The sequence below is a fragment of the Canis lupus genome, chromosome 15, assembly GCF_003254725.2.
Source record: "Canis lupus dingo isolate Sandy chromosome 15, ASM325472v2, whole genome shotgun sequence".
In the NCBI taxonomy this organism is placed as follows: Eukaryota; Metazoa; Chordata; class Mammalia; order Carnivora; family Canidae; genus Canis; species Canis lupus.
The window spans coordinates 18,816,757-18,888,845 of record NC_064257.1 but is presented as its reverse complement, the minus strand read 5'-3'; the positions used below and the strand labels follow the sequence as shown (position 1 = coordinate 18,888,845).

At 39.1% G+C, this 72,089-nt stretch overlaps 1 long non-coding RNA gene across 1 annotated transcript; it reads left to right on the top strand.

Annotated features, from left to right (window-relative positions):
* Positions 1-17,880: 17,880 nt before the first annotated feature.
* Positions 17,881-66,364, top strand: LOC112654741 (uncharacterized). The gene is made up of 5 exons (XR_004805462.2): positions 17,881-18,038; positions 25,646-25,685; positions 26,279-26,354; positions 26,697-26,821; positions 63,186-66,364. It is a non-coding gene; the product is annotated as an uncharacterized LOC112654741 (long non-coding RNA).
* Positions 66,365-72,089: the final 5,725 nt, after the last annotated feature.

Below are 72,089 nucleotides of genomic sequence, written 5' to 3'. Positions count from 1 at the left end.
AAGATTCTAGAATCACTTAAAAACAAGACAAAATGGGAAAAGCTTTATTTCTAAATAGGTGGCAAGAGAGGACTTTCTTTCAAGTCAAAACTCATTGTCTAGAACCTGGATCTTGAAGAGCTGAGGAAAGGAAGGCTAGAGGCAAAGTCTCCAGGCTTTGCCAGCTGAAGCTGTCCACTGGGTCACTAACCAGGAGACATCTCAGAGCCAACTTGAAAGGGATGGTCACTAAAGGTACAGAACTGAGCAAATGTGCCAGGAGAGAGAAGACAAGAATAGACCAGAGAAGAAAAGGAGAGTGTTACGAACTGAAGAGAAGCATTAGTCAGGATGCCACATGGTAGGGGATAGAAGAGTCTGAAGCTCAGGAAGAGGAGGCCGCGGGGCTGAAACAGATTTACAGAGATAGAAAGGGGCAAGTGCAGGTCCAGGCCAAAGTGGGAGCCTCTGATGAGTCACCCCTTTGGACTTATTCTGGCCAGTGTTTTATGTGCTCTATTTGAGGCAAACCTAAAAGCAGAAGAAATGCACTCAAGTGTTATAAGATATTATATAATTAATAAAAATTATTTTCTTAGGCTGGCTTAGTCAGAAGAGCATGTGACTTTTGATCTTGGGTTGTGAGTTCAAGCCCCATGTTGGGTATAGAAATTACTTAAATAAAACTTTAAAAATGTATTTTCTTATATAGGATATGACAACATCTAGGTTGAAACACTTGATGGGTGTGGTATTTAAAAAAGGAATAAAAAAAAAAAAAAAGGAATATAGGGGCACCTGGGTGGCTTAGTCTGTTAAACATTTGCCTTTGGCTCAGATCATGATCCCAGGGTCCTAGGATGAAGCCCACTGCAGAGCAGGGAGCCTGCTTCTCCCTCCCCTCGTTCCTCCCCCTGCTTGTGTTTTCTCTCTCACTCTCTCTCTCTCTCTCTCTCTCCCTCAAAAAAATAAATAAAATCTTTAAAAAAAAAAGGAATATAAATTTTGTTTATTTAAACATCAGTGTAAGAATGTGTTCAAAAAATGTGTTTTCTGGCCTACTACAGGGTCCCATCAAGTCTGGATCTCTTGGTCTAGGATATGAAATAGAAGAGTTTTTCATCTTTATATGCCAGCTGACACTTGACAAAGAAGTGCAACTAGATATGATGAGATTTTATTAGCAATGCTTTATATTTCTAAAACACTTTAGAGTTCATAAAATTATTTCACACATATTTTATCTTGCCCTTTTAGAGATCTCATTTTTATTGAAGTGATTAATTATTGCACTGATAAAGATTAAAGTCATTAATTTATGCTAAATAATTTGTGAAGTAAATTTCATGGTAGGAAAACAAGAAGAAAGATTCACTCTCGGTCATTAGCTAGGATTGGAAATCATCAAAATAGAACTTTTCATAAGGAATATTAGAAACCATTAAACCTGAACCAACTAATATGATATCCAGTAGCCACACATTTGATGAAAATTAAATAAAATTAAAAATGCAGTTCTTCAATCATGGTATCAATAGTGCTCAATATGGTTAATGGCTGCCATATTGAGTAGCACAAATATAAAACATTTCATTCTTTGCAGAAAGTTCTATTGGACGGTGCTTATCTATACAAATTCTCTCCCGTTTTCAGTGGCTAAAAACATATTTGTTAAACTGAGTTTAATTTTAGGGCTGAGGAATTTGAGACCTAGAGAAGATAAACGATTTTGGCATATCACACACACAGAGCCGGAAAACCGCGACTTTCATGCAAGTGATCATTTTAGCACCTCAGACCACTGAACTTTTACTGGTATGTCTGCTCTTGAATAAGAGAAGCTTGGACACTCCAAACTGGAAAGTAATCAATGAATTGTTTAGTGTTTTATTTGTATTCTGTGCTTCTATTTGAGGTTAAGCAGAGCTAAAGTCCAGAAACTTCACTTCAAACAAAGGAATGATGTCACACTATAAAAACATGATCCGGATGAGCTTGAGTGCCTTCCAGTTCCCCTCTTGTGTCCCTTTATACAAGTCCCCATTCAACCCACTCCACTCCATGCTGGGACTAGACGGTTTGCTTTTAGGTTAACAGATAGATAGGCAGATCTGCTTCGTCTTAAAATATCCCTGAGCGCCAGGTGGGAAAGGGCTTGAATTTTCCAAGGTTACTCAGCAGGACTTTGAAAATTAAAGAGAGTCCAGATGAGATGTGGGGAGAGCATGCAATTACATTTGAGAAGGTGCAGCCTTTCAACTGGGTGAATTCTTGATGAGACAGCAAAGTGAGTCATTAAACAGTAGGCTGTCAGTGAAGCTGAGACCCAGATTTGCCTTGGATCAGCTGCAATGCCAATAATTTAACCATCCAAAGAAACCATGGGAGGACCTTTGGTAAACCTTTGGACTTGTTTTTATTACAGGCTTACAATCCTTATTTTTCTGAAAATGGGTAGAGAAAGGAGTAGATATATATTGAAGAGCTACTGATGAAATTCAAGGGCTCTTTAAAAAAAATGAGCCAGTATGCGGGGTCATTTTGGAAGGTCAATGCTTTAGAGGCCCCCTTTACAGGCCTCAAGGAAAAATGATCACTTCCACATTTGAATTTTGGTGAAAGTTGTTTTTCCTGGACCACTGTTAAATTTCATCCAGCTTTTGGCAAGAACTGCCTTCCTGGACCCTGCTGGAGTGCTGGCTGACAAGTTACATCTTCCACAGCGCAACAACTGTTCTATCGAATTCTGGGAGAGCAGCCTATTTTTGTTACCAGACGCTAGAGGATGCGTGACATGTCATTAACCTTCAAAACTGGCCCTGCACAAGAGTATTGTCAACAGATGGTGACTCCAATTCTTTCTTTCCTCTCCCTGCCTTCCTCCCCCATCCCCAGGATATCTTCTGGCTCAGAATGCTCATTGATTTCAAAGGGAAATCTGTGTGTGTGAAACGGACATTGTGGAATGTGGAACAAAGACCAGAGCAAGGTTTCTTATATTTATAATTGAGGCTTATAGAAAATACATGGGTAGAAGCAAACATCAATAGCGCTCATATAGGTCAACAGTGATACAGTTCATATACGTTCATCACAGGTCAGCAGTGAGGAAATAAACATCGAAGCTGAGAGAGTGTCGTGCATCAGGGAAGGATGTCTGGGGCACTGGATGGAAGAGCTGAAAGCCAGCATGGACTTAGGATTTGGGTCTAGCTATTTAACTTCAAAAGTGCTCATTTTGCCTTTTTCATATTTACCAGTGGAGGTCAATAGTAATTGGAACATTAATTTCAACCATCCCCCCCAAAAAATGTATGTTTGAAGACAGGAAGTTGATTGATGCCTTCAGCAAATATGTAGAAGGAGGTTTACAATATGCCAAGCACCCTGGGGATAAAATAAGAAATTAACCGAAGTGCCTGTCTGCAAGAGGCAGAGTAGTAAACAGATGATTATAGGATAGCTCTGATAACTTCCACAGAAACACAGATGAGGAAGGGAGAGGTCTGCAAACTCTGCCACAGGGATGCCATAGGATGCAGTTCCAGAGGGTATGAAAAACCTACATGGTAAATGTGTCACGTCTTTCCAAAGCATCAATTTCATCAAAATTTGAACTCTGTCCTAAAATGAAACATCCATTAAAAAGTAGAAATAATTTTTAGGATAAATTTCTTTCATTTAGCCCAGCCCATTTTCCATTCTCCTTTCCAGGAAAAAATTGAGATCATTGGCCTAAGACATGATTATGAGCGTTTTGTGTGGGTGTCACTAAGGTCCTAATAGTTCCTTTGCCCTCAGGGTTGGAGATATCAGCACCATACTACCTACATCCACATGGCACCGTATAGTTTATGAAGTACATGCCATGGATTTTGCGCCTCACAGTAAACCAGTGTACCATCCCCACGTAAGTGATTAGGAAATGGAAGCTCTATGAGGTTAACCTGTTTCAGTGAAAGTCACAGGACAGTCAAGTGACATCAGACTGAACCTTGCGTTTTCTGACATCAAATCCATTATTCTTTCTACTATATCATTCTGCCTCTCTTTCCAATAATTAAAAATTAGAAGGCCAAGATCAAGGATTTCTAGCCTTTTTGTGACTCATATTCATTTTTTTGCTATCTCTTTGGGAATGGAGAGTAAAAAGTGAGGAGGAGCAGACACTGGGTGATAGTGACCTGAATTTCCTGCGAGGCTGGGGGAGTCAGCCTGATATCTGGGAAACCTGAGGAAAACTGGCATGGAAATTAATGATTAGGCCAGTTAAGTAGGTGGTGTAATGGTGACAGTTTAGGAATCTATCATGAAAGATTTCAAGATCTGTTGCTAGATTTTGGCTCACTGGTTAGGTGGCCTTGACACGCATTGTACTCATAGTTCTCTCAAGGATACCTCATGACCATGGACTTGATGGTTTGACTTTTTCGTCCATTAAAATTAAAGCACAATACTGTAGGAACTATCTAGCGTTGCTGAAATTTTGGGAGGATATGACATCAGGAAAGTATTTAAGATCTCCGTCTTAAGTCTAGATAATCTGGAAGCACTGTGGACCATGCTGATGCTTATTGAGAAACAAATAGGCTAAACCACATATCACTTAGCAATGCTAAATGCCTGAATTGCATATATATTTTTTATATGTACCTCCATCATCAGATTAATTAAGGCATTTGCTCATAATTGCAGATTTGATTAAAATCGCCTACTGTTTCAAGATTTAAAAATTAAATGGCTGATACTAAGAAACGACAAACTAAAGGAAGCCACAGTATGCCTGCCAATTATTGTTGGCAGGAAATGGGATGACTCATCCTGAACATGTGCTTTCATTGCTCAGGACAATGGGGCATGATGAAAATGTTCAAATTATTGAATATTGTGGACATTTTTGTCATTCAGTTTGTAGGAGACTATTGAAATGCAACCGTAGACTCACAAGAATGCCAAAGTGACCCATGCTTTTGTGTGAGAAAACTGATAATAAACACTCAGAAAAAAGATATAAACTGTTTTGAAAGAGACTGCATGTGGTGGATTCCAGGAAAGTCCAGGTGGAGAAATTCCAGAAGTTAGGAAGGAAACATAGTATTTGCCAAGGGGAGGCAAGAGGTGGGGAATAGGATTCATTTCAGGGAAGAAGGAAAGAAGTGTGTTTTGGTTGCAGGAAAATGGGAACATTTCTGGATTTCTTCCTAATGTGACCCTGGTAGGGCATCATGTCCTGTGTCATCCTATAAAAATATACAAATAGATGGGGTGCCTGAGTGGCTCAGCCAGGTAAGCATCTGTCTTCAGCTCAGGTCATGATCCCAGGACTCTGGGATAGAGCGCTGCATCAGACTCTGCTCAGCCTGCTGCTCCCTCTCCTTCAGCCCCTTCTGCCCTGCTCATGCTGTGTGTGTGTGTGTGTGTGTGTGTGTGTGTGTGTGTGTGTGTCTCAAATAAATAAATAAAATCTTTAAAAATATACAAATAGAGGTGGGGAAAGGCTAGGAAGTTGGTTTAACCTCCATGAACTGGCCCAAGGTCACTGAGAATCCTAAAAGGACTGGGAAGCACATGTGAGATCAGGGAAGCATATGGCATACGGGAAATCTCTGTACCTTGCACTCGATGATTCTGTGAATCCCAAACTGCTCTAAGCAATAAAGTCTATTTTTTGGAAGAAAAAAAAAAAGGACTGAGTTGTTGACAAAATCTCAGTGATCAAGACACTCCTAATTTAGCCAGAGGACATTAAGTGAAGCTCAGTTTATCCCTAACTGGCTCTGTTACTTGGGGTAAGCTCCTTTCTGGGCCTGTGTTTCTGTATCTAACTAATGAGAAAGTTCCCCTAGATTATCCTCAAGGTCTTTTTCCAGCTGGAAAATGCTGTGATTCATGTGAGGAGAAATCTCACTGTACATACAACAGTCTCAGAGGGAAGCACAGTTGTGCCAACAGATAAATACCTTGAGTCATTTTGCTATCTCCCCAGGGAAATAGACACTGTGTTATTATAGGTTTGCAGTGACAGGTGTGTTGTTGGGGGTGGGGCACCAACAGAGGAAATGATCCTTGTCCGTGGGGGACGGGGATGCAGACGGAGAGGATTGGTAATGAAAGTTGTGCTCTGGATCGGTTTTCACTGTAACCTTAGCCACACTGTCCAGAGGGAGATCCTAGATCTGCATTGTCTCATTCCGTTGGCAGCCCTGTAAACGTTTGTTCAGCTGGGGCCCTCTTTGAAAAGAGAGTGCTCCCCTGCTCTAGGATTGTAAAAGGCAAGCGCAAGAGGTGGGCAACAACAGGAGTCCTATGGTTGGTGCTGCTGCACTAGGTGCTGCACCTCCTCCCGCGGGCTGCCCCAGGTGCCCCTTAGGGTACGCTTGCCTTCTCCTGTATGGCCCCAATAACACCACAGGGAGAATTGCAAGAAAATGCTGAGGCATAAAGTGACACCAAGGCAAAAGGAGCCCTTTGTAAACAGGTCTTTGCAGCAATCTTGGACAGTCTCTAAATTCCCCCAATTCAGTCCCTCCAACATTAGACCATCTGTTTGTGAGCCAGCAGAGCTTTTCATTTGGAATCCTGACATTCTGCAGGCAGTTACACGGAAGAAAACCTTTTATCTCAGCTTTCCAAAAGCTCCATTAGGCAGATCCTTTCTCTTCTTTTTTGGAACAGACCCTGGCTTTTCTGGAGGAGGTATGTTCTTGACAAGTGCTCTTCCCAAAGGCACTGCAGTGTCATTCAAACCCCAGTAACTTGACCAGCTTTTGACATTATCAGATTGGAGAGAAGAGCTTCTGCCTGAGGCTCCGAGGGTCTGCTGCACCCCCTCCGGGTCCTCACCTCCCAACGGCCCATTTCAATTTTTATGTTAGAGCCGCATGTAGAGACCTATCGGATAACACAAGAAACAGATGTTGGTTTCTTGACTCAAATCTCCAAGGTTTCAGAGGATACGAATACTGGTATTTACATGGCATTTATCTCACATTTCTTGGGATGGTTTTTATTTCAGATTATTTTTCTTGGTCTTCAGTATTGAAAGCATGCTTTTTCCCCCTTTTTTTACATTAATGGCTCTCCAACTGCAGTGTACATTGGAATCCCTTGAGAATGCTTATTAAAAATGAAGACTCATTGAGAAGTGCCCTTCTCCAATTCTGATTCCAAAGATCTGAGGAGGAGTCAGATATTTTCATTGATGTTTAAATCTTTTTTTGTTTGTTTGTTTAAATCTTTTTATTGAGTTGTCACGTACCCACAGTAAAGTGCGCCACCTTATCTTCATAGTTCAGTCAATTTTTTAAGACTTTTATGTTTTTAGAACAGTTTTAAGCTCATAGCAAAATTGAGAAGGAAGTACAGAGATTTCCCCTATATTTCCTGCCCTTACACATGCATAGCCTCCCCCTTATCAATATCGCTCAGTAGAATAGCACAAAGTTTACTAAGTACGCACCCACATCGACACAGTGTAATCACCCCAAATCCATAGTTTATCTCAGCGTTCACTCTTGGCATTGGACATTCTATGACTTGGACAAATGTGTAGAGACATGTACCCATCATTATAAAATGCAGAGTATTTTCACTGCCTTAAAAATCCTCTGTGCTATGCCTAGCCGTTCCTCTCTCCCCGCTCCGCCTGTCCTCCCACTGGCAACCACCGAACTTTTGATGCTCTGTAGTTTTACTTTCTCCAGAAAATCATATAGTTGAAATCATGCACTTGTGCAGCCTTCTCAGATTGGCTTCTCTCACTTAGTAGTATGCATTTAAGGTTCCTTCCAGTCCCTTCCGGTCCCTTCATGGCCTGATAGCTCCTTTCTTTTTAGCACTGAATAGTGGTCTGTTGTCTGAGTGTAGCACCGCTTACTTATCCAGTCACCTATGGAAGGATGTCTGGTTGCTTCCAGATTTGCTTCTGTAATTATGAATAAAGCTGCCATAAACATCCACATGCAGACTTGTGCATGGATGTAAGTTTTCAACTCCTTTGGGTAAATCCTAGCAGGCGTGATTGCTGAATCCACTGGTAAGGGTAGCTTTAGTTTTATACGAAACCACCAAACTGTCTTCCAAAGGGGGCACCAGCATCCTGTGTGCCCATCAGCAGTGAATGAGAGTTCCTGTTGTTCCAGAATTTCGTGGTGTCAGGTTTCTGGATTTTGGCGGTTCTAAAAGTTGGCTACAGGTATCTCCTCCGTGTTTTAATTTGCATTCCCCTGACGATAAATAATTTGGAGCATCGTTTCATATTCTTTTTGCCATCTATCTTCTTTGATGATATGGGAGCTCCTTACATGAGAAACTCAAAACTGGAAGTCCTCCGGTTCCCTGAATCTTTACGTATCTACACATTGGTGTATACCACCTGGATAAAGCTGTGAGACGTTCCAGTACCCCAGAATGTCTGCTGATGTACCCTCCTGGCCTCTCCACCCCACTCTGCCTCAAGATAATCATCATAATCAAGATTTCAGGAGTCTGCATTTTTAACGAGCTGCTCAAGTGATCTGGATGCATAAGCTTTTCTTTGTCTCTTGAAAATCAGTGAATTTAGTACCATGGTTGGGAAAAACTCACCTGTTGTTCTGAGGCTAAACTAGTAGAAATAGTCACATAACCATAAATGTAACATACCTTTCAAATTAACCTTTCTGAGAGAGATTTAGGAAACCCCCAAGCCCGGAGGATGCGGCCAATCACACAAGGCAGGCCTGGAAGGTGCCCGATGGAGAAGGAGACTGCAGCCCCTATTCAGCTGGATTATCATTCACTTGTCATGATCTAGGGTGTTTGGTGGTATTTTATGAAAGTACTCTTGAGAGGGGGAAGTACTACCATTCAGGAGAAGGCTGTTTTAATTCTATAAAATCTATTTCCTTAGCTAGAAATAATAATAGTTTATGTTGTTGGAGCATATTAACTAATTCTCACAACAACCCTATTAAGGTAGACTTTTATCCTAGAAAACCACTATCAGTTTTTTTGGATAGGAATTTAAATTTAAAAATGCTGAAGATTTATTGAATGTTTCCTGTGTGTCAATTGTTGTGCGTAGTGCTTTAAATGGATTGCCTTTTCTCCCCCCCTTTATTCTCATATTCAGAAGAGGAAAATAAGCATTAGTGAGCTTGCCCAAAGTCTCTAGTGTATGTTAGTAAGCTGGAATCCAACCCTAGTCTCACCCAGATTCTAATCACTTAGCTTCTGTGCTGGACTCTTTCCCTAGAGAAATACGATACCCTGATTTCTTAGCCTGGTGGGTCTCCCATGTCTTGAAACTGTGTAGTGTCCTTAGTTTTAATTTAAGCCTTTTGGAGGATAATTTGGAGGTTTGAGTGTTCATGCCCATCGGGAGGCATAAACTCCAACCAGGAGATGATGGCCAGCATAAATCTATAAATTGGTGTTATGGTTTGCACGTCATAAGCTTGTGAGTTTGATCAGTGGGTAAGATAGAACACAGATTTGGGGGGAAATATATTCTTTCCCTACTTTTGTCATTAAAATATACATAAATGATGATGAATATTAGTACCTAAAGGTCTTGTCCCACTGTTTTATTGGTTTACCATACACTTTAATGAAAAGAAATCACTTCAAAGATGTTTTCCTAGGCAGGCTTAATTTCCTTTAGAAATGAGAGTGACAGGTGCCATAGTATCCAGTCATGGACAATTCCATTTCCTTTTGCTTGTTTATAGTAAGCAAAGCCCAAGCGTTTTCTCCTGCGTAGATGATCAGGACCGATCTTCTGCTGTACAATCCCATTTCAGCACCGAGCACACATGGTCCTTTTAGATACATCTGTTGGTACTTACAGAGAAAGAGCAAATGTCCTTTTCTGACACCTTCTCTTAGCTTTAACTTTGAACTCCCATCTATGGGATCCAGCATTCATCCCTGCAAAGAGCAGCTCAATAGCAATGCTAGGAATAAGCCTTAATCTGAAGATCCTAATTCTTATGGGGCTATTCTGATAAATGCACCCTTGTGGCCTCTGAAGCAATTGAGCAGGGACTTAGGAGCTCTCTTACGTTTAGAATTTATGCAGCCATCTATCAATTATCCCATTAGAATATATGCTCCATAAGTCAGAGATTTTCCATCTCAGTAAGGTACGTGCATCTTTATTTTTTGTAATTAAATTTTGGCTAGTTAACGCACAGTGCAATATTGGTTTCTGGAGTAGAATTCAGTGATTCATCACTTACATACAACACCCAGTGCTCATCACAATCAGCACCCTTTTTAGTACCCATCACGCATCTAGCCTGTCCCCTGCCCACCTCCCACCAGCAACCCTCAGTTTGTTCTCTATTGTTAAGTGTCTCTTATGGTTTGTTTCCCTCTCTCCTTTCTTCCTCCTTCTCATATGTTCATTTGTTTTCTTTCTTAAATTCCAGATACGACTGAGATCATATGCTATTTGTCTTTCTCTGAAGGACTTATTTTACTTAGCATAATATACTCTAGCTCCATCCACATTGTTGCAAATGGCAAGATTTCTTTCTTTTACTTATGACTAATTTTCCATTGTGTATATACATATATATACACACCCCACGTCTTCTTTATCCATTCATCAATCGATGGACATTTGGACTCTCTCCATAGTTTGGCCATTGTTGATAATGTTGCTATAAACATTGGGGTGCATGTACCCTTTCAAATCTATATTTTTGTATCCTTTGGATAAATGCCTAGTAGTGCAATTGCTGGGTCATAAGGTAGTTTTATTTTTAACTTTTTGAGAAAATGCCACGCTTTTCTCGCTGTTTGTCGAGTGGCTGCACCAATTTGCATTCCCACCAACAGGCAAGAGGCTTCTCCTCCTCCGCGCCCCCCCATCCTTGCCAACACCTGTACACCTGTTGTTTCTTGTTTTGTTAATTTTATTCGTTCTGAGCAGGTGTGAGGTGGCATCTCATTGTGGCTTTGATTTGTATTTCCCTGGATGACTGGTGTTGAGCATCTTTTCATGTGTCTGTTAGCATCTGTATATCTTCTTTGGAAAAGTGTCTATTTGTCTTCTGCTCATTTCTTAACTGGGTTATTTGTTTTTTGGGTGTTAAGTTTGATAAGTTCTTTATGGATTTTGGATACCAACCCCTTAATAGATATGTTGTTCGTAATTGTCTTCTCCCATTCTGTGGGCTGCTTTTTTAGCTTTGGAGATTGTTTGCTTCGCTGCAGATGCTTCTTATCTTGATGAAGTCCCAATAGTTCATTTTTATTTCCCTTGCCTCTGGAGACACATCTAGCAAGAAGTTGCAATGACCAAAGTCAAAGAGGTTTCTGCCTGTGTTCTCCTCTAGGATTTTGATGGTTTCCTATCACAGGTTTAGGCTTTTTATCCATTTTGAATTTTATTTTGTGGTGTAAGAAAGCGGTCCAGTTTCATTCTTCTGCATGTTGCTGTCCAGTTTTCCCAACACCATTTATTGAAGAGACTGCCCTTTTTCCATTGGATATTCTTTACTGCTTTATTAAAGATTAGTTGACCATATAGTTGTGGGCTTATTTCTAGGCTCTCTCTTCAGTCCATTGATCTATGTGTCTGTTTTTGTGCCAGGACCACACTGACTTGATGACTACAGCTTTGTAATACAGCTTGAAATCCATAATGCCTCCAGTTTTGCTTTTCTTTCTTTTTTTTTTAAGATTTTATTTATTTATTCATGAGAGACACAGGCAGAGGGAGAAGCAGGCTCCATGCAGGGGGCCCAATGTGGGACTTGATCTCGGGACCCCAGGATCACACCCTGGGCCAAAGGCAGACAGACGTTCAACTGCTGAGCCACCCAGGCGTCCCTGTGTGTTTTTTTTTTTTTTTTTAAGATTTTATTTATTTATTCATGAGAGACACACACAGAGAGAGAGGCAGAGACATAGGCAGAGGGAGACCAGTTTTGTTTTTCTTTTTCAAGGTTGCTTTGGCTATTTGGGATCTTTTGTGGTTCCATACAAATTTTAGGATTGTTTGTTCTTGCTCTGTGAAAAATGCTGGTGGTATTTTGATAGGATCGCATTATATGTGTAGATTGTTTTGGGTAGTATAGACATTTTAACAATGTTTGTTCTTCCAATCCATGAGCATGGAATTGGAATACTTTTCCAATGCTTTGTGTCCTCTTCAATCTATTTCATCTATATCATATAATTTTCAGAGTATTGATCTTTTACCTCACTAGTTGGGTTTATTCCTAGGTATCTTATTGGTTTTGGTGCAATTGCAAATGGGACCAATTCCTTGATTTCTTTTTCTGCTGTTTCATTATTGATATATAGAAATACAACAGATTTCTGAACATTGATCTTATATCCTGCAACTTTGCTGAATTTCTGTATCAGTTCTAGCAATTTTTTGGTGTAATCTTTCAGGTTTTCTACATAGAGTATCATGTCATCTGCAGATAGTGAAAGTTTGACTTCTCCCTTGCTGATTTGGATGCATTTTAATTCTTTTTTGTTGTCTAATTGCTGAGGCTAAGACTTCCAGTACTATTTTAAATAGTAATGATGAGAGTGAACATCCTTGTCTTGTTCTTGACCTTAGGAGGAAGGCTCTCAGTTTTTCCCCGTTGAGGATCATGTTAGCTGTGGGCCTTTCATACATGGCTTGTATGATGTTGAGGTTTGTTCCATTTATTCCTACTTTGCTGAAAATTTTTATCAAGAAAGGAGGCACATGCATCTTTAGATCCACAGAAGGAAAAATATTGGCTTCCCCTAAGATGACTAAAAGCAGTTCCTCTTCCTTGCCATTTCACATAGCTCTAGTTCAAATAAGTACTGAAGTATATCAGCCTGATGCATTTTTTTTCTTTATTTAACCATCTTGCTTCTCAGGAAAATAAGTTAAGTTATTCTTCTGATGTAGATCATTTAAGCAACTGTGTATTTGTTAAACAGCAGGTTTGGTTAACTCCCACTAAGCAAAAGCAGTTTGTTCTAATTCCAGCTTTCATTCATGGAAACACAAATTCATTTGTTTTTATCTAATAATCAAGAGAGTGACCTTTGAAATGAGTTTGATTTTCTAATAGGATAGATAAGGCATGAATAGAAGAACTAATTCCTTAAGAGCCATGTTTCCATTGAATGGGTATTTATGATCAGTTGGACTAAAAGAGGGGAAGAGAATGGCAGAGAGAACTCTTGTGGGGTTCAGGTCCCATCCAGCTTCCCCTGCCTGCTGAGTAGCAATGGTACTGATTGTATTCCTTCTCTAATAGGCACTACTATCAGGTCATAAAAAAATAGATAAAGGGCCCTGCTGTGTCTGGGTCTCCATGAGACAGTTTTGATCATGAATTGTCTCAATACTTACCTTATAACTTCAATCCCGTCATTTTCTCTCTGGTATATTCTTTGTCAAGTCTCATTGCCTGCGAGCTCTAGAAGGATACCACTCTAACATATGCCACCTTGTGTTGTTGAATCCTATACAGGCCTGGAAAATGAGCATATTCTCAGATGCACTGAACGATTCTGCTTTGTGTGAACTGGAAATGCCGAAGGCTAGACAAGGGTGACAGAGTTTGGTAACTCCATGCCCTGACTGGTTGTCATTGAAGCCACTGTTGCTAGAGAAACCATGAGATGCTTCAATCCCAAGTCTCATTTGCAAATCCCAAGGGCTTCTCCTTCACTGCTTGGAATTAATTATCCCAGTAGCTCAGAGACATAATCTTATAGAACCTTGAAGCCATAGACAGTCAAACTCCTTGCAAAGTCAAATCTTTGTGGATCATTCAAGTTAATTAATATTGAGTGGTAAATGCTGTTAAAAATTCAAGGCCTCATGTATGGCAAGATTTAATTTACCATTACTCTGGGGTTAGGTTGGTAGATTAGCATGCACTGGGACATGTTATTCACAATGATGAAGTGAATGAAATTAGCTGGAAGATAGGAATTATTACCATAGAATGTTTTTTTAGCATGCCAATAAACATAGTTGGTCCCAGCTTCACTGAGATTTTTGCTCTTGGTGTGTATAGAAAAAGTATCTGCTATGGAGCCAGCCCTATTCTTTGGCTTTGGGTACCATCATTCATGGAAAAGGGCACTGTACTAGGCCCACAGTCACATACACAGACCATGGTGTGATGGTTAAGAGATCAGATGCCACAGAAGACTGACCTGAGTTCTAACCTGGTTCCCCATTTAAACTAGCTATGTGACCTTGGACAAGTGCCTTAAACTTTTTAAACTTCTGTAAAGTAAGGAGAATAATAGTATTTACCTCATAGGATTAAATGAGATAATGCATTTTCCATTCTGGACATAGTACCTGGAAATCAGGAAGTTTCAATAAATATTGGCTGTTATATTATTGTTATTGTTATGGGAATAGAGTTTGAAAGGGGAATGAGGCTAAAGAAAAGTGGAAGATGGGCAGAATTTGTGGAGAGACATTTGACAAACTTACTAAGATTTATTCATTCTTTAATATTTATTGAGCAATTACTTTGTGCAATGCACTGTTCTCTGCGTTTGAGATATACAAATAGACAAAGCAAGTATTTCTGTCCTTGTAGAGCTTACAGTCTGTTGGAGGAAGATAGTAAGCAATAGACACAATAACTAAATAAATTATATAGTACATTAGAGGCAGTGAAGAAAAGAAAAAAAGTGAAGTCCATAAGAGGAACCAAGAGCATTGAGGGATGTGGAGTGAGGCTAAGTTAAATCTAAGACCCCGCTTGTAACCAAAGTGGGTTAACCCTCCTGTTCAGTCCATGAGGCCTTAAAATGACTGGGTTTGCTTCTACCAAGAGCACCAAACAGAAAGCAAATATTGACTGAAAATTTATTCCATGCCTGGTGCTGTTCTAAACCATCACATATAATACTCTTAAAAAAATCCTTACAATAGGGAGATGTTATTACTTTATCTGTTTTATAGAAGAGGGATCTGAGGAACAGAGAAGTTAAGTAAATTGCCAAAAATGACACAGTCGATCAGTATCAGACCTATGATTCTTGCACCAGTATTCTTCACTGCTAAGCTGTGCTATCCCCACAAAGCAGAGTTGAACTCAAAATGTAAAGATCCTGACATCATTTCAGGCCACTGGCACAACTTGGCCTTTCAAAATATTTGCCTCAAATGCAAATATATCCAGATCCCTATACTTTAGTCTAAATACTTTAAAGATAAAATAAATATATTATCATATAATAATTGCCTTATTGAGTCATTCCTTAATAGAGAAAACGCAAACTGGTTAAAATGGATTAAGTAACTATGAATTCAGTAGATCTTTCAAATTCATTATTATTATTCCTCTCAACAGTCTCTACTTAGGTTTTTTTTTTTTTTTTTATTCAAGGGATAAATATGTACTGTTTGGTATGCATACAGATTACGGGAACACTTTGCAGTAAATCAAGTCCCCCCAGAGATTTATGACCCATAGGTAAGTCCTTTAAAATAAAATTTTAGTTGGATTTTTGTGATTATCTTTCAAATGGTGATGGATGACATAGTCCAATAGGAGGGGAAAGGCAGACTTTGTTTTCGTTTATATCCATTTTCTTAAATGGAATCTTGTGAGTTTCTCTTAACAGATCCTAATTGAGAATTCTCTGATTTGTAGCTGTCAGGCTAGCAGCCTTCCTACAAGCAAACTTATAAGAAATATATAACATATGGAGTTAAGGACTAAGACTCCTAAGCAAGACTGGTCTTTGATGGTATCCTAGCCACTTAAGACAACATAGGCTCTGAGATGAACCTGAGGTTCTTTCTCTAATGAAGGGGAATTACCATCACCAACACCATCACCATCACCAACACTACCATCATCATCATCATCTCTTGGGATTATGGTGAGAAGTCAATAAGATACTACAAGTAAAATACTCATCACAATACCTGGTGTACGTACAACATTCGATGAGTATTATCGATCATTATTAAACAAAGCAGTCATCAATGTTTTTAGTAGTTGTTTGAGATAGACTTGCAGAATAAGGAGAAATGATAGCTGGCTTTGATTACGACTTTTTGCATTAGACAGCAAAACCTTGGGCAACTAGTGATCAGAGCTGTTTTCACTCTCAAGCATTCTGAATAGAAAGAAATTGAATACTTTGTGGTAGGGGGAAAAAAGCAATTCCAAACAACTGGCACAGAAATTGTGCAGAAGAACCAAAGGCCAATGTGCTATGATTGGTCAGTTTTCTGACTAGAAGGAAAAGAACATAAAGGGTATGCTGAGTAATTATGTCTGTCTGCAGAGAAGTCAAGGAAAACAAGAATCAGATGCAATAAAAAGGAAGGAAGGAAGGAAGGAAGGAAGGAAGGAAGGAAGGAAGGAGGGAAGGAAAAGAAATAGTAGTAGTGGTCATGATAGTGGGGCAGAGGCAGCTGGGTGACAGGTGGGAGGCATCTGGCAGGCTGGTGAATAGGGGGAGAATGGAGCCAGCAAAGAAGACAGAGATGGCTAAAGAGTGCTTCTGTTTGGCTGCTGTTTCATCAGTCCTTAGAAGAATAGGCAATGGTGTTTTCTCCTCCCGAGGCTGAATAGTATCTGAAGATGATGGTGTAGAACACAACTCTGTACTTAAAATGTGATTTTCTATTCAGTATTTATCATGTGCCAGCTGTGCTGCTTGTATCACATAAAATAGATTATCCCTATTTTATAGATGTAAAAACTGAAGCTTAAAGAGGTTAAGTCCACTTAATAAATTAGGAGAAAAGACTCTGGAATCTTTGAGATCTTTTATTTTAAGGATTTTATTTATTTATTCATTTGGAGAGAGAGAGAGAGAGAGAGAGAGAGAGAACAAGCAGGTTAAGAGGGAGAAGCAGACTCTCCCTAAGCAGGGAGCCTGATGTGGAGCTTGATCCTGGGGCTCCTGTGGGGCTCAGTCTAGGACTCCAGGATCATGACCTGAGCTGAAGCCAGCCAAATGAGCACCCAGGCACCCCATCTCTTACATATTTTCTCATTCCTTCAAAGTTCTTGAAGCTTCAACTGGCCAACTCCTTGGCATCAGGAGTTATTAACTGGAACAACTCTTGTCATTATGTCATGTACCTGAGGTTCATTATAAATTTTTAAAATAGATGTTATCTTTTATTGTTCTGTTTGCCAGATGAACAACCAACTTTTTTTTAGAAAAGCAAAGAAGATGGGTATCAAATGCTACAAATCTGGCATTTGATAGTTTTCAGTTAATTATGGATGGCATTTGTTTAACATTTAGACAATTTGGAAAGGAATTATTGGGTATTAGCTGCGTTAGCAACAAAGGTTTTTCTAAGTCCTTGGAACCATGAGTCAAGGTAAATAAAGGTCCCTTGATTAGAAAAGGGCACCAAAAAAGCCTTTGAAAAGTAGTTCAACTTGACTTTGACATTATATTCTTGGGAACTTGCCCAGTTTCAAGGTGAGGCTATTGAGACAGGAAGTACAAATGATAATACAAATTATGGGGTTCCAGTTAAATCCTCAAGTAGAAGCTGAAACTCTAAGGGAAGTTAACTATGAACTCAAAGATAAATTAAGCAAAAGTTAGAATTTACTTGTGGCTTAAAAGTCTTTCCTATTATTCCTGTACAGAAAGTAAATGCCACAGGTAATAAACGTATTTGCTTTGATCATTACCCAGCAAGTTGTCTTGTATACACTTTTAAAAACTCTGAGACACTAAAAAAAAAAAAAAAAAAAAAAAAAAAAACTCTGAGACACTGATGACATATTAATTCTGGCCCAAATCCATTGATGTTAAAAATGAAACCAATTGCATATTACCTGGCTAATTTATGACATTTGTCTACCTAAACAATATTTTGAGGAGCTGCTTTGTTGTCACAGAATACAAAGAACCATGGCACAAAAGGGAAAACATGCTGTATAGGCGGAAGAACAAAGAGACAAATTCTGAGATCCAATTTTTATCTCTCCTTTGTTTTCAGTTTTATTTTTCAAGTACTAATCTTAGCATTGGCTTCTGTTTTTGTTGACCAGACAAGCAACACTGGGGAGCTTGGTGGAAAATCAGAGTGGAGAAAGGAGAGCATTTGGAAAAAGGTAGGAGATGCTTATCTCCAGTCAGTCCAACTCCATGTTACCTAAAGAGCAGAGCATATTGCAGCCTATCCTTCCTCATTTCAAAGTGGCTTTCAGAACAATTAGTTTTGCAGAGAAGACATTTCTTATACCCCAGTGGAATAACGCTGTGTCTGAGATACCAGGAGTGGATTCTTTTTCTCCCTCCACGTGGCTAGAGAGAGCAAGACTTTTCTGTAAGCAGATAATTCAGCTCTAGTAGTCAGTTTGATTCAATTTGTGTTGGTGCTAACTTCAATTTCCACATTCCAGGAGGAGGGGTTGCCCTTTTCACACTGAGGCAACAGACCATGATCCTGACTAGTTTCATCATTTCTATGTAATTAAAGTGAGGGCGCAGACAATGCTCCTTGAGTAATGCCTGCATACACAAATAAATTTATCCAACTGACCTCTATTCCAGCAGGGAGCATCTGAGCCAGGAAATATTTAGCAGGTATAGATGTCCCAAGCAAACCAGTAGAAAAGTAGGGTGTGTTTCATTAATAAGTAGGTAACAAATTAATTGCACTCGATGCCTTATGTCTACAGACACATTCCCATCCACTTTGGGATATTTCAAGGTAAGCCTAGATGAAACTATGGGCAGATTGAAGATTTGTGGTTCCTTTTTTCCTTTGTTTACACCTAGCTCATTTTTGTGAATCTGTATGGAACGATGACTCCTTCCAGCATTAATAGATATTGTTTGGTTAGCAAGTCAAGGTAAGAGAAGACAGCCAGAGCATTAAATACACACATGCCACAGCGGCAGGCAGGCCAGACACAGACATTTAGGCTGTACAGTTCCCACCAGCATTTGGAATGTTGACCTAGACAACCAGGACCCCTGGAGGAAGTACAGATCAACTTTTGGCTGTCCATGGGCATGTGCAAATATATGCATAAAGACGCAAAGCCAGGAAGCAATGGCCATGTACACTAGGCTACAGGACCTAAGGGCCAAAACAACCCTGGTTTCCAGCTCAGGTAACTAATACTTATTTTAGAAAGCAGTTTAAAGATGCTGGCCTCACATGCACTGGGTGTGAAAAAGTACTGAGGCCTCTCCTAGGCCCAGCTGCCAAGAAATCTAACCAGGAGGGCCAATCATCTTTCCAAGACCAGCCCTTTTTTAGGGCAAAAGAATGAGCCAGTATAATCACAGTCACCTGGAACTAACTGCAGACAGAGCTGCTTTTGTTCTCCAGATGAAATCTTCCAAAGGGGATGCATTACTTTCCTAACTCCCCTCCCTAGAAGGAAAACAGTCTTGTATAATATTTGCTGTACTCTTTTGTTGTAATTTTCCGGAAAAATGTCACTTGTGATTTTTATGAACATATAAAAATAAAGCCTAGTACCCCACTGTACCCTGCATTCTCTGACAACACTCCTCTTTTGACTTCCTCTCATTAAATAGTATGAGAGCTGAAGAAGGAACAGATACTTCCAATCTAATGGAGGTTCCACTAGACCTTAAACTTTAGCTCTTTCCCCCTCCTTTTTTTTCTTACAAGTACTTCTCTAAAGTAACTTTTCATTTAAAAAAGTTCCAAATCTTATGAAATTTGGTTGGACTCTTACTATTTTTGAAGCAAAGAGCTGATCGCTTTTAGTGCTGCTGTAAATATTATGGTTCAGTGGCCCAGTTCCCCGGTTGCATGTCTCCAGTGGGATCAAGTTCATTTCCCAGGGAGCTCTGTGCCCAGAGGGTAGTAGGAGGGCAGCACAGAGGAGTATGTCTTCTCCATAAGCTTGGACAATGGTGTTATGCATCTTAGAGCTTTGCATCTGGTAAAAACCACAGGTGAAATGCATGTTGTTTATTTCTCTGCCCAATAGAGAAAGCTCTCCTTTGAGGGTAATACGAAACGAGTGGCTCTGATCCACCAACTCTGGGACACGGGCTTGAATTTTGTTTTTCTGACACTTATAACAATATACTGACTTGAGCTCTTTACCTGGGGCCTACCTGTGACCAACGCTGAGTTTCTGAGTTGACCATGTAGGGTGAACTTTGTGGTTTGAACTCTAAAACAGAGAAAAGTGCGGTAGTCTGAAGTTCTTATCCTGACCTCATTAGCACTATGCCCCTATATTCTGAAACATCATTCTGGGGTGATTTCAACATTAATTTGGTCCTAATTCTGGATGGTTCCAACTCAACTTGTCAAGGCTGTAGAAATACAGAATAATGAATGCTCTGAAATCTGTTCAATTTTTAACATCTCAAGCGCATTTTTGTTGTCATAAAAACTTAGACCCCAAATTCCCTTTTGATTTATTCTTTTTGCTTTACCTTCCATTTTGAAAATACATAGAACTGTCCTGCCACAGAGCAGAAAGAACATGGGACTCTAAAATCAGAAAGATCCAGGATCAAATTTGAGTCTTACCATGTAATTCATGTAATTTTAGGAAAATTTTTCCACTGCTTCAGATCCCCATTTACTCATTTATAAAAATGGAATAAATAATGAGGCATGGAAGAGAGACAATCAGTCTTAGAAACAGAGGAAAGAGGGATCCCTGGGTGGCGCAGCAGTTTGGCGCCTGCCTTTGGCCCAGGGCGTGATCCTGGAGACCTGGGATCGAATCCCACATTGGGCTCCCAGTGCATGGAGCCTGCTTCTGCCTCTGCCTGTGTCTCTGCCTCTCTCTCTCTCTCTCTCTGTGACTATCATAAATAAATTAAAAAAAAAAAAAAAAGAAACAGAGGAAAGAAGTTTAAATCCTAGTTCTTTTAGCCTCTTGGAGCCAGAAAGGTACTAGTATCCACTTCACATGGTTGTAATAAGGATGAAGTGCTATCTCTGCCCGTGAGTTCATAAGGGTTAAGCGGAGTGGGCGTGTGAAAGTCTCCAGCCCTGTGCCTAGTGTACAGCCAGGACGACATGAGCATTAATTTCCTTGTTCATTATTTGGGCAGTTAGTTGTGTAGAGGTCAAAAGCTCCTTTGTTTTTCAGGAGCTAAGGACCTCCGCTTATATTGTCAATAAACGTCTGAATTAGAGGACCAGAACAAGCCAGGACACATTTGTTGCCTTGCTCAACGGGAGTAGATTCTCTAGTGGCTTCATCTGTGTGGGCTACTAGAACAAAATGCCATAGACCGGGTGCCTTATGGACAACAGCAATGTATTTCTCACAGTTCTGACGGCTGGGAAGCCTAATATCAAGGTTCTGGCAGATGAGGGTCTTGTGAGAGCTCACTCCTAGTTTAGAGTTGGCTGGTTTTTTGCTATGTCTTCATGTGGTGGAAAGAACAAAGGACTTCTTTCTTAAGGGCACTAATCTTGGTCAGGAGGGCTCCACTCATAACCTAATCACCCAAAGCCCTCATCTCTCAATACCATTATGCTGGGGATGAGGATTTCAATGTATGGATTTGGAGGACACAAACATTCAGTCTATAAAGTAGAATCTTGGAAACATACGGAAATACACATTGTAAGTAGTCTGTGGATATGACCTTCTAATACATGATAGGTTCACTGTGTGTCATCCCTCGTTCACAATATATGGTTTACTGTGCTGTGCAAAACTGCAAGGAACATGGTGTGTGACACAGCTTTTCTATCAGGCTCTGTACAGGCTCCCAACCCTACCACTCTGGCATAATCACTCTGGATGACTCTCTCCTAATCTATCAGCAATCGGCATTATTTAGTCACCTAAGTATGGCAAACATATACCTAGGTTTCCAGACTATACGGCCACCCTGTCATAGTGTCAGCAGGTATAATAAGACAAAGAGCCTCACAGAGTTCACTCTGCTTTCTATATAGAAGAAACAAGAGTGTGGTAGCAGCCTGTTTTCCTGGAGCTTGGAGGGAACAGAGTCCCCCCCTGACTGGTGCTTCAGATACAGCTACTAAGAGGACCCACCAGTAAGCAATGCTTTCCCCAGTGAACCCAATTTCCATATAATTCATGACTTTCTTTTCTTTAAAGATTTTTTTTAAATTTATTGATTCATGAGAGACACAGAAAGAGAGGCAGAGACATAGGCAGAGGGAGAAGCAGGCTCCCTGCGGGGACCCCAATGCAAGATTTGATCCCAGGACCGGATCATGACCTGAGCTGAAGGCAGATGCTCAACTGCTGAGCCACCCAGGCGTCCTTTTTGTTTTTCATTAAGCTAATGAATTACTGAGGTCCTATACAATAAATAGGGGGAGATATTAGGAATTCACTTCAACATTTAGAGGCTCCATGAAGAAAGATGAGGGATGATAAGAAGGACTAGCAAATAAAGCAAAAGAAGTAAGAGAGCGTGGTGGTCCAGATCTAAGTGAAGAATGAGTTTCAAGAGGGAGGGGATGGTCGACTATGCCAGATACCACTCAGGGGTCAGGTAAGAAGAAGATCGACAACTGAGCATGGATTCCGCAACATGACCATTAGCCTTGATGAGGGCAAGTTGTTGCTGTTGGGGTCAAAGGACGGATAGGAGTGGAATTAAGAGAATGGGAGAAGGGAATTACAGAGGACTCTGAATCCTGCTGTTCCTTTATTTGTTGTTGCTCTCAGTAGAAGATACTTCACCAAGATCATTATGTCTGTAGACATTGCATATGTAACATGGAAGCAGCGCGATCTCTTCTATGTTCTTTGCTGCTTTAGAAAGGACTCAGCGCCCAAGCCAACACCCAGAAGCGAAGGGCCTAAACGACTTCCAGGTTCCCTCCCAGCCAAATGCTTATGAAGCCTTGTATTTCCCAGCACTTCCTGCCAGACTGTCCCTAGGACAGCTCTTGGGTCTTGCATGCTTGTGGACATGAGGCGCACAAACTCCTTTAGGTGTATGTTATGAGGATCTAACAGAGGGAAGCCAGGGCCCAGTGACTCAACGTAGTCACAACTTGAAGAGGAGGCTTGTCTCCAGGACAGCTCCCCCAGGTACCACTCCATTCTACCTCACTAACTCCCATCTTATTAGGCCGGTTGGAAGTGGGTACCCTGAGGGCTGTACCTCATAATGGCCTCACTCGCACATGCAAAACATTCTCCAAAGATACCTTTAAAGCGGTGTCTTTATACACCTACCCAGGAGGTGACTCCACTTCTGTGATTTCCCTGCTAAGAAAATTTTTTCTGCAGTTTTGTGAAAACACTCTTGAGCAGGCTGTCATTGGAAGATAATACATTCCCCAGCCATATTGTACCTCCTTATGTATATTTCCCAAATACTTTACTCTTTCTCCCCCCTGTGTTTTTCTTAGGTGAGCTTTTCTACCTGCAATTCATGCCATTCTGTTTTCTGTCTCCATAACCCTGACTGCTATGGAAAAGTGAGTCCTGCAGGGTAGGAAGCCTGATGATAATTGACAGCTAAATCTGTTCTCTGGAAACTGTGCATTCCACAGCAGCCCCAGCATATAAGATTCTTAAATAATCTCTTTGTTTATTCCCCAAACAGAAGGCAGTCAAGTCAACTAGTTCATTCCGCAGCATTGCGGGAGGAGTCCCATGCATTTCCCAACTTTTTTTCTTTTCTTTTTCTTTTCTTTTCTTTTTCTTTTTTTTTTCTTTTTTTTTTCTTTCTTTTTTTCTTTTTCTTTTTTTTTTTTTTTTGGAGCTGCTGTTGTAAAAGTTTAGTGTGCTTTGGGATGTGTCATCTCTTGTTTCTTAAGGGTCAACTGTGCTAAGAGAGAGAAGGTCAACCTAAATACTTCTCGGATTTCATTTCGGGAAATTCCAGGCCCCAACTCAGCTTGTTCTGTGCGTGTCCACCTCTCTGGGCTGGCCCTCTGTTGTTGCAGCTGTTGCTGAGCACAGAGCCCATTTATTCCCAATCAGCTGGAGCTTCCCGTCACTGCTGCCCAGATGCTTTTTCCTAAGGCGACTCAACCGAAATTTTTTACGTGATTATCAAACAGGGCAAGCTTCACAGGGCTTCGGAGTATATACCTCTAGTGTCTGCTGACTCTTCAGACCTCAGATGCAGCACTAGAGGCGAACTACAAGATGTCAACTGTCTCACTTAGGTCAACCTCCACCATTGTGCAAGTGCATCCAACCAAAGGAGGAAGTGGACTAAGGAGCCAAAATGGACACATGGAAAGTTTCTTTCATTGTACGCTTACCCCCGCCAAGCCGCAGTAGAGGCCTACTACCTAAAATTCAGGCTCAAGGAGAACTCAAAATTGGAGCTTTGACCTCAATTCTCTGTCCTCAGATAGAAAGAATGTTAGTGACTTGCCCAAGGTCATCTGGCTGACCACACCGTTCTCTTGTAATAACTTGGTATTCAATCTGAGGAAAAAAAAAAATCTCAAGGTGATGAACAAAAAGTTCTTTTTACAGAGGAATTTTTTTCTTCTTATTTACCCTAAAGGTCATTGGACATTGTGTTCGATGGTGATAGTTTTAATATGGTCTGTTCTTTCTGACTTGTTCAAAGTCTGTCTTTTGATAAGATAGAAATATATATTTATCCTCTCTCTATATAAACACACGCATGCATGTGTGTTTTGCCTCTAGTAATAGTTCCTTTGTCTGCAGGGACAGGAGGCAAGTGTGTGTGAGTGTGTGAATTTGAGCAAAATGAAAACATCAAAGTAGTAAAATAGACTGATCCAATATATACGATAAGAGGCATTTAAATTCTGCTAATTCATGTCTGACATAAGCTGCAAGGATATAAAATGGTACACATCACTCTTCTTTCTTCTTGAAACTTAGAGCAAAAATGATAATGTCCTAAAATAAAGGAAAATGTCCTTTAAAAATTTAGGTCTCCTCTCTTACTCTTCCCTTCCCTGTTGCCTGAAAAAAAAATGCAGAGCTCTCATTGATCTTGATTATGAACCCTGTGATTTAAAATGGTCTCTGCTAGTTTTTCAGGACACTAATCACATCATTTCTGTTTTCATCATCTTTTAAAGACATTGGCTCTCTGGGCTGATTTAGGCCAAAATTCATCAGCTGCATCTTTTAGTTTGCTGGCTGATACTTAGTATAAGGAAGGAGAGGACTTTGCTGAAGTTTCCCCCAGCTCCCTACAGTGCGTTAGTCACTTCACTTGTCAGTGGTTAATGAGGGGCACTCTGGAGTCAGATTGCATGGCTGGGAATCCAGGCTCTACCTCTTGTTTAACTAGGCAATCTTGGGATAGTTATTCCAGTTTTCTGAGCCCCATCTGTCCATTTTTTAAAATGTGGATAATAATGGCGTCTCCTGTACAGGGTTGCAAAAGTCAGAGGAGAATAGGTATATAAAGTGATTATTCCCTGGTACAAATTAAAAGCTCAATGAAGAGTTGCTATTTTTATTATTACATATGAAATTAAGTATTCTTAACCTGGAGAGAGATGAAGAGGGTCAGATTACCTAGATTTTCCAAAAGGTGCACCTGAATGGAACTGTGGGCCTCGGGAGCCGGCCTGCCCAGGTGTTCAGACCTCATCTACAAAGCTGTCAGCTATAGAGTTATTCTCTCCTGCTCTCTTGACTTTCAAAGGACTAAAGGAAGGCCCATTGTTAGCCACTGAAGGACATTCATTGGCTGGAGTATATCTGACCATAGTCTCTGATGGAACAAAAAAAATAATTCTTTATTCATGTTCTAACTTCCCCTCCAGGAAGTAAAACAACGCAACAGACAACAACCTTTTGTCTCAGGTGAGTTCAGGCTAGATAAACAGATAAATAGAGCTGTGCCCAGTTTTCTTTTCTCTTTTCTACCATTCTTGTAAGTGTAAAATAAGACTGTTGGGTCTGAGGCCCCTGTTCCCAGGATAAATGCCCTTTGTATATATTTAAAATTCATTTTAAGCCTCTTCTCAGTAAATGGCCCACCATCCCCAAAGGTGATGGCTCTTGTGATTTTTTTCATTCTTCATTACCATTCTAGAAGTTTATGTTAATTAAACCGTAAAGTATGTACATTTTTGTGTCTAGCCTTCCTCAACTGTTGGAGGAGTTTGGTAGAGTGACTTACGCAAAGGTACTAAGTTTATAAGTTACTAGCACATCTTTCTTTCCCACTCATCTCAAAAGTCACCGCTAGGTACAACTACTACAATCGGAAGGCTGAAATACATGTAAGTGGGCGCTCAACAAGCATTCTCCAGCAGACAAGATGGTATACCTTTAGTTGGCTATAGTTGAAGTATATCAACAGTATACTAATGAGGTAAATTAGAGGTTAATAGACTTCTAAGAAACAGTCTAGAAATCTAACGACCATGGGCATTGGTCTATGTATTTAACAGAGGGAATGGGAAGTATCAGCCGGCCCAGTAAGCCTGGGATGTGATTGGGAATTTTCCTGGAACCCCTATACATCAGGTGAGTTGTCGCGCTATTTGTTTACCAAGGGTTAGTTCCTGAATTTGACTCTGTTTCCAAACTTGTATGAGCCAGGCATACTATTATTTTAATTGCATACTTTAAAAAATCATACAAATTGATAGAATGAGAATGCAAAAAGAAAGAAGCTTCTTGATCTCATGGCAACTAAATTTAATGTTATGGAAAAGCACAGTAGATTCAGTGGGCTGAAAAAAACCCGTCCAATTAGGTATGAATAAGACAACTGTTAAAGAGGAAAACCGTATAGGAAAAATCCTAACAATCTAGAATTCCGCACCATGATGGCTTTACATGTGTCTTTGTCTTCCTACTTTAAAGGCAAAACAACTTGAAATATCTGGAGTGCTTATTGTAACAAACACAGAGCAAAACCGGAGGACTCTTGATTTAAGAAAAAGCCATGGTACTACATCAGAACAATTGGTGGATCTATATTCATCTAGGTATGTGTTATTTTTAAACTTTGTATGCAGGAAAGGTTAAATATATACAAGATAAACAGATGAATATAATGAATCCATACCATCACCCACCTTTAATAATTATCAACTTTCTGCCTTTCCTATACTGTTATTCATGCTCATTCCCCCTAGCTCCATTACTCTCATTAGCTTTCTAGGAGTCCTTTTTGCCTAAGGTAAAATTTATATACTTAGAAATGCACAAATCTTACCTGTATGATTTTGACAAATAGATACACCTGTGTGGTACACAGCCCTATCACAATACAGAGTATTTCTGTCTCCCCAGAAAATCTCCTCATGCTCCTTCCTAGGGAATTACACACCCCAACGCCCCAAATGTGACTACTTTTCTGATTTTCTTTTCCATTTTAGACTATTTTTCTAAAACTTCATAGAAATGAAGTCATAGAGTGTGTAATTTCATGTGTGTGGCCTTCTTTCGCTCAGCATAATGTCTATGAGGCTCCTCCAGTGGTGCACTGGCGCCAGCTCAGACCGATTATAAGAGTCAGCTGTGTGCGTCTCTTCCCAACTCCACATTCAGTGACTTCAAGCTGAAATAAGAGTATTGAGGTGGGAACATTTAACATCATGGAAATTGGCAAACCCTACAAATCAGGGTTTTTCCTACCCGGAAGAGCCAATTACAAGCACCTCACTGGACTCATGCATATGGTTGGGTAAATCAGCTGCTAAAGAGTATTTTTTGGTATAGATATACCACAAATTGTGTATCAGTGTACTGTGTATGTGTATGTTGAAAATTGCAGTGATATACATTTGTGTTATTTCCAGTCTGGAGCTATTAGAAATAAAGGGGCTGTGAATGTTCTTCTACAAATGTTTCTGTGGACATATGTTTTCACTTATCTTGGATAAATACCTAGGAGTAGAATTATAGACATTTTAACTAAAAATTAAATGTTCTAGGTATGGAGGCATCTTTATTTAAATAATTCTTAGATTAATGAGCCAAATTAATTGACCAATCCACTACACAGTCCAGATCACATCAGGTAAAGTACAAATCTCACAAAGGGTCTTTATTTATATGTTTATTTTAAATATTTTAAACCTTTATTTATTTATTTTAGAGAGCGGGGGGAGGGCCAGGGGAGAGGAAAGAGTCTTACGTGGACTTCACACGGCATGGAGCCCAACACCAGGCTCAGTCTCACAACTCTGAGATCATGACCTAAGCTGAAACCAAGAGTCAGTGGCTTTAATTGACTACGCCACCCAGGCGTCCATCACACATTTTGAAAAATAACAAAACACACATACAGAAACGGAATAAATGCAAAACAGACAAAAATGTATAGCTCGATGAATTACTACAAAGTCATTGTCTATAAAACTACCATCCTGGTCAAGAAATAGAACATTGCCAACATCTTAAAAGTCCTTTCTAGTTAATACTTCCTATATTTTTCTTCACAAAGATTATTACTATCTGAAGTTTATAGTGTCACTTCTCTGCTTTTCTTTAGAGTTTTATCACCCACATATGTATTTCTAAATGCTATAATTTAGTAATGATTACTTTTCGAAGGGAAACATGCATTCTTATGTATCTGGCATCTTTTGCTAAAAGTATTTAAAAGATATTTGTGAAATATTTTGTTATGTTTGTTTTTTTGCTATGTTTGTAAGAATAATTATTTTTTATTTTTTTCGTAAGAATAATTTATTCATTTTAAATGCTTTATACTTGCTCCATTGTCTTAAGTATTTTCGATTTATTTATTTGTTCTAATGTTCAGAAAAATTTGGGACCTCCCAATTTGGGGAAACTATGAGTAGTGCTACTATGAACATTCTTGTATATGAATCCTGATGCACACATATATATTTTTCTATGTCATTGAATATGGATTTTGTTGGTCATAGCGTATTGTCTTAGTCAGTTTGAGGCACTATACCAAAGTACCAGATACTGAATAGCTTAAATGACAAATATTTATTTCTCCTAGTTCTGGAGGCTGGGAAATCCCAGAGGCAGGTGTGGGCAGATCCATTGTCTAGTGAGGGCCCTTTTCATGTTTTGCAGATGACCATCTCTTTGCTGTGTCTTCACATAGTAAAGAGCAGGGAGAAAAGAAGCAAGCTGTCTTGTGTCTCTTTTTATAAGGGGCATTAATCTCATCAGGAAGCCTCCACCCTCATGACTTTCTTATTTTCCAAAGGCCCCACCTCCTAATACCATCCCACCAGGGTAAGGATTTCAACAAGTGAATGTGAAGTCCGTAACAGATACTTACATCTTCATCTTAATACAAAATACTAGAATGTCTTCCAAATGTGCTTGTTCATACGCCTACTTGGAATGCATGAGAATTGTTCTGCCATATTCTCCTTTGCTTCCCTCCATAATTTTAGCTAGCTCACAGGTATAGACTTGTTGATCAACAAAAATGTCCCTCTTTATCTTTGTAATATTTTTGCCTTGAAATCTACTTAACTATGGGCACTATAGGCACTACCGTAGCTGAATATTTTTTGTTATTGCCTGCAAAATATTTTTCATCCTTTTTTAAAAAAATTTTTCTGTATCCTTCTGTTGAGACATGTCTCTTGTATATAGTAAGTAGCGTTTTTTAAACAACTCCAATAATCTGCATTTTAATTGGAGCATTTAACATTTATATTAGTATAATTTGTGACCTACTTGGATTTAAATTTCCCATCTCATTATCTACTTCCTATTTGTCCTAATTGTCCTATATTTCTTTTCTCCTTCTTTTGGATTGATATTTTAAATATTTTCCATTTCCCTCATCCATTATCTTAGAATGTATGTACTCCTCCCTAGCATCGCAACATGTATCCTTGACCTATCAAGGTCTGATATTAATTGTTACTTTTAACCTATTTCCAAAAAATATAATATCTTAGAGCATTTTAATGCCATTTCCTGTCCCCAACTTAAATGCTACTTTTGTTGTTAATTTTAATTATTATTTTACATAAACAATATTCAAATAATGTACTCATAAAGTTACCATGTTATTTGCTATTTCTTTTTTTTTTTTTCATCTTTTACTTTTCATTTGGTTTCATTTTCTCCCACTTAAAGAATGCCCTTATTTTTTTTTTTTAATATTAGTCTGCTGGTAATGAATTTTCTTAGTTCTTATTTACCCAAAAATGTTTCTATTTCACTTTCATTAGAAATATAAATTAGCACTTATTTTCTTTCAGCACTTTGCAAATATCATTATCTCTGGCTTTCATTGATTTTTTTTTTTTTTGAGAAGTCAATTCTTAGTGTAATTATTGCTTCTTTTGAAGTAATCTTTTCTCCTCTGCTGTTTTGCAATCTGCTCTTGATTATAATTGGTTTTACTAAAATGTGTCTACTTATGTATCTCTTTTTATTTCACCCCTTGGTTTTGTAGGGTTTCTTGAACTGTGTCTTAGAATGTTCAGTTTTGGAATATTCTCGGCGGTTGGTCAAATATTACTTCTGCCCTATGTTCTTGCCCTTCTTTTTCTGGGGCTGAGCTTTACACCTGGCTTAGAACTTCTTATTCTATTCTCTATGCCTCTTATCCTTGCATCTGTATTGATCTTTTTTTGTTTCTTTGTGTTTCTTTCTAAATTGTTTCTTCTGATTTGTATATAGTTTCACTAATTATCTCTTCATTGTATCTGGTTAGTGTTGTTCGATCAATCATTGAAATCTTCATTTTGGTTTGTTTTTTGTTAAAGATTTTATTTATTTTGGGGGAGAGAGGGAGGGAGAGCCCACAAACATGAGGGGAAGGGCAGACAGAGAGGGAAAAGCGACTCCCCACTGAGCATGGATCTAAATGTGGGGCTCAATCCCAGGACCTGGAGATCATGACCTGAGCCTAAGGCAGACACTTAACCAACTGAGCCACCCTGGTGCCCTGAATTCTTCATTTTGTTAATTATGCTTCTAATTTCTATGTGTTTTTAAAAATGTTGTCTTTTCTCATACTTTCCAACTCTGGAAATTCTCAATTGTATCTTTACAGTCTTAATCATAGTAAGTGTGCTTATTTTAAAGTCTGTTTGATCACACCAACATCTGCAGCCCCAGTAAGCCTTTTATTTTATTTATTTTATTATTATTTTTTAATTTTATTTTTTAATTTATTCACGAGAGACACAGAGAGAGGCAGAGACACAGGCAGAGGGAGAAGCAGGATCCCTGCGGGGAGCCCAATGTGGGACTCGATCCCAGGACCCCGGGGTCACGCCCTGAGCCAAAGGCAAATGCTCAACCACTGAGCTACCCAGGTGCCCCTTGCCTTTAAATTGCCTGTTGTTTCTGGTTTCCCCTGTATTTCTCATGTATTTTGTGTTATCTTTTCACATGTATGGATGATTTTGATCATGAGCCAGACATTGTACTTAAAAGTTGTTGGTAGGGGGCATGTCGGTGACTCAGTCTGTTAAGCATTTGGCTCTTGATTTTGGCTCAGGTCATGATCTCAGCTTAGGGCTGTGGGGTCGGGCTCCACATTCAGCAGAGAGTCTGCTTCTCTCCCTCTTCCTCTGCCCCTCCCCCTGCTCTCACTCTCTCTAAAATAAATAAATCTTTTTTTTTTTTTTAAGTTATTTGTAGGAATCAAGGCTTGTATAATATCTTTCTCTGGAGATGATTTATTTTGTTTCCATAGTTGCCTTTGGGCACTAGCTATCTGGGATCCTCAATTTAATGTCTGGGATTGAAAGGATTGAAAGTTTGCTATAAATGGAGGACCACGTCTAGTTCACTGTACTCCAAGTATACAAGTCTTCAGAGTCTTTACCCAAAGTGCATGAGATTTATAAGCACTTCCTTGAGCACCTGCAAGGCTCAGTCAGTTAAGTGTCTGCCTTTGGCTCAGGTCATCATCTCAGGGTCCTGGGATTGAGTCCCGTATCAGTCTCTCTGCTTAGTGGGGAGTCTGCTTCTCCCTTTCACCCTCCCTGTGTTCTCCCTGTCTCTTTGTCCCAAATAAATATACAAAATATTTAAAATATATATATAAGTACTTCCTTGTACTGTCCAAGCAGCAACTTTACTCCAACTTTTTTTTTTTAAGATTTTATTTATTTATTCATGAGAGACAGAGAGGGAGGCAGAGACACAGGCAGAGGGAGAGGCAGGTTCCCTGAGGGGAGCCTGATGTGGGGCTCGATCCCACGACCCCAGGATCACGATCTGAGCCAAAGGCAGATGCTCAACCACTGAGCCACCCAGATGCCCTGACTCCAAGTTTTATCTACCTATTCCTGGGATATGTCTAGAGAACTGCTCAGCCTGTCGTCCCTTCTCTTTCAGTATTAGCAAGTGCCCCAGGGGAAAAGTGAGTCTAAATTTTTACTTGCCTCTCTTGATTTCCCTCTTCTTCTGGATCACAGCCTGGTAATTACTCACTATCTTGTTGAGTTGAATGCCTTACAGCAAATCTTATTCACATTTTATACAAGGTTGTCTGAATTATGGACTCTATCACTGCTGCAAATGCAAACTCAGAGCTCCTTTAGGGTCCAACATTGCATTGCATACAATTGTAGAAAAGTAGTACATGCCCTTGAAAAGCTCACAAAATTTTTAGTAGGAATACAAAATGTATGATGCAGATTTAAAGGAAGAGTACATATAGACTACCTGTAATGCTAAAGGCAGAGAGGTCTAAGAGACAAGCGTCAATAAGGACCTGGCCGTGGTCTTGTTGTGTGACCATGGTCTTCTCCCTGCGTTCCACGTACTTACTGTGCCTCTCTGATCTCATTTCCTAGCCCCGGCTTTAGCCTTATTGCTAAATGTTCAGTCTAACCACTTCGTTTCTTTTTGAGTTTGACAGGTACCCTGTTTGCAGTATCTTTCTATATTACAAGACTTTTACAGACACCTCAAGGGCAGTGTGTTTAAATCTATGCCCATTCTAGGTATTTTTCCCCATTTAATGGTAAGATATTGTTCTTCTTATCTATATAGCCTTGCTCATGAGCACTATTACATTTCATTAGATTCTGTTTACTTTAGCACTTTAAATGATCATAGCCTTGAAAGGCTAATCATTTCTATGAACTGTTTCCCGTGACGGCTGGATAAGAAATACTTAATAATACTAAAGCACACTTCTTGTTAAACTATCATTTATATTTTAATCATAAACAAGCGCTTTGGACTAATGCCCATTACACAGAATTGTAGTTGAAATTTAATAATTTTATTCTTCCTTTGGTGGTTTATAATTTATTAAAAATCTTGGAAGTAATCTTTCTTTTTACAACATTATATTAGTTCCAATGTACAACAAAATGATACAATATTTGTATATATGGCAAAGCAGAGGTCACCACAATAAGTCTAGTTAACATCTGCCACCATACATAGTTACAGAACTTTTTTCTTATGATGAGAACTTTTAACTTCTCTTCTTTTAACTTTTATGTATGTGCTACAGTATTAGTAATATAGTCACCATGCTACATATATTATGTCTCTATGACTTACTTATTTTATAACTAGAAATTTGTACCATTTGACTTGCTTCACTCATTTTGCCCATCTCCCAACCCCTGCCTCTTATAACCACCAATATATTCTCTATATCCATGAGCCTTTTTTCTTTTTCCTATATTCCACATATAAATGAGATCATATGGGGATGCCTGGGTGGTTTGGTGGTTGAGCATCTGCCTTCAGCTCAGGTCGTGACCCCGGGGTCCTGGGATAGAGTCCCACATTGAGCTCCCTGCATGGAGCCTGCTTCTCCCTCTGCCTGTATCTCTGCCTCTCTCTCTCTCTCTCTCTCTCTCTCTCTCGTCTCTCATGAATAAATTTTTTAAAAATCTTAAAATTAAATAAATAAATAAATAAGATCATATGGTATTTATCTTTCTCTGTCTGATTTATTTCACATAGCATAATACCCTTAAAGTCCGCCCATGTTGTCACCAGTAGCAAAATTTCATTATTTTAAGGATAAATAATGTATATACACTATACATATATATTCTGTTATATATATATAATGTGTGCATGCACACACACACACATATATATGTGTGTATATATATATATATCACATTTTCTTTATCTATGCATCCATCAATGAACATTTAGGTTGTTTCCATATCTTGACTATTATAAACAATGCTGCAACGGATATGGGTATGCATGTATGCATGTATCTTTTTGAGAGCTTTTTTTTTCTTTGGATAAATACTCAGAAGTGTAAATTGCTGGGTCAGTTTGTTCTATTTTTTATTTTTTTAAGGAACTTCCATACTATTTTCCACAGTTGCTACATCAATTCGCATTTCCAAGAGTGCCCAAGGGTTCTCCTTTCTCCACATCTTTGTCTCGTTGTTTGTTTTTTTTTGTTGTTGTTGTTGTTGTTGTTGTTTTTACAGATGTTATTTATTTATCCATTAGAGGCACAGAGAGAGAGAGGCAGAGACACAGGCAGAGGGAGAAGCAGGCTCCATGGGGACCCTGATGTGGTACTTGATCCCAGGACCCCTGGATCACGCCCTGGGCCCAAGCCAGATGTTCAACCACTGAGCCACCCAGGCACCCTTGTCTTGTTATTTCATGATCTTTTTGATGATAGCCATTCTAACATGTGTGGGGTAATATATCATTGTGGCTTTGATGTACATTTCCCCGATGACTAGTGGTGTTGATCATCTTTTCATGAACCTATTAGCCACCTGTATGTGTTCTTTGGAAAAAAAACAAGAAAGTATTTGAATAGACCTTTTGCCCATTTTTTAATTGGATTGCTTTTTCTCTATCGAGTTGTATAAATACCCTCTCTATTTTGTTATTAACCCCTTATCAGATATATATGATTTGAAAATATTTTCTCTCTCTCAATAGTCTGCAGAAGCTTTTTAGTTTGATATAGTTCTACTTTATTTTTTGCTTTGTTTCCTAAAAATTTTGAAAATAGTTTTAATAATAAATGATTAGTTTTCTATTTTATAAAATGCCTATTAATGAACTATAAGCAATTGTGAAAAGTTAACTCTTTAAAGAATTTTTAGCAGCATAGGTAAATATCCTTTATTGTAATGTTAAATGAAAAAGAACAAAAATCTGTATTCACTATAATTGTAGTCTTCTGTGTATGTGTTTGTGTGTGTATGTTCACAGAAGAAAAGATTAAAAGAAAATACATCAAATTTTTATTTCATTTTTTTAAAGATTTTATTTATTTATTCACGAGAAACACAGGAGAGAGAGAGAGAGAGGCAGAGACACAGGCAGAGGGAGAAGCAGGCTCCATGCAGGGAGCCTGACGTGGGACTTGATCCAAGGGTCTCCAGGATCACGCCCTGGGCTGAAGGCGGCGCTAAACCATTGAGCCACCCAGGCTGCCCTACATCAAATTTTTAATATTGATTTTCTCTGAATGGTGGGAATATGGAGTTTAAACTATTTATCTTTATGTTTCTTATGTTTTTAGAACTAAACATACCTTCATTAAAAATTACAGTAATAATGCAAATCTATTATAAAGAGTAAAACATAAATGGATAAGATAAAAAGTAACAGTCCCTCATTTCCTTCACTTTTTTTTTCTTTCCTTCATCTTTCTCTCTTAAGATAATCACTGTTATAAATTTGAGGTCTATTCTTTCAGATCTTTTTCTAAGACGTGTGTGTGTGTGTGTGTGTGTGTGTGTGTGTTTGTAAGTATAAATGTGTATATTTATGTTTCTGGGAAAAGAAGGCTTTCACTTTTAAATTTACTTAGAGGTGAGGGTATATGCTTTCCTTTTGAATTCAGACATTAATTGAGAAAACTATAAAATACTTGGCACAATTTTTTCACTTGAGACAAGAAGTAAAGAGAGAAAACAACCTGAGTGGTAGACCTGCAGGACAGATAATTCTGTAATGAATTTCATTGATTAGGCATTGATGGATCCCAGTGTATAATCTGCAAAGCAGGTGTAGAGTAAAATGAATTTAAACTACAGGATGAAGCCCATTATTAGGTTCTCTAATCAGTTCAAGAAAATTATTATTAATAATAAAATGGAAAATATCAGAATATATCACATGTATTAGGGTAATTATTGTGTGTCCAACAGTTATATTTCTGTATGTATGTATTTTTGAAGGTCAGGATGTAAAATGCACATCATGTGCTGACTGAAAATTAAATCTTGTTCTTGGTGTGTGCATGTGTATAACTCACTGGAGCTCAATAGTAATCCATTCAGTGATGCAGAAGAACAAGTAGGGACTTGGAGTGTGAATTAGGTCTACAGAAGACTGGGTTGAAGATGAGAGAAAATGAAGACAAACACTCTATACATGAATTACACTCTGTTACATTTAGCTAAAAAGATATAGCTCTCAACCTCAGCAATAAGAGAACATCAAATTGGGGATGCTTCATGAGTACAGCTGCTCTGATTTCCTCTGGTTCCCTCAAGGAAGACATGTTTGATGCTTGGCCATTGTCTTTATCTTCACGAGGGAGGTCATTCTGCAAGGTTGAAAGAAATGCCAGATAGGGTCTTTGTTGTGCTTTTTTTTTTTTTTATTGGAGTTCAATTTGCCAACATATAGCATAACACCCAGTGCTCATCCCATCAAGTGCCCCCCTCAGTGCCTGTCACCCAGTCACCCCCACCCCCTGCCCACCTCCCCTTCCACCACCCCCTGTTCGTTTCCCAGAGTTAGGAGTCTCTCATGTTCTGTCTCCCTCTCTGATATTTCCCACTCATTTTCTCTCCTTTCCCTTTATTCCCTTTCTGTTGTGCTTTTTGCACCCTAGGCCTGTTACCCAAAAATTACAGAATAGTTACTTAAATGGTTCAAAAATTTTTGCTTTCACTTTTTGCAACATCACCAATGCATATTGTGTCATTAGCTTCAAATTCTTTAATAGTGGCCAGGCAACACATAGGCCCATTCCTGCCACACTATTTTAACTTGCTATACCAGAAGTCCTAAAAGCATGATAAGCCTGGCCATGGGCTACCTCCAAGGTTAAACCTGATGTTAGAATGAAGTCTTCTACTTATTGGTCTCATCCTACTCTAGTCAGCATAGCTCAGACTTTGGAAATGTACTGCAGAAGATATTTTATTTGTGGATTGTCCAGGAAAGGAGGGAGATAGATCCTAATACCCCTCTCTGGATAAGAATGTAACTTCCTGAGAACAATGAAGAATTATATATGTGGAGGAACAGAGGAATGACAAAATTTATGCTATATTTAAAAGTGGCATAGACCTATATTCCTTTACCTAAATTTATATTCTAGTTGGCTAAGGTAACTTCCAGAATGTCAGCTCTCCTGTTCCCCTGTCCTTCCCTTTCCTTTCCCTCTGCTCATGATTTCCCTTTGTTCTACCTCTCCTTCATGCAATCCTGAGCGTACTCAGTATAGAGGGTTTTGTAAAACAGGAACCACTGAGGTTAGCTTACATCATTGACCCCCCCACCACCACCTTTTGTTTTGTTTTGTTTTTGCAAATTCGGTTCTATAAAACAGGCCTGGAGGGCTGGCAAGAGATTTATTTTAATAAAAGACCAAACACCACTGGTGAAAGGAAGTTACCAGAACAGATTGTTGGGGAGCTAAAGTCTGGCCAGAGAACATGGGTCTGTGTCCAAGTGTAGGGGCCATTTCTCACTCAGCGCAATTTTTGTCACTCTGAGCATCCTCTAGCCCCAAGCCACCACCAGTTGTTTGGGACACTAAGGAAATATTTTTGTAGGACTCTGGTCTATAAAAAAAAATTGATTTTAAAATGTATTATAAAGTGTATGTGCTCATTTAAAGTGTAGGGATTTATTGAAGATTTAGAGAAAATTTTTAGGTATTTGTATATTGTCCCATCACTGCACATGAAGATTTTTTTTATATGTCCAAGCATCATCATTTCCTGTTCAGATATAGAAACACTCTCTCTGTATTCTTTATTGTCATAACAGTCCACAGTTCCTCATTAATTTCCAATCCCCACTGTATGAAAAAGGCAGCAATGCTTTTATTACTCACCATGCCGTGACTATCCAGGAGTCACTTGTACAGAAACAGTATAGATGTTCTTGCCTCTACAATTCTCTTGAATCACTAATTCAATGTGTACATAATTAGTCATGACACTGCATCACTCTTCATGCTATCCATGAGTAGTCATGTCCAATGTCAAGGATTGAATATGGTTTCGTTGTTGATGAACAAAAATGCAACTGTCACCCAGAGTTGCTAGAAAATGTGAGCACTAATTAATTTTTTCATCCTGTTAAATTTACCATTCAGAGTTTTATAATGTAAACATAAAAAACAGATCTTTAAACCGTGCCTTCTGTTGACCTCTTTAAATCATAATCACTAACTCCTAGAATGGGATCTCTTTTAATGTTGACTGCATCCCTGCCCACCATACATCTCCACCAGGAGAGAGCATAGGCAAAGGGTCCCCGGGCAGAAGGAGAAGAGTGGTATCATTCACAGAAAGAATGTCCGTCCTTTTTATGCCATATCCTCTCTGGAAACCTAGGTGAGTATGACATCAGCACATTGACTGGAGGCAAGAGTGGCCTGTGATCAGAAGGGCCAGCTGGCATTCAGGTGCAAGTCTCCGAAGCACTTGGAGGAGATAGGTGTGGCCAACCCTAGAAGGCTGCCATATTTCCCTTATTATTTCTCCCTTGAAAAAGAGATATACGACCAAGGACCACATGGTTCCTGCTTGACTCTGCTCAGAGGTTGTCGGGCCAAAGGAAGTATGAGTGTGAGAGAATTGTAGTCAATTTATTTTAAGGGGGTTTAAGAGACCCCCCTCATTAGGTAAGCAGGACTCAGCAGAATGAAACTAGGGTAGAAACCAATTGTTAAAGGGCTGCAGAAGTAGTGGCAAGTTGCAAAAGTGACAGATACAACTACACATGAAGGGCTAAAAGGGCAAGCAGGAGAGTCAGCTTTGTACAGCTGCCAGGTCAGCGACCCCTAACACCTAGCACCCTGCCAGTCCCCGCCATGCCATCACTCACCAGCAGCTACTTCTTCCTCCTCCTCCTCCTCCCCTAAGTCTAGAGAGAGTCTGCAACTGTCATAGCACAATGGGGAAGAGAGAAACCCTAGCTAAGGAAAGAGAGAAAAAGAAGGAGCCAACCACATCCTCTTCTGCTCATTGCAGGCTGTCCCACCTATTGTAAACCTAAGCAGTACAAAGATGATAGCTTCAACTGAAAAGCAAATTTTCAGGTTTTCTTTTTAGGAGGGACATGGTATTTTCCTTGCTAGACTAAAAGTGTGTTTTATTTTTTGAAGTACCAGAGAATTGTTTGCAGCAGTGGTAAATGGTTAACAACCAGTTGTCTGACAGTGATGGCGGTGGGGACTATGGTCCGTAGTGTTTGCCCGCCATGATTCATTCCACCATGACATCACAAATGTGCAGTTAGAAAGAAATACATGCAATTGATGCTGGCAAGTGACATAGAGCCAATTTGGCCACTGATGGTTACCTAAGAGGGCCCTGAAAAGACTGTGACCTGCCCAAATTTTCCTCCAGGACCAGGGGAAGACCTAGCTCCAAGAATAAATTTAATTGCTTGACATGGGTCAAGAGAAGAAGGAAGGAAAATACAAAATTGCCCTCTAATTCTCCTCAGAACACAGCTATAAAGCATAACAGTCACATATGTGAAGTGACTTAAGATCCGTTGATCATGAAGACTTCATAGCAGGACACGTCAAGAGGCACCGAGGAGTATTAGCTCTTCTCTATTAGAGAGCTGGAATGTGAGCTGAGCCAATCTGCTCTACCTTGCAATGCGGAAGATGCAAGGCAATGGAACTGGTCGTGGCCTTGGTTTGGCTCTGATTCTGGCATGGAATCTCATTGATTCGGCCATTTCTGAGCAGTCAGTAGCATAGCTGTTGGAACTGGGGTAGAAGAAAGTGGTATCTATGAGGTTAATATTAAGCATATTTACAATAATCTCTGGAGACATCTAGAATTTAGTAGGAGGAATTTTAAGAAATGCCCTACATTTTTAAATAGTTGATAAAATAAATACTATAATGCCAGTGATATATAGATAATGACAATCATGACCGTGATACTGCCTGGGAAATTTGGCTTATCTTGTTTATTCTTCATATCTGGTCCTGAATTTCTACTTGGAGTGTCCTTTTCAAATACTTATCATTATTTTTAGCATAGGGACAATTATTTACACATTTTGGTCCTTGGGGCCTAGTATATTTGTTGAATGTCTGATGATGGTGATGGTGATGACCAGACTAAAGAGCAGAAGGGTAGGAAGTTTCTAGGTAGGGAAAGCAGATGGCCTGTTTTCTTTTAGATGTTTGCATGCTTCGAGGTGAAGTTTTCCGCTCACATAGCTAATAAGAGTTATGATTTGCATTATAAACTCCCTATTACATGAGTTCCTAAGGGGTAAACCATCTTGACCTTTTAATTATTAATGTCTACTCTCAAATTACAACTATATTCTTAATCCCTGTCCTGCTAACTGGCAATTTTCTGATAGATTGAGTTTTCATTCTTCCCTATTTCGTTAATTGCAACTTATATAACATATAATAATAGAATCTTCAGAACGGCACTTTGCCAACTGCAAAGGTTATCAGATGCTAATGAGCACTTTTAAATGGCTGTTAACTCATTACTATCAAGGCTTTTCAAGTTCCAGATTTCCTTTGTTATTTCTCTATTTTTCTACACATTATTTCTTTAAACGTATTCTTCAAGGTCATTTTAAATATGCTTGGGAAAAAACAACATATTTGATGGCCTTGTATATGTCAAGCATACTCCTCTGGTCATCTTATTTATTCCTTTCAACAAGCCCTGTGGCTAAGGTGTTCCTACTCTAATAAAGGGAAAACAAGGACAAAAAATGCTAAGTGATATGCTCAAGGTCGATGGTGAGGCAGGGATTTGAGTTCAAGTTTCGTGTCCTCAGATTTTATGTTCTTTTCTCTACAGAATTCAAGAGGGGTGCTGGGTGACTCAGTTGGTTAAATGCTGCCTTCCGCCCAGGTCATGATCCCAGGGTCCTGGAATAGAACCCCGCATAGAGTCTGCTTGCTTCTCCCTCTGCCCCTCCGCCTTCGCTCATGCTCTCTCTCTCTCTCTCAAATAATTAAATAAAATCTTAAAAAAAAAAAAAAGAATCTGGCCCCCCAGATACAGAGCAGCCCAGGTCACCAATCCAGACATTTTCTTTTCACCTCTGATGCCCTTAGGGATCTTTCCTGTCACTGAGATTAATAAAAGAGTTTCTATGAATAAATGTGGTTTAAAAAAAAAAAAAAACCACCTTAGAATATTATTGACAATAAGCATCATTTTTTGTGATTTTTATTAAAAGGGCTAATTATTTCACATTGTTAGAGTTTTATGAAGTACTTTTTAAAATTATATTTTTAGTTCCTTGGTTCACTCTTTGAAGCATGGCTGTGGATTTGCCCATAATTGCCATCCATCGTCTAGATATTAGGTTTAATTCAGGGACATGAAAGTTTCCTCTGGTTTCACTGTGATAACTTGGTCATGGTTTTTGCCTGTTTAGGCTTAGGATCCTCATTTGTGAAAAAAAAATATTGGATTAAAATAGCACTATCTATCTTAGGTACCCTTTCTTGGCTCATAAATTCCATCTACAGTAAATATATTATCCCATTCATTCCCTTAGGTTTTAAAACATCATCTCACCATCTTACAGATTGCATAATAAACACTTATAAATTTAAAAAATAAATAAATGTATCATTAAGTATTATAAATTTAGAAGTATAATCCAAAGTCCTGCTTCCACCAGGGCAGCCCTGGATTTTACATATGATCCTGGTGATTATTAGTAGTGCTTTCTACTCTTACACTGTTCTGGTTGGGACGACAAATTATATGGTTACCTTAATTATTTGCTTGTTTAAATACAACCTTAATGGGTTATATAAAAATACATTTCATTTTTCCTAATATTCCAAATTGAACTCATGATTCAATTTTTAATAATTAATTATGTAACTGTAAGTATTACTAAGGGCCCAGAAACGTAAAATGATATCTATCATGTTTAGTTGGGAACTAAATGTACGTTAAAATGCAGATATAAACTTAGCTACATGTGGCAACATTAACAAAAATCACTTATTTTTTTAAGATTGAAATTCTTATATTTTGCTCTTCAAAACATAAAGTGTTTTATTTACATAATCGTGTTTTTATTCTTAAAAGATGAATTGAGAGAAAGGATTGATGTTGTTGGTTACCAATCTTTGTTCTCAAATACAGTGTTTTGTTATGGATAATCTTTAACCCCATTAAACAAAAGATCCCATAATCGTGGTGAAAGGTATTCTCTTTTAACATTGGTTTTTGTACAACTAGAGACACCTTGAATGTGTTATATAAATATTCTGGTCAGTGAAAAGCAACCAGTGGTAAAGAAAATCTTAAGGAAATGTATAGAGGGATCCCTGGGTGGCGCCGCGGTTTGGCGCCTGCCTTTGGCCCAGGGCACGGTCCTGGAGACCCGGGATCAAATCCCACATCGGGCTCCCGGTGCATGGAGCCTGCTTCTCCCTCTGCCTGTGTCTCTGCCTCTCTCTCTCTCTCTCTCTGTGACTATCATAAATAAATAAAAATTAAAAAAAAAAAAAGGAAATGTATAGAATTATCTTTTTTACTTTCCTGGTGAGTTTGTATCTCAACGTCGGTGTTCTTTAGCTTCCCATCTGTAACCAGTGATGCACCACAGATAAAAATTAAGCAATGACTAAGAGCAAAAACAACGGAAAACTGCATAACCATCAGCCCTGTGGACGGTGTCCTGATGATGATGTGCTGGGCGAGGTCTGAGGAGCCATGGTACGTGCTCACTGGACATTCTCAGCAAGACATGAGTTTGTTCTCACTGCTTGCTGGCCGGGTGACAGGTACCTGCAGGCCCCCATGGCACAGGCAACCACAAGCCAGGCTGAGATGCCAGTTGTTAGGAATCTAGCTACAGCTGGTCCCTGTTGCTACCCCGCTTCTGCGAGAGCATCACGCTGGGGGCACGGTTTTCTTCAACTACGATTGCTGCTGCCAATGCCATGTTGGCTTTGGAAAAAGGTAGACCACTCTACTGGACCAGGGCCCTCCACTGCGGGCACCATTCTTTCCCTTACATTTTATCATTTTAAGATTTTTAGGATTTTGAGCATTTTAAGGTTTGAGGATAAAAGAAGGGAAGTGAAACCTATATAAAACATTTTAAATCACTGCCTCAGTTCCAGATCCTTCTTGGACTGTCTTATGGGAAAAGTTTTTGCTTCTCTCCTGGTAGCTGGAGGTAGCTCATCCCCTCCCAGTCGCTAGAGTGGCTGTTACAGTATTCAGGCTTTATTTAGTGTTCATCAAGATGAGTCCCTAATCTAAAAAACGGGAAGGTTTTCTTTGTCCTCAGGGACCGACTGACATAGATCTCTCAAGCCCTCCTTCCTTGTCTTAGGATTTATCTCTTTGTGGGATGATTGACTGTGTGAATATCAATTATTTTTTTCCCAGGGAGACTTCAGTCTCAACCACTGCAGTGAATTAAGACCCTGTGGCTCTATTCGGTACAGTCCTTTCCCAGTGTCAGAATAATGTAGTCATTAATATCACCACGTTGGGAACGCTGGAGGTTTAGTACAGGCGGGACGTGTTCATACTCAGTTCAGTTCCTTTTCAGTTTCTCTTCACCAAAAAATCAAACTGAATTGGGATCTAGATTTACCCATGTAACCTTTAATAATCCCAGGACCTAAGTTAATCACCCCAAACGTTTCAGTTGTTTTCTATTGTTATATTACCAAAAACCATTCTGGTCATCCAACAATAAAAAAAAAAAAAAAAAAAAAAGGGCTGTTTTCACGTTCTTTGGTGGTAGAGTATGAATTTGGTTAAAGTCAGACAAAATTTACTTTCATAATCTTCAAAGTATGATGCCTTGTGTGTGTGTGTGTGTGTGCATGTGCGTGTGCGATGTGTGGTCTAATGCATTTTTAGGAACTAGCACTCTAGCAGAGAGCACAGAATCTGAGAGCTCAGGCTCTTCATTCCCCTGGACTCTCAACCTCCTGCGGTATCCTGGCCACTGGGAGCTCGGAGAGCAACTGCTGCTCGAGGCTGTTCCTGTAGGGATACAGAGGCTGAGACTCTCCAGGGGACACAGGGAATGTGGGAGCCTGAGAGAAGAGGATAAACTTGTGGACATATTGCAAAGGGCAATTTTAAATATCTTGCACCAATAAACTCAGGATCAGTTGCTCTTTTGTAAATGAGGAGAATATATATATCTGTCAAACTTCCTCTTCAGAAAGCAGAGGTCAAAATAATAAGAATCCTACCAGAAAGGAGCCTGTGTCAAGAAAATACGCAGAGAACTTAGAGCTGAAAAAGAAAACTATTGTGGGGTTTAGGGAAAATATTTCAAAGCAGTGGCCTAGGCTGGGGTAAGGACTGGGACAGGAGGGGGCTGGTGTTATGGAATGAAAGTGATGTCTCAGCCAGACCAACCCCCAGCATGACATCTGCAGGAACCAGAGGGCTCACGGGATTCAAAGAAGCATGTAGTTCTGGAATAGCTCTCCATTTGATTGGTTGTATCTTAACATTTTCAATAGGGAAAAAAAAAACAGGAGGTAAATAATGTAAAATCAAAGTATGGAATTGAGGCCATAAAACTATGTCCTGTGAGTTCAATTGTTTGTGCAGTTCTTGTTAGGACCTTCTTATCTCTCACCTGAATTACAGTAACAACCTCCTAACTGGTCCACTAGTGGAGGGATTTTTCTGAAATTCGCATTTCTGTGCATCTTCCCCAATTGAGTTCTTTCATTGCACTCTGGCTGCCCCTAAGATGGAGTCTGAGGTCTTGACAGGGCTGGCAGCCCTCAGGGGATGTGGCTCCAGCCTCCCAATCCAGTCACACCTTCTCCAACCATCTTCTTTCAGGTCTTTTAACGGGAACCATTTTGTCATCCTACCCCCCCCCCCCCCAACCACCACCTACCTTTACACCTATTTCTCCATCAGAAGCCCTTTCCCTCTATTCCCCATCCTGCCCTATCTTAGACTTCAGCTTTGGTCACTATACTTTTCTTAAATCAGTCATGGCTAAAAAAAAAGTTGAAAAAAAAAAAAAGGTTGGGTAAGTGGTTTTTGGATTGGTTGGTTTTTTCCTGTGAAGGCTTGCATCTGGGTGCTCGTTGCCTCGGTTTTGTTTTTTTTTTTTTTCTCACATGAGCTTCTTTTCAAAAAGATTTGCTATGAAAAAAAATTGGGGGATCCCTGGGTGGCGCAGCGGTTTAGCGCCTGCTTTTGGCCCAGGGCACGATCCTGGAGACCCGGGATCGAATCCCACGTCGGGCTCCCGGTGCATGGAGCCTGCTTCTCCCTCTGCCTGTGTCTCTGCCTCTCTCTCTCTCTCTCTCTCTCTCTCTGTGACTATCATAAATAAATAAAAATTAAAAAAAAATTGGTGCAAGGTATCACTGGATAGAATTAATGTAAAAGCATTCATATTTGGTAACATTCAGTGAGCAGAGCCACTCCGCGTGTCATCAGACTACACATGGTCTCCAGTGTAGGTAGCGCATGAATGTTGTGAATTACCAGTATTTCTGTTTACGTGGGACATCTGAACCCGGGGGAAGAATATAAAACTGGGAAGCTGGAGGCTGAGGTTTGGTCTTATTGGTATCATTACCTATGTAGCTAATGTTAGGACATTAAACTTTCTATATCTAATTACATTTAAGTAAATGCATCATTTTTGAAATGACTGATGCCTTTTCTAACATCTTACATTGTGTAACAATGTATTGAAATGACACATATGATAACACGGTAAGCTACCCTACAGCATATAGATGGTAAAAAGTATGAATGGAAGGATAAGAGCCCAGGAATTAGGAGACCTGTAGCTAGTCCTATTTATACTATTAATTATCCACTTTTGCCCCAATGCACTTTTTTAAAAGATTTTATTTATTTATTTATTTATTTATTTATTTATTTATTTATTTATTTTTATTTTTATTTTTTTATTTGAGAGAGAGTGCACAGGAGTGAGAGCATGAACGGAGAGGAGGGGCAGAGGGAGAGAGAGAAGCAGACTCCCCGCTGAGCAGGGAGCCCGATGTGGGGCTCCATGGGTCCTGGGATCATGACCTGAGCCGAAGGCAGACGCTTAACCCACTGAGCCACCCAGACATCCACCCAATGCACTCTTATCAAATAAAATAAAGCACAAAATAAGAACATTAGGCAGCCTGTTATTTTCAGATTCCTTTTAACTCTTACATTGTCAGTCTAAGAAGCTTGAAATGAGTATCCTATACACAATCTCACTTAATTTCTTAAAGAATCTCATTGCTGTTGAATCTGTCCTTCCATTTCACAGGTTGCTGTAGTTCAGTGGCTGCTGCAAGCAGAGTTGTTTTTCCTTTTTTTTCCCATCCAGTTATTTTCTGATCATTTCAGATATGCATCTTTTACTTTGATATATCCTAGAATAGAATGATTAAAATTTTACTCGGGAACAAGTACTTGCTAAAAGCTCTTTGTGTTTTCCTCCACAGCTGTCCAAGATGGTTTTAATAATCATATTCTGTAGAGCTCAGTAGATGTTCTGTTACCTGAAATATTTTTTTCTTATTTCCTGGCTTTTAAGTTGATATTCAGAGCACCTATTCCCCAGTGCTCAGCCTGAAGGAAAGCCAGCTCTTGGTTCCCCTGCTAATGCTAAACAAAAAAGGCCAATTCCAATTAAACAGTCTGGGAGATTCATTGAATGGTGAATATTAGCATCTTTCAAAGCTAGACCACCTGCCTTTAGGCAGTTTGTGGCTTTCTATTCTTGTGTGATAAAGGGACAGATGCCTGACAAGACAAAAAGGAATTTAGAAAGTAGGGCTGTAACATGATTCCTTTTCAGAGGGAAAAAAAATCATTCAAGTACCTTAGCAGGTTTCATTTCTGCATTTGACCCTCTAAGGAGAGAAATGTGGAGGAGTTCATCCACAACTGTGCCTTCCATTATTAGTTTATCAAATGGGCTCTTTTGTACAGGTGCACAGTCGCTATTGGAATCTTTGTTCTTGGTTTCCTACAAATTGATAAGCATAGCTATAAAGAAATCTATGTGAAAATCCTATTTTCTACCCGCTTGGCAGTTTTTCTTTAATTAGTCCTTTGAGGTATCTCAGATTTTACCAATCTGTGTTTAACTAGATGGGAAAAAAACTGGCGGCAGCAGGAACCTTCATCTGCCCCATAAATCAAAGAAACCATCACCCAGGCACTCAAGGTAACCTTTTTCAAATTCATGCAATAAGATATTCACTTCAGAGCAGGGTATGAGCCCTAATGTATGATTCAAGCATAGAAACTAACGTCACTATTCCAGGATAAAACTCTGTGGATGTGTTCTTGCTGGCTGCCTTGACACTACAATCATAGGCAAGAACAAGGGAAGAAATGAGGCTGTGAGCTGATGAAAACAGATGCCACAAGCAATTGTAACCAGGTTGTGGTTAGAAAGACAGACTGAGAAATAATTTTATAAAGTTTCCAGAAAGGTTTGTGCAAGCCACACGCAACCAGGAACAATGGAATCTGCTGCAGGACAAGTAAGTGATGAAAGTGACACTCCTTAGATAGACTTAAATATTTACAAAGAGCTGTAGGGATGAAAGGCTCTGAAGCCTTAAGGGGAGTCATTTCCTGTAAGGAGGCAATATAGCTTCAGGGCTAAGAACCTGGACTCCAGAGTCAGACAAACAAGGCTGATATCAGGCTCTGGGCAAGCGACTTGTGCCCCAGTTTTCTTGTTTGTAAAATGGGGTAAGAGTAAGCTCTTTCTCCTAAAGCTGTTTTGAGGATGGAATTAGATAAAGCTTGTCAGGCACTCAGTAAGTATTCAATAATATGTGTCAATAAATGGCGTGTACCGTTGCTGTTGTTGTACCTTGGCCTGGACTCTGTGCTTCCAGAGCATTTGGTCACAGATTGAGCGATCCAAATACTATAGTCTTTGATAGTCTGGAACTGGCACCGAAATTGCATCTTCCAAAGACGTTAAAGATTGAAAGTTATACTTTCCAAAATGGCTGCGACAGTGTTTCCCCTCCCACCTGCTCTTTGGTAGTGTGTTTTTGCCATTTCTCACAGTAAAAGGTGGGGTCTGTTTTTTCCCCTTGAGCATGAGTGGACTTGTAACCATTTTAACCAATACAGTGTGGTACCTGTGACACTGTGTACCTCCGAGGCCAGATTAGAAACGGCAATACAACTTTCAGCTGGTTGGCTGGCATGCTCATGCTGGGAGCTGCGTCTGGCTTCCTCGAGGCTGCCACGCTGTGAAGAAGCCAAGCCACATGCAAAAGTCACAGATAGGTACTCTGGTGGGCAGCCTTAAGCTCGGAGTCATTCCCACCCAAACACTAGGCATACAGTTGAGCAAGTCAGATGATTCTAAACCTGAGCCATTGAGTTACTCCCAGCCTTCGCCTTCCCAGTTGAGACCTCAGACACCATGGAACAGAGAGATGCCAGCCTCACTGTGCTCTTTGCAAATTCCTGACCAGTAGGATCTTTGAGCATAATAAAATGGTCGTTTTAAGCCATTAAGTTTTGGGATCATGGGATAATTTGGGGTAATTTGTTACACAGCAAAGATAACTGAGATAGAAATTCTTGCTCGTTTGGCTAGTTCTCCCACTATGCATGTTCCAATTCTTTTCAAACAATTAATCATCATTTACCATGTGGCTCTTTATACAAGACACCACGCTGGGATATGAGCCAGCCAACATAGTCAAACAGAAAATAATCACAAGGATAAAAAGTGTTATAGGAACCATATAATAAGAGCTATGTAGCATAGAGCAATCTAGAGATGGCCATAGTAAAAATTAAAACCAGACTCCACTTTGGGCAGAGGCAAGGGAAGTCTTCATGGTAAAGAAGAGGCTTGTACATGGCCTTGAAGAACAGGTGGGAATTGGATAAATAGAAAAGGGAGAAGAGAGAATTCCTAGCAAATATGTGAAAAAATAAGGTTTGGGGGGAAAAAATGAGATTCACTGTAACTTAAAATTAACCTGTTAGAGTTTATGTATCTTGCTAGCAAAATAATATTTTTAAAAGAATGCTTTTCGGTATGTTTCCTTTTTTAAGATTTTATTATTTATTTATCTATCTATCTATTATTTATTTATTAAGAGAGAGAGAAAACATGAGTGGGAGGAGGGGCAGAGGGAGAGAGAGAGACTCTCAAGCAGACTCTGAGCTGAGCACAGAATCCACAAGGGGCTTGATCCCACCACCCTGAGATTACAACCTGAGCCAAAATGAAGAGTTGGTTGCCTAACCGACTGAGCCACCCAGGTGACCCTTGATATGTTTTTAATTCTAAGAGAATTTGCTTAGCACTTTCTATAGGTTGAGTTAACTAAAAATATGTCAGTGATGTCTTAGTTAATTTCCACAAGATTGGTGAGCAAACTTTGCCTCTTATAGAAACATAATTTAGAACTTTACTAGAACACATTGAATTTTTTACAAATTCCAACAAATGTCTTATAATAGAAATATAGTCCTAAAGTTACACATCAATGGTCCTAATCTTTTAAGATTTTATTTATTTATTTGTAAGAGACAAAGAGAGGGAGGCAGAGACACAGGCAGAGGGAGAAGCAGGCTTCATGCAGGGAGCCCGACGCAGGACTCGATCCCAGAACTCTAGGATCATGACCTGAGCCTCAGGTAGACGCTCAACCGCTGAGCCACCCAGGTGTCCCATCAATAGTCTAAAGCAGCAGTTCTTTGCCCTTTCTGGAAATGTACTTAAACAGAAACTGAAATTTTAATAAGATATAGAATAGATATGGATATAACTTAAATTTTATGGTAACTAATATATAAATATTCACTGAACATCCTTATTTTCTTTTTGAACAGAAAGAAATGACTAACCCCAAGGTTTGTGTTCTCAAGGCTCCCATGATAGCTTCTCATTAAGTACCATTGAGGTGTAAGGGCTCTATGGTAACTCTAATTTTAAGTTTTGGAATTTTAGATTTTCTAGAATCTACTTAAACATAATTAGCAACTGGAGTCCATCACTTTTTAAATAGCGAATTCTCAGACAGAACAGCTCAATTTCCTGCTCTTGTTTCCATTGGGGCCACTTAATCTTTTAAATTTTTCCTTTTGATCTTAGTTCTGCCCTTTGGAACACTGCAAAATAACATGACTCCTTCTTCTACATGACAAGCATCCAATTGGTTGAAAGCAGTACCTATACCAACTCTGTGCCTTTTCTTTTATTGGCTAATAATTCCATGTTCTTTCATATGAGAGACCCTTCTGGACCCTTCTCCATCCTGACCATTGTCTTCTGAATCATTTTCACAATGTCTTTCTTAAAATGTTGCCCGGAACAATTATAATGACGGAAATGCCTTGATTTCCAGACAGTATATTTTTAGCTTACTCGGAGTCTGACTACTGGAAAATGAGAGTTGTTTCTGTTATTTTTTGTGCTGAAAATAAAAATCATTGGATTTTTATTGGATTCTGTGAGAGCATCCCAAAATTTATTAGAAATCCTTAGTCCACAAGAATCTTTGAAACTTCAGTGTCATCCCAGATGTTAGGTAGATTTTGTTGGGAGATTTTTGGCTCACATGTGTCACCTACCTCCTCCTTGATCTAGAGCTCTTTCCTTTAGGTAACCTAGAGTCTCCATTATGTACCCATGTTATAAAATGCACCTGGTTCGGTCAACTGACAGATTTGTCAAGATATGCCTGCAGTATTATCTTTGACCATTCCAATATTGTAGCCACTAGACTTATATAGCCATTTAAATTTGAAGTTAAATTAAAATTGAATTAAAGATTCAGTTTCTTGGGGTGCCCAGGTGGCTCAGTCAGTTAAGCATCTGCCCTCAGCTCAGGTCATGATTCCAGGGTCCTGGTCCTGGGATTGAGCCCCTGTTCAGCAGGGAGTCTGCTTCTCCCTTTCCTTTTGCCCCTCCCCCTGCTCCTGCTTTCTCACTCTCAATCTCTCTCTCACAGTTAAATAAATTAAATCTTTAAAAAAAAATTCAATTTCTCCATTTCACTGATCACTTTTAAATGTCCAACAGTCACATGTGGCTAGGACTATAGTAATGAACAGTACAAATATAGGGCATTTCCTTCATTGCAGAAAATTCTATGGAACAATATTGCCCTTGGACTTCATTTGTGCCATCTAGATAAAAGCATCTAATATGTGAGAATTTTTTAATATCAAAATGGAGAAGAGTATGATAAAATGGATATGGACATAGACATTTTTAAAACATTAGTTATTTCATTATTTTACATAGTATCTAGCTCAGTGTTTTACAGAAGAAACTAGTGATTGAGAATCTAAGTTTTGGAGATAAGGTGTCTGAATTCAGGTCCTGCCTTCATCATTTCCTATCTGTGTGATCTTGGGCACGTTATTTAACGTAGGCCCTCATGCCTGAATTGCAAATTTCATTTAATGGATTTCTTAATGCGATGGTTAAGCTCAAATGAGGAAATGTTTGTAAAAATACTAAGCACAATGTCTGGCATTTAGAATCTGTCAACAAGTCATCATTACTATTATTATTCATAGAAATGTAACTTTTAGCCCCAAAGTACTAGTCGCAAAATGTGTGCATAAACACAATGTAACACTTTATTAAATGAATTGGACTTAGAGGAAGCAAGCAACTTGATTCTTTCCCACCGCTAGCTATCCCTGTAAACCCATTCTGCTGTGTTGTTCTTCCCTTCCCTTGGGTGAAATCCAGAAGATTCCATAGCTTTTCAATGTCATGTATCATTTGTAGGTAATTAAACAGTCTAGTATACTTCATACTTAAGCCTTAATCTCTCATCTCATGCATCTCTTCTCAGTTCTGTCTAAAATGGAAACAAGTGAAAAAATAAATAAATTAATTAATTAATTAATTAATTAAATAAAATAAATAATAAATAATAAATAAATAAATAATAAATAAATAAATAAAATGGAAACAGGTGGCCTTGAGTGGTCCCTGTTCCCCTTCCTCCCAGTTCTTACACCCCTTCCTCATTTACTAGCCTTCCTCTGGATTCTCTGTGATTGGGGAGGGGAAGGATTGATGTGAGAAATATACTGAAAAGGTCTTCCCTAGCTCCCTTGGCTCTCCAGTCTCTGCCATGGAAGACATGCCAATACTGGCTCATGGTGGGATTTCCTGAGTGGTTAAGAGTGTCCCACAGCTGTGGCTTGTCCATCTGCCAGTCCCTGACACAAGTGATGCCTCCTACACTCTGTCATTTAGTTTCCTCCTCAGCCTCTGACTCCTCAGATTCTCTCTGTGGGTGTCACTGTATCCTTCCGTTCAAGGTCCCTATAACGATGATTAAAGCTCAGCTCCCTTTGACAGAATCCATATCTGGTTCTCAGAATACACACATTTTTTTCCACCATTGGTAAGAGAACAATTAACTTCCACTATGGCCCTCTGCTCACTCTACTTTCTGAGAAATCAAGATTCATGTTTAAAATTTTTCATACCTTAAATTTTTCAGATGTGAGACGATTACAACAGCCTGTGTCACCTAAGTTTCAGGAGACATAGGTATAGCTTTCTAGGGGTATGCCCAAAGCCCACTTTATTTGGTTTGGTTGGTAGGGAAGTAGATGCTTTTCCTTCCTGTATACTGTTGCATGTAATGGGGCAAATGCGTAACCATGGACAAGTCTGTCTAAGGAAATCATTACCACTCATATTCCTAAAGTAGAGGTGTTAAGTTAAATTTCACCCTTGTATGTGTCAGGGGTTCACACATCAAATTAATAATGTCTTAGTCCTGAATTAATGATTCCATTCAACTAGTATTGGTCTAATTATACTTCGCATTTGGGCCCCTTATTGATAAAATTCTATGACAATAGGAAAGTCAATTTAACATTCTATTACAGTTGTTCTCATGGAGGTTGTAAGATTGTATTTAGGTGGACCAAGTGGAAAGCAGTCAGTTTTCAGGAATTCAGACGTCATCACTTTGTGCTCAGGACATAGCTGTTGACTAGCACTTCAGTGTATTTAGACAACGAGCAAGAGCAAGAGTGTATTTCAAGAGAGTCGTACACACTGCATTGTAAGAAATACAAGGCTACAGGGTTTCTTGGTGAACTGAAAGCTCTTCTTGTTTATAACTTTTTTTCTGTGGCAATCTATCTTTTAAGGAAGCTGCCCCTGAACTCTGGCTTTTAATTTTCAGGACTAGTGTGGACATTTATCTCTGTTTCACTGATCACACGGGGTAGTAAAAAAAAAAAAAAAAAAAAAAAAAAGTTGATCCCGTGACAAAGAAAAATGACCTCTTGTATTCCTTGGCCATAAGAAAGCTTCTGAATTTAGCAGTTCTATTAAACTTTACTCTCTCCCTGTCTATGAGAGGAATGCCATGCTTTACTATTCCTGATTAACCGTGTTTTCATTTTCCAAAGATACCTGGGAGTTAGATGATCCTCCAAATTAATGATCATTCTGTTTACACATAAAAAGAGAGAACATAAAAAGTGACATAATATAGAATATAATAAATGTTATATATTTGTAATATACAAATACTATTTTATCAACAGACTGATAGTAATGATAATAATGTTAAGTCAGATATATTTTAATATATACAGACTGAATAAACAATGACAGTAAATCTCTGCTGATTTAGATAAAATAAATATAGGGGACGCCCAGGTGGCTCCGTGGTTGAGTGTCTGCCTTTGGCTCAGGGTGTGATCCTGGGGTCCCGGGATGGAGTCCCGCATTGGGCTCCTTGCAGGGAGCCCGCTTCGCCCTCTGCCTATGTCTCTGCCTCTGTGTGTATGTGTCTCTCATGAATAAATAAATCTTTTAAAAAAAAAAAGTAACTAATGAAATCAATACAGTTGATTGTAGTACTTACAATACAATTGTATTACTTTTATGTAAATTATTCTATGTATTTGGAATAGGAAAATATTTGCCTTATAACTTTCCACTCTTTTTGTTTAAAATGCCAGAATTTTTTCATAAAGAAAAATAAGATACAAAACCTAATTTCAAATTGTTTTGTTAAATTCATGAGGATTTTCTGTAATTGATACTCGTCATAGAGTTGAAAATGCTTTGAATATTATGTCATTAGCTCTTGAGAAAATGAGCTTGAATGCTTACTCATAGATTTGGGTGGGGGGCAGTTTAACGAAGCTCCAAAAGTGCACAGTTATAAATAATTATGGAGATTATTGCCAGGATTCGGTGAGGTACCCCCAGCGCGCCCCCCCCCCCCCATCCCTAGGGCTGAACTGCAGCGGGGGCACTTATGCCCCAGAGATCCTGTGCCACAGCCCTAGATTTCATCATTCAAAAGACTTTCAAATCTTGAACTAAATCCGCATGAAACCAGATGCAGCCTACTAGAACAATAACTGGTTGTTATGTGTCTTCTCCATAGTGATTCTGGCCAACTTTGTATGTCATCACCTTCTGGGGCTTTCCTGGCCAAACATATCATTTGTACAGAGTAATGTCAAGGGTTGGTAGCCATGGGCATTCAGAAACAACTAAGTGGTACTACTCTTAACTACCAGCGCATAATGGATCATTGTGCAATCTGCAGCCCAGCCTAGGGTTCAAAGATGAATTTGAGTTTTTAAAATGAAAAATTAGCTGCACAGATTTTCTGGAGAGAAAATTTAGGACCTACTTACTGGCCTCTCAGACATAAGTCCAACTGTTTGCTGAGAATGCTGATCTCCATTGTGTTTCCATGGTATTTGCCTCACATGTCTCTTCTGACATGCAAACCAAGAATTAATAGCACAATATTGATCTCAATCTTTTATACTCTTAGGAGCATAGCCTTCCATTTATTTATTGCTTTTGCAAGCCTGCAATTATAAGGCTTTGACATTTGGGTAAAAGTAAATTCTATAGCAGAAATTATATGTTAATAATGTTCCAAGATCTAAATATTTAATATTCTGACAATGCTTTCCATGCTTGAGTGAGATTGTGTGAGAATACTATATTACTTTAAAAAAAACTCTTCATGTAAAAGTGTAAAATTCTTGTTCTTCAGGGTTAGCTTAGTTAATTTCTCATATATTTCAAAGAGCCTAACTCTAACAGGGGAACTCATGGTTGCCTATCTTTTTTGCTAAGAGAAGCACAATTGCATAGTAATTAAGAATGTGAACTTCACACTTCTCCACGTGGGTCTGGATCTTGGCTTTACCATTTAATAATGATATTACCTCATCAATAAAATGAGGAAAGTGATAGTACTCACCTCCTATAGTTCATTCATTCTAAAAATACTTTTTGAACATTATCTGTATGCTAGAAAACTCATCCATCACCCAGAATAAAAAGGTTAACAACACCACAAGGTCATTGCCTTAATGGAATTTATAGTTTTGAATAGAAATGTTGTCTCCTGGGGCACCTGGGTGGCTCAGTTGGTTAAGTACCAGACTCTTGATTTTGGCTCAGGTCATGATCTCAGGGTCCTGAGATTGAGCCCTGAATGGGGCTCCACGGTGGGCATGGAGTCTGCTTAAGATTCTCTTTCCCTCTTCCTCTGCTGCTCCCTTCCCACCCACCCCCGTCACCACCACTCTCTCTTTCTCTATCTCTCCCTCTCTCGAAAAAATGTTATCTCCTGATGACCATCTCATTCCATTTTACTTTAAATTTAGTAGTGAATTTAGATTTGCTGAATTTTTTTTTTAGATTTGCTGAATTATTTAGACTCTGGTCATTGATAACAAATTAAAATGCTTAGAATGAATGAATATGAATGTACTAATTTATTATGCAATCGGTTGGGGGAATAATGTATAGAAACTTAAAGTAAAAAGGATAGAAAGTAAGATTGTGGGTAAATGTTATCGGTAGAGGAGTAAATAAAATATAAGGGATTTGTAGGAGCTATTTAAATGAGTGCAGTTTCTATTTAATATACAGAGAAACCATAAGGGAAGCATTCAATAGATTTGAGATCTATGCTATCATAACAAAAATGAAAAGCAAATATTCTTTTGACCTTGACAGACTGAGATTAAGAGAGAATTGCAGCAGTCAAGTTCACACAGAGTCCAAAAGTAAATATTTTGATTTTAAGCAGTGCATTTGGAAATCAAAGAATAGAAATATGTATTTGAAGAAGGAAAAAATCATAAAAAGCAAGCTTTTCATGAAATCAGCTGCTTGATAAATTGGAAAAATTAAAGAACATTAATGATTCTTTAAAAGTTCGTATAGCTCTGTGAGCTCTATTACATTTCTAATTCAAAAACTTCTCTCTTCTCTGTTCCTTTCCTGAACCTGGTCTCCAGGAGAAAATTGATATAAACCTGATCTCTGAACCATTCAGACATTGTATCATGTTATTAAGTATATAGTTCCAAAAAGAGTTCCAGTGTCAATTATATTGTAAAGTAGTTTTGAGTGAGTCAAAGAAATTACTATTTAAACATACTCCAAAGTGAATTCTGTTGCAAATTCAAACTAATTTTGAGTAAATTTGTTTTATTATAAGCAAGATTTAGAGTAGTAAACCACTAAATTCTTTTGAACATTAGTTGGAGAATTTATGAATAAATTATAAATACTGTGTCTGAAGAGACTTTCTTTCCTAGAGGCACTGTGCCTCTCTTGCTTCTGTGGAACTGTTCTGATGGGGAAAGGGCCCCGTAATTTCAAACGCTGAGAGGACATCAGGGCTTCTCCTCCTGCTGCCTTGCACAACAGGCAGCTCTCACTAATGAGACTGCCTCTTGAGAAGGAAAAGGCTGCAGCCTTCTAGATATCAATGACAAACTCTGGTTAGGACCCTATTAATGCTCCAGGCTGCCTAAAAACATCACCACTCCAAAAAAGTTGTGACACTGAATTATAAACGTTTTTTAGCTGATAAAGTATGGAGATGGTAATATGATCACTGGACAGTTACTGTCCTAGGATCATTTGTGCTGTGTTATTAGATATGTACACAGTGCAAAACTGAGAGAGACAAGGTCAAAATATTTTGACACTTTGAAAGTCTAGGGAATACTTGGTTATGTGTTTTGGGGGAATTTAAATAGATATTGGCGTATAATGACAGTGGTCTGTAAATAACTTTTACTACTAGGGGAACAAGGTGGTAAGTTTGTGCTATCTTCTAAAATAATGTATGAAAGATTATAAAATGAGCCATATCCTGCTGGGGCAGAAGAAAGATTTTGAAGCACATTGAGAACCTCCACAAAGAGTTTTATAACTAGCAGAGATGATGTAGAGAGAGCCTCTAGTGAAGATTAATTTCAAGATGTTCTGGAGATTTTCGAAGTGATTGGATGCTGATAAATGTGCAAGAGAAAATTGTCAGTTCAAGTGTCATCTCAGCTACCTTTGACTAAATTACATGAGGAGCTGTGTACAAATTAGACATAAATACATATTTTGTAGCCATGTGGCCTACCTCCAAACCCTGATGAATAAATAGGAATACTTAAAGTAAATGTCATTTGAGGGGAAAATAAAAGAGGTTTTTTTGGTACTGGAAACAAATAAAGACATTGACCAGAATAATTCACACTCAGTAAAAATACATTCTTTATAGATGCTATTAATCTCTCAATTTCAATGATAGGTCTTCAAATTGTGTTATAAAATGCAGTGAGCCATTCATTTCAGAGAGACTCAATGGACAAGTAATTTTGAATGAACTATGACATAATAAAAGTACAGGAAGTCTTTGCCCTTGGCCTGATATTTAAAAGCATTAGCTATGGAATGAGGAAAGTTTCATAAGGGAAACTGGGACTGTATTGTTTTTGGAAATGTTTGAATAAGTCCTAAAAATGTACCAACTTTTTTTAAGATTTATTAATTTATTGGAGAGAAAGAGAGTGAGTGGGGAGAGGGACAGAGGGAGAGAGAGAATCCTCAAGAAGACTCCCTGCTGAGTGTGGAGCCCCACGCAGGGCTCAATCCCAGACCCCAAGATCATGACCTGAGCCAAAATCAAGATCAGCCACTCAACCGACTGAACCACCCAAGCACCCTAAAATGTACCAACCCTTAACCCTTTACCCAATGTTCAAAGAACTTTACAAGATGGTCCAAGCCTACTTCTCCATTTCTGTTTGCCTGCATATGCCTTGCATCCTGAATGTGTCCCATTCTGTAAACAAGAGAAATTGTGTATTGTCTGTTGTACATACTCCACAATTCTCACCTCCATGTATGTGTTTATATGCAGTCCATTGCCTATCTCTGCATACCCAACCTACTTATGATCCAGTTCAAATACCCACCCCAATCAGGAGTTCCATGTGGATCATGTCCAGCTACTCTTAGTGGCTTAGCATTATCTACTTGTCTTACAGTTATTTGTGAATACACCATACCTACCTGCACTAGACTTCTTGAGGATAGAGTCTTTCTATGATTGATCTTTCCAGGCTTTATGGCAATTATAACAATAGTAATTGCATAAAGGAGACTGATCATAAATATGTATTAAATAAATACTTGAATTAACAATTAGAAGGTTTGTTACGAAAAATATTTGGAAGAAAATGCAAATTTTCATTTGTCCCTTACTGAATTAACTATTTGTTGCTATATAGCAAATTACCACAAAATTTAGCAGCTTAAGAAACACTCAGTTATTGTCTCACAGTTTCTGTGAGTCAGAAATCTTGGCACGGCTTCATTGGGTCCTCTGAGTGAGAGTGCCTCACAAGATCAAAACTAAGGTGTCAGTGAGGTCTGAGACCTTATCTGAAGGCTTGACCAGGGGATGCCATTGAACTGAGAGCCTCAGCTCTTTGCTATTTGTTGGCTAAAGACTTGCCACATGGGCTTCTCTAACATGAAAGCTTGTTTCATCAAGGCATACAAGCTGAGAAGGCAATAGAATCTGCAACCAAGACAGAAGTCACAGTCTCATGTAACCTAATCATGGAAGTGACATATCACTCACCTTTGCCATGTTCTATTGGGCAGAAGTAAGTCATTGGTCCTATCACATTCAAGTGGAGAGGATGACACAATGTCATAAATACCAGGGGGTGAGGACCACTGGGGCCATCTTGGAAACTGCCTACCACATTCACTGAAAGGTTTTGTGTACACCATGCACTTCACAATTCTTTTTTTTATACGATAGCCTTGCCTTATATCAGGCTTCTGAGTTTACACAGCTTGTCAATTCTTTGAGGTCCAGATCAAATTCTACCTTCTTATTAAAGTCTGTTTTGAGTCAACGTATTGAGGTTATCCTCCTTTCATTCATAACCCATAATACCTTGTATGCTCACATTTTATTTTGAATTCACCATGATAAATATGGTCAGTTCACCTTTACCTGTCATAATTGTTTTCCTATAGACAAAGGGAAAAACATTCAACATCAAGATTATTTGATTGAGGCTTATTCTCTAAAGGCTATGTCTCTTGGAAATAGTACTATAGCTTGAGTGAAAAGATAGTAGTTAATGGGAAATTAGTTTCAGAGAAACTACTAGAGTTGAAAAAAACATTGTCATTTATCTTATAAAATTTAGAATTAAAAGAAATAACCCAGAAGTGACACCTAATATGGTGCCTGACATACAGGTGGAGTTTAGTCAATGGTTCAGTCAATGGTTCAGTTCAGTCAGTGGTTGATGCCTTCCTTTTTACTTTTTTACTTTTGTTTTCTCTCATTCCCAACATTACTCCCAACCCACCCACCCACCTACAGTTTGAAAATGCTACTTGAATTATAATACAATATGTCAAATCATTTATTTTAATCATTCATTAATTTTTCAGTTATTGGGAATCTTCCAATACCAGGCATTATTCTAGGTATTAGAAATACACCAGTGAGCAAATTGAAAAGAATATCTTTTCTTTTAGTGAAGATTACATTTAAATAAAGGGAAACAGATAATAACAAATTGAAGCAATCAGTACTATGAAGAAAAATAAAGTGGGGACGTGGGTACTCTTTTATACAGAATGATAAAGTGACATTTCAATATAAACCTGAAGGAAGTGAGGGATTAAACCAGGTGAGTATCTGCTGTTGAAGAGTTCCAGGAGGATGTAAGAACAAATACAAAAACCTTGTGGTGGGAGCATGACTATTGTTGAAGGAACAGCAAGGAAGTCAGTGGAGCTAGAATAGAATAAACCATGGGGAAATGATAAGAAATAGGTTAGGTGAGTAGCTTGGGGATAGAGTTAGGTGGTAGAGCAGATCATATGTAACCTTGTAGCTCATAGTCAAGACAAAGGCTTTAGTTTTAGTAAGAGAGGGACCTTTTGGAGTTCTCAGGAGAATCATATGGTCTGACAAATATTTCTAAAGGATCCCTCTAGTTGTTATATAAGGAGTAGAATTTAGGAGCTAGAGATGGAAGGAAAGAGACCAGTGAAAAGGCTACTGCAACACCTCCAAGGAAAGATGATGGAAATTTAAAATAGAAACAATAAGATTTGCTGATTAATTGGATACAGGCTGTGAGAAAAAAAGAACTGTGGGCCTCTGCGTGGCTCAGTTGGTTAAGCATCTCCCTTTGGCTCAGGTCATGATCCCAGGGTTCTGGAATCGAGTCCTGCATTGGGCTCCCTGCTCAGTGAGGAGTCTGCTTCTCCCTCTACCCTTCCTCCCTGCTCGTGATCTCTCTCTCTCAAATAAATAAAAACTTTATAAAGAAAAAAGGAGTAATAAAAGCTGCCTGCTAGATTTTGGCCCTAGATGACTGGAGAATGGCGTTATTATTACCTGAGATGGGGAAGACTTCGAGAGGAGCTGGTTCAGCAGCGGGGAGAATCAATAGCTTAGTTTTGGACATGCTACAGTTGAGATGCCTTTTGGACATTTAAATTGAGATTTCAGGTGGGAAGTTGGCCTTACGGAGTTCAGGAGAGAGCTCGGGTTCTGCAGCTTTGGGAGTCCTCAGCATGTGGATGGCATCTAGGAAATCAACCAGGGACTAAATGTGGACAGAGAAGAGAGGAGTCCTGGGGTCAAGTCCTACAGCTCCTCAGCGATGAGAAAGCCTCCTTCAATTGGAATGGTACATCCTATTTCAGCAATTCCTGGCAGAGCCTCAAACTTTTGGTTCTCCAGAGGAGGAGGGCTCCCTGCCTACTCAGTCAGCTGATGGGAGGCGTTTTCTCCTGGGAGGATATAAACAAAGTAGGGTGAGAAACAGCCTGAGGTAAAACCTCAGCAGAGAGGATCCATAAAGGGGAATTATGTGGCTTGCTGGAGATTTTTGTAAAGATCAGCCTCAGGGGCTGAGAACCTCTAGAGGGTAACTGAAATGGTAAATGGAAATGAACGCCCATCAGCCTACATGTTTTGCAGGATGTAAAAAAAGAAGTATTACTGTTAGTCTTTGTGAGAACAAAAATTATAGACAATAAAAAGATTTAAAAGCAACAGTAAAACTTAGAATAAAAAAATAAGAATAGTTAAATAAAAATCAAATGATATAGGAAACTAGGTTAAATAATTGACCCCTTCTCTGTGGCCCCCTGCCCCACAAAAAAGGGAAAACCTGAGATAAAAGAAATTGGAAGGCAGCAAGCAAGCCATGAGCTAAGAGCAATTAAGATAAAATACAATTTAAAACTCAAGGTCAGACATCTTGGTGAAATTTGGGAATTCTAGTGACAAAGAAAAAATCCTAAAGGCTTCCAGAAAGAGAGAAATAACATACAGAGGAATGAGAATCAGATTGACCGCAGATTTATCATTGGACACTCTAGATGCTAGAATGCTAGAAATCAGTGGAGCAATATAAAACAAATTCTGCAGGCAACAGGCTTTATACCTAGAATCCTATACCCAGCCAAACTGGCATTTGATTTTGAAGGTAAAATGAAGACATTTTTTGATACTGAAGAGTTCACAAAGTTTGTTTCTTGCACACCCTCTTTGAAAGAATTACTGGAGGATATACTTTAGCCATCTAGGATGAGTATAATAAACCTGTACACACAGTACATATATATATATTACCTTCTTCTCACAGCAAAAGCCAAAAAGGAAAACAAAAATAAAATGCCACAATCCTACCCAAGAGGATGGATCGTGAACAGTATACTTTGGGGAGAAGGGGAAAGGAACTTTACAGATGCTTCTTAGATGTTGGTGAAGTTAAAGGGTGTATTAAAATTAGTGTTAATCATTTTAGCTTCTGTAGGAGTAGGCTTTCCAAACTACTGGGGAGAAGGAGAGAATCCATGTAAACAGACAGGAAGAGGTGGGGTGAAAGCAATAGAAAAGCACAGGAAAAAAAGATAACAGTATAAGTAGGAAAAGATGCAAAACTTGAACTTTTATTGCAAGAAGGTATTGAACTTTATATCCTTTATCATGATGTGAATCTTCAATCTGTATATTAAACCTTTTTCCTTTGGAAAAAAAAACTCAAGGTCAGAAAGAATAAAATAACCCAAACAAGCTGAAGTGTTAAAAAAGGAAGAAGAAGAAGAGGAAGAAGAAGAAGAGGAAGAAGAAGAAGAAGAAGAAGAAGAAGAAGAAGAAGAAGAAGAAGAAGAAGAAGAAGAAGAAGAAGAAGAAGAAGAAGAATGTAAACAGTGATTTCAAAGCCCAAGAGGTTAGCTAATCAACACCAGTTGAATTAACTAAAGAGTAGTACATGGTCCAAAGACCAACCTGAAAGAGTCCCTTAAACTAAAGTCAAAACATCCTGCAATATGGGCAGGGTTTCTATGGGCAGAGCAGGGGCCTTAACTTTTCTCTCCATACCCCTTCTCTCTAATTCCTGGCATCTTCTCTCTTGGGTTCTATAGCCCATCCTCTCCTCACTCTATCACAGGAATGTGTTTCTCAGTTGTGACTATACCCTTTGGCTATAGCTGATGGAGTAGAGATGAGCACCAGATCCAACCTAGATCAATCAGTTTCTTTCTTAGAAATCTGGATTTGTGACCAAGAGGCAGTTAAGGCTGGCTTCTTTAATGATGATGATGATGATAATCATTTATTATATAAATAATAATCATTTATTATATTATAATAATAAAGGTAATAAATATTTCTTGAAGATTTATATGATAGTGGTCTTTATGTTTTCTCAGTTAAATTTCTTAACTTAATGAAATAAGTACTACTATCCATGAAACTGATATCAGAGAGGTTAAATGACTTGTCCAATGTCACAGAGGCTAAATGGCAGAGTTAGGATTTAGACTCACCGCAGTCTGACTCTGGAGCCCATGTTCTTAGCTTCTATGTGTATGCTCTATTTTGAACAGAGAAGAGAGAAACTTGGAAACTGTGGAATGGCCATCTTTTGCCCACATGAGCAGAGAGCGAAGAATAAATTGGCACTAACACGCAAAAAGGAACCAGCATGAGAAAGGAAGATTCATGAGCCTCTGAGTCTAGGCTCTGTTCTACTACTACCTGCTGCACCATTAATAAATTTTTCCTGTTTTAGGTTAATTAATTCTATTGAATTTCTGGAACTTTGCAACCAAGAATTCTAATATGGTACCATTCCTTGGTGTGGACAAGGAAGGACCTCAAAGCTCCAAGCTTCCCTTGTTTGCCATGCCTCTCCTGCTTGCTAGAAAAGGTGGCCTCTCCTATTTGGCTCCCAGTCCTCTTTCTCTGTCACTCTTCCCAAACTGTGGGTCTTCTGAGTACAAAAACAATTAATAGGCATCGTGTGTGTGTGTGCGCGCGCGCACACATGCACACACACTCTTAAAAGCACCTCAGATGTTTTGCAAATGCTGGGTCTTAATAAAATGCTTGTTTAGGTAAATTGTTATGATAATGCTTATATATTCCCTTATACAAATGTGGTTTCTTCCTAAGTGTGTATTTGGGAGTGATTAAAAATCTATCCTCCCAAAATCAAAAGGTCATATAAGATTCCATTTCTATGAAATCTCCAGAATAGGTAAGTCTTTAGAGATAGAAAATAGATTGGGAGTTGGCAAGACTGCAGAAAGGGGGAAATGGTGAATGTACTAAATTCTTGGAATTGTTCACTTTATAATGGTTAATTTTATGTAATGTGAATTTCAATTCAATTATTTATAAAATTAACAATAAAAATTTCTAAATTCTAGGGGGAGAAGGCTATCTTCCTTCAGATGGTAATCATTTAAGGCTAAAGTCATTGTGTTGAGGACTCTAGGTCAGTTCTGGGCATGGAAGCAGGAGGCTTCCTGACCACTGGCACATTTTTCAATGCTTTCTTCATCTGAAATATAAGTCAGGACTTTCACTGAGAGGGCATGGCATGACAAGATTTACTTTGTTCCATTCGCACAAGATCATCTATGTGAAATATCACCAAAGACTTGAAAAGAATGAAAGTGTCTTCTATTTTTTATAACTGTAACTTATATGATGTCTTGAGAAGTTCTTTAGGGTCACGACTTTGTAATATCTCTATTTCAAGAAGTTCATCTCTTAATCACTGAGTGTGAGAAGAAAAGGAATTTTTGCCACCGCTGTAAATAATCTGAGGTATAAAGTGGGAGGTAGGTTGACCTCAAGAGGAGGTCAGACAGTGTCCTCAGAACTTGAAAACAGCAATCCTCTTCCTACTGGTCCTTCTAGGATGTAGACAGTCTGAAAGCTGTCTGGAACTTTAGCAGTGGTGAAGAAGAGTGCCTCTCTCATCAAAGGCTAAGAAGCCAATGTAGGGAACTATGTAATGTCCTCTTACATGTAAAACAAAGAGACATTACCAGAATACCCTATTCGTGGATGCCTGTCTCTTAGAGGTCAACTTTTCACCCATTGAATTAGAAAACAAATCAGTTACTGCTTTTTGAACCTGGCAGAGGATAAGGACCATCCTTGATTTTTGGACCAAAATTCTACTAAAGTTTTTCCTTTGTTCATATTCTTAGATGTTCTTATTTACAAAGTTCAGGTGGTTTCTAATTCTTGGCTAAGTTCATATTTATCAAACAAAATAATCAAGATGAATCATAGACTTTCAGACCTTGAAAGCATGCAACTTCCTCCTTTTCGGGGAAGGATCCAGAACAGAGATTCAGAGACACTGACAGGCTTTTGCTGGGGCAGAAGAGAAACAGTGGCCACAAGCATCTACTGCCTGTTGCTGCAGTGTCCCCATTAGGCCACAGAGCCCAGTGCTCTGGGTCTCTTAGGGTTAGATATTTTTTTGCCTAGTTTAACCAGAAGAAAATGAAGATATTTAAAGGGACCTCTTTACTCCTTAAAAAAAGCACTATTGGGCAGCCCAGGTGGCTCATTGGTTTAGCGCCGCCTTCAGCCCAGGGCAAGATCCTGGAGACCTGGGATCGAGTCCCACGTCAGGCTCCCTGCATGGAGCCTGCTTCTCCCTCTGCCTGTGTCTCTGCCTCTCTCTCTCTCTCTCTCTCATGAATAAATAAATTAAATCTTTAAAAAAAAAAAGCACTATTTTGCATTACTACAATTCAACAATAAATCCATTGGATCATAGACCCATGGAACTTTCAAATCTTTTACAGAGTTCTCCCCGCCCAGCCCTTTCTCTAACACATCACTTCTTGAATGCCATTTATTCTAGAGGTGGTTTGGCCTCTGCCTCGACATTTGGAATGACATGACTCCTTCATGACTATGTCATGAATCAGCACATTTCATTTGTGTGTATCTGAGTTTGTATGTTCTTCTCAGATAAATATGGAATGGGGATCACAGCATATACGCATACCTTAGTCTCCTTTTTACGATTTACGTACCAAACATATATTTTATATTGACACAAAGTCTTCATTGTGGTTATTACGAATGGCTTTGTATACAATTTTTAGGATCAATATGTACATAACCATGCCTTAGTTTTTTACTTTTATAAGTAGAATTCAATCCTATTTTGGTTTGGACAGTTTGGTTATTAGATTATGAAGCATTCAAGATTTAACTTTCACTCCTTGGCTCTAACTGTATCTTCTAGAACAGCATTGATTAAATTTAATCCATCTTCCATGAGACAGTTCTTTTCAGTGTTTTGAAAAAAGCTATCATGTTCCTCTTAAAATTTGTCTTTTCCAAGGTAAACATCCTCAGCAATTTCCATTGTTCCTCACAAGTTGTGGTTTCCAGACCCTTCACAAGACTGTTTGTTCTCCTCTGGATGAGCTCCAATTTGTCAATGTCCTTTGTAAAGTATGATGCCGGAATTAATTACTGCAATAACAATAACCATAACAATAATAACTGCCATTTATTAAGTGTGCACAATGTTCCAGGAACTGGGCTAGAGGCTTAGCTCATTTATTCCTCACAAAACTCTCTAATGTATGTGTTATCATCCTTACTGTTTTAGATGAGGAAATCAATTCTGATATGTTAACTGATTTGTCCAAGGTCACACAGATGGGAAGTACAAAGCTAGGATTAAAATATGCTCTGTGAAGTGCCCCCCTCAGTGCCCGTCACCCAGTCACCCCAAACCCCCGCCCACTTGATGGGATGAGCACTGGGTGTTATGCTATATGTTGGCAAATTGAACTCCAATAAAATATTTAACAAGAAAAAAATAAAATAAAATAAAATAAAATAATAAAATAAAATAAAATATGCTCTGTGTTTTGAACCACTTTGTAGTTCTCCAGAATTTTCTGGCAGTGCAAAATTTAGGACCTGGATATTAAACTTTTGTGAGAACACTTTAAGACTCGATATCTTGTTTGGTGATTTCATATTTATAGAAAATATAACAGAACTCAGCTCTTCCAGGACAGGCTTAAAAACACCAATTTATTCATTTGTCCAACATTTGTCAAGCGTCTACATCCCCGCCAGGCCCTATTTTAGAAGATGACAGTACAGAGATAAGCAAGATAAACAAGGGTCTTTCTGTTATAGGGTTAATATCGTGTTCATGGAGGCAAACATTCTTCAAGTAAATAAGTGAACGTAGTAGCTTCAGATAGTGGTAAGTGGTTTAAAGAAAATAAGACAAAGTATTGTGCTAGACAGTGACTATCTTGGGGTCCAGGGGAGAGAGAACATGAGATTTGGTATCAGAGGAGGTCTCTTAGTGATATCTGGCTGTAGGCCTGAATGATGAGAAGGAATCAGCCATATGAAGATCTGAGGATCTGAGAAAAGAACATTCAAGCCTCAAGGAAATAAGAACAAAGGTCCTGTGGCTGGGATAAGCTTAGTCAGTTCCCGAAAAATAAAAAGGTCTCTGTGGCTAAAAGCAGAGTGAGGGATGGAAGAGTGGAGATGGCTACCTTCAAAAATACAGGCAGAGATGGATCCCATAAGGGCCCATAGCTTATATAAAAAGTTTGGATTTTTTTTCTAAGCATCATGGGAAACCTATGCTGGGTTTTATGCAAAGAAGTACATTGATCTAATTAATATCCTACAAAGATAACATCACTGGAACACCTGGGTGGTTCAGGTAGTGATCCTGGGGTCCCAGGATTGAGTCCCGCATTGAGCTCCTCTGCCTGTGTCTCTGCCTCTCTGTGTCTCTCATGAATAAATAAATGAAATCTTTAAGAAAAAAAAAAGATAAGATCACCGCTATGTACAGAATGGGTTATAAGGGGTAAGACTGAAAGCAGGGAGACGCATCAGGAGGCAGGCTATTACAATGGTCCTGGTAAGACATGATGGTGGGTCCAGTCAGCGGGTAGCTGATCCAAGCGTGACTCCGACCGGTGGAAAGCAATGGACAAATTCAGAAAAAAATGGAGCAAGTGTGAACAAAAATTCCTGGTAAGATGAGTAGAATGTGGTGAGAGAGAAATTGGCTTAACTTGTAGATTTGGGGGCCTTTAGGGGCGCCATGCCTACCTGTGTGAGGTCCAGCCCATACAGGTGTATAGAGGTGTACAGGTAAACCTCTCCATACTTTCTTCAGTCCATTTACATGGATTACCTGAACTATTTCTCACGTGAGTTCTCAGACACAGTCGGTATTGCCCCAAGCTGCGCATGACAAGGAAGCTACCTTGGAGAGGCTAAATACCTTGCACCAGGCCGCGTAGGAGTGAGTGGGAAAGCGGAGACAGGGACCCAGGGGTGCCGGCCAAGCAGGGCCCCTTCTCCTACGTGATGCAACTTCCCCAGGAGGGGAGACAGCTGAGAGAATCCCACAGCGGAACGAGTCCTATGGTCAAGGCCTGATGTTGCCAGGCCTCCCTCTGCTTCCTTGAAGCCTATCTCCATGTTTAGGACTTTAAGTCTAGGACATGGAGACACATTGGGTGGAGGCAGAAGTAAATGCCCTGATTAAGCCGGTGGCGAAAATGAGTTCTGAAAAAAGATGAAAAGACTGCAGCTTAGCTCAGTGATGACTAAAGGAGGCATCAGCCTAAAGTATTTCAGGGGTGGAAACAGCAGGAAGAGATGATTCTTTATTTTATTCTTTTTCAAAAAGTAGAGAAGAACTGCATGAAGAGACAGGCAAAGGAGAGAGTTCCTGAATCTGCTCATAACTATGACATTTGTGTCTTAGCCTGCTTTTGTGTCCTAATATTCTCACCAAAGGAATGAGCTATGATTGAGGTAGTATCTCTCCAGAAAGGCATCAGAATTGACAGAAAACAGTCTTTTGTCCTTTTATTCATTCAATCGATGGATATCTATTGGCCCTCTACTTTGTTAAGAAGAGAATTTTTCTTTTTTGCCAAATTGTAGGTGGCCATTTTGAGTATTTTTATTTTACAATGAGCTCTTCTTTTTTAAATGAGAGACCTATTATCATGGCAGTTCCTCCAGAATGATTGTCTATCTGCGATCAGAATTACTCATACGCTGCAACGTATTCGCTATTGTAGTGTTCCAGAGTCTTCCAGGAGTCTAGAGAGAAAGGGCAACACAGTGCCATGGACTCTTATGGCCTGAATAATGCTGCGCTCCAATGAATGAGGAGGCTTGAGTTGCGAACGCAGGCTAGTGATTTCCTTGCATTTGCCACAAGGTATGTGTGTCTGCACATTTGTTAGTGAAATGAGAGAACAGGGCTGCTTGATACCACAGGGACGACTGTCCAATACATGATGTGCATGATTTTCCCAAACACGGTATGAAAATTATATGTAGCAGGCCGCAAAGTCGGGAGCCTCCGTTTAGTTGCTGTATCCGGGCTGCAGGCCAAGGCTAAAGCCACTGAGGGAAAGTCTTCTTAAAAAGCACACCTGTCCTTTTCAGATGATTTTGAAGTATCATATTCTTTTTCTGTTGCTTTTGGCTCTCTGCCCTGGCTTCCCTAGCATGGCTGGGAGGCCACCCTGCAGCCCGAAGTTTAAAGAGAAACCCAGGTGGATGTGTCCCCTTAGTGGGCCCAAATACACCCCAAATGACACTTCTTTTTCTCGTGTTGCTTAGAAAAGTTACACCTGCCAAATGGGACTGAGTCCAGTAAGGAAGGACATAACATTTTGCCTGAATATGTAAAAAAATGACTGGAGTGTGGTCTCTATCCCCAGCTCTGGGCAGTCTATGGGTAAATGAGCATTTGTTTTCTCTGCACCATTTTTGAGTTGAAAATGAGAGATCCACTCATGGAAAGAATGGTGCTATCTTCTTTTGTCTAGTTCTGTATGCTTTGGTGATTACTGAGTTTGTCTTTTTTTTCTTTTTAAATTTTATTTATTCCAGAGAGACACAGAGAGAGAGGCAGAGACACAGGCAGAGGGAGAAGCAGGCTCCCTGTGGGGAGCCCAACGTGGGACTCGATCCTGGGACCCCAGTGTCATGGCCTGAGCCAAAGGCAGATGCCCAACAGCTGAGTTACCCAGGCATCCCCTGAATCTGTCCTAATGGGAATCTTAATTGTTTCCTTTGTTCAGGCGAATTATTACAATATATTTTTAATTGAATTGGGATTGATTTAAATGTTATCCTTGATTTGTAACTTGATTCGCAGCCAATATATACAATTACAGGAATTTTCTATGGAAGAAAATTCTTTTAGGTTCGTACTGTCATCTAGAAGCATAGGTTGGTTCCCAAATGTTTCAACTGGTTTGCTTTCAACTAGTAATAAGTATAATGTGTTCAGTATCTACCCTGTACCAGACACAGTGCTGTGTGGTTTCTACAGCTTATTTCCAATTCATGCAATATGCCCAAGTGCAAGTATCAATAGCCCTTTTTTACAGCAAAGGTGGAAATAAGTGACAGAGGGACTAAGTAACTTGCTAGGAGTCACAGAGCTGGTTAGTGACTGAACTTGGATTCACATTCATTTGTGCCCTGCCTCCTGGAAAAGGCCTTTGGGTGACAGGTTTTCTTGCATTCTTATTAGAAAGAAGGAGGTTATAAAGTAAACAGATAAACAGTAGTGTTCCCCCCACTTTTGTAAGAAAAGGATTTTGTAGATTATAGATGTTTCTAATGTTTTCCTGGATGTGCAAAGCAGCACAGGGGCAGTTGGTTTCTGGAGTCCCCGTGATTCTGGAGACTCTGGTTCTGGTTTGGTTCATCCTGCTCTGAATGGCCTTGACCTTGGGACTCCCAGGTCCCAGACATCAATGACTATTCTGTGGAACACACCTATGAATTTTTGTCATATTCCCATGTTCCTGGAGGAAGAGCATGTGGATCCGATTCTAATGTAAGCTTGTGTGAGAATTTCCAGACTGCTGGAAGAGGAGGCCAGAGCCAGCAGAGCAGTAAATTTAATGGGGAAAAAAAAAAAAAAAGAAATGAAGGAAAAAGAAAACTTCTGAAAAGTGTCAGCAGAGGCTGTGATACGTAAAATTATTGCTGGCAGAGAATATAGTCAATGACATTATAATAGTATTGTCTGCTGACAGACGTAGCTACACTTGTGGTGAACATAGAATAACATACAGAGACGTTGACTCAGTATGTTGTATGCCTGAAACTAAAGTCACGCTGTGCATCAACTATACTCAAAACATTTTGATGCAAATAAAAATTTTTAAGGTACTAAATAAATGGAAATATATACCGTATTAAAAAATAATTTTAAAATAAAATAAGGTTACTGCTGGAGTATCTGCAATTATAAGCCATTACCTCAGGAAATCCTGCAGAGCTGCTAGCATGTTAGGGCCAGAAGGTAGGAATGGCCCCTGTTTGGTTACAAAGGACAGTTTTAGACACTTTCCAAAGAACAAATTACTATTTACTCCAAAGACACAGCAAACCCTCCTTCCTGGATGCTGATCAAAAAATGTAGTTAGGGCCAGGTGGTATGAATACTCTGATTCTTCTTTCTTAGGTCCCAATAATATGCCCCATCCTTGGAGTCAGAGTTGGAGTCAGCATCCCCAAGGCTCATGGGCAGCCCCTCATGACAAATATATGGGTAACGGAGGGGGTCTGAATGGAGGAAAGGCAACCTTGAAGTCCATTACATTGGACGCGGGCAATCATTTGCCCATCCTACCCTGCAAGTTCAGAACTCTCCATCTCCAAGATTAATTTCAGCCTTGTCTGGATATACACGATATGTCTTTATATTAAGTTTGGGTGTACTTGAAAAGGGTTTGATTTCTGTGACTGCATACTGATTCTCATTCCGATATCTACTTCCTGGTGACCCTCATGCCTCATCGGCTTATCTTGGTTTCCTAGACGTTTCCATAATAGGACTCCAATTATTCACTACCTGGATCCCCTAGAGGTTCTGGGGACAGAGTTTAACAAACAGATTCAGTCCTTGATTTAAAGGGACAGATTTTTAAAAATCCACTGGTTTTTAGGAATACTTAGAAATTGCGAATACATTCCAAATCACAGTGGGCTGACAGAGGTGTGCTGGGACCAGTTCATACTGGCTCATGAGAGCTGATCATTAAATTTTCAAGCACTTTGTGAGCTAGTTGTTAAGCATAGCCATAATTAAAAATTAAAATATATTTATAATTAAACAATGTTTAAAGTAAACAAATATACACCAAATTCATCATTTCCTCATTATTTCATTACATTTTACTATTATCTACACTCCTAATAATATAATTACATATTTTCATCTATCGTACATGTATCATACTACATATATTACATTCTACATATGTACACTTTGTGGATACTATACAAGGGCAAGTTGCATACCGTGCAGCTAACTCTCACCAATTCTGCATTCAGGGAAGTCATGTTTGTAGCTTAAAATTGGCCAGTACAGGAGTATTATCACCATAGAAATTGGCAAACATTATAAATCATGGATTTTTTTTATCGGTTAT